This window comes from Dysidea avara, chromosome 4, assembly GCF_963678975.1.
Source record: "Dysidea avara chromosome 4, odDysAvar1.4, whole genome shotgun sequence".
Taxonomy (NCBI): domain Eukaryota; kingdom Metazoa; phylum Porifera; class Demospongiae; order Dictyoceratida; family Dysideidae; genus Dysidea; species Dysidea avara.
This window is the reverse complement of record NC_089275.1, coordinates 16037586-16108082: the sequence shown is the minus strand read 5'-3', so window position 1 is coordinate 16108082 and position 70497 is coordinate 16037586. Positions and strand designations below refer to the sequence as shown.

The 70497-nt window shown below is 37.9% G+C and overlaps 2 protein-coding genes across 5 annotated transcripts; one reads left to right on the top strand and one right to left on the bottom strand.

The window, feature by feature from the left end:
• Positions 1 to 11104: 11104 nt before the first annotated feature.
• On the bottom strand, positions 11105 to 63219 carry LOC136253307 (mucolipin-3-like). The gene is made up of 11 exons (XM_066045949.1): positions 62815 to 63219; positions 57111 to 57272; positions 56076 to 56235; positions 54751 to 54916; positions 38075 to 38357; positions 33937 to 34086; positions 14622 to 14732; positions 14381 to 14503; positions 14096 to 14314; positions 11417 to 11952; positions 11105 to 11344 (listed from the first exon to the last, which is right to left on the bottom strand). Exons 1-11 carry the CDS (start codon positions 63181 to 63183, stop codon positions 11317 to 11319), a joined length of 2307 nt encoding a protein of 768 aa, XP_065902021.1. The 5' UTR covers positions 63184 to 63219; the 3' UTR covers positions 11105 to 11316.
• On the top strand, positions 47357 to 49822 carry LOC136253311 (uncharacterized). 4 transcript variants are annotated; one of them, XM_066045959.1, is made up of 8 exons: positions 47357 to 48037; positions 48089 to 48187; positions 48374 to 48478; positions 48731 to 48786; positions 48847 to 48875; positions 48926 to 49058; positions 49505 to 49569; positions 49629 to 49822. In XM_066045959.1, exons 3-8 carry the CDS (start codon positions 48472 to 48474, stop codon positions 49702 to 49704), a joined length of 366 nt encoding a protein of 121 aa, XP_065902031.1. In that variant the 5' UTR covers positions 47357 to 48037; positions 48089 to 48187; positions 48374 to 48471; the 3' UTR covers positions 49705 to 49822. The 4 variants fall into 4 exon arrangements, with proteins under 4 accessions (XP_065902031.1, XP_065902033.1, XP_065902030.1 ...); XM_066045961.1 differs by having other exon boundaries at positions 47362 to 48037; positions 48089 to 48251; positions 48926 to 48965; XM_066045958.1 differs by having other exon boundaries at positions 47362 to 48037; positions 48089 to 48251; positions 49629 to 49821.
• Positions 63220 to 70497: the final 7278 nt, after the last annotated feature.

Sequence of the window (70497 nt, the reverse complement as noted above, 5' to 3'; positions counted from 1 at the left end):
TATACTGACTATTAAAAAAGGCGGCCAAATTACCAGCCAATTAGAGTTAAAAGAAATTACTTTACGATGCAGCAAGAGTGAATATAGAACACAGCTGAATTATAAAGGTTCAGTGTTAAATTTTTGAATTAGTTGATCAGAGTGATTCGAGTGATTGGAGTGATTGGAGTGATCTGAGTGATTCGAGTCATTGGAGTGATCGGAGTGATCTGAGTGATTGGAGTGATCTGAGTGATTGGAGTGATCAGAGTGATTCGAGTGATTCGAGTGATTGGAGTGATTGGAGTGATCTGAGTGATTGGAGTGATCGGAGTGATTGGAGTGATCTAAGTGATCAGAGTGATCAGAGTGATTGGAGTGATCTGAATGATTGGAGTGATCTGAGTGATTCGAGTGATTGGAGTGATTGGAGTGATCTGAGTGATTGGAGTGATCTGAGTGATTGGAGTGATCTGAGTGATTGGAGTGATTGGAGTGATCAGAGTGATTCGAGTGATCTGAGTGATCTGAGTGATTGGAGTGATTGGAGTGATCTGAGTGATTGGAGTGATCTGAGTGATTGGAGTGATCTGAGTAATTGGAGTGATCTGAGTGATTGGAGTGATTGGAGTGATCAGAGTGATTGGAGTGATTGGAGTGATCTGAGTGATTGGAGTGATCTGAGTGATTGGAGTTTGGAGCGATCTGAGTGATCGGAGTGATTGGAGTGATCTGAGTGATTGGAGTGATCTGAGTGATGGGAGTGATCTGAGTGATCTGAGTGATTGGAGTGATCTGAGTGATCGGAGTGATCTGAGTGATTGGAGTGATCTGAGTGATTGGAGTGATCTGAGTGATTGGAGTGATCTGAGTGATCTGAGTGATTGGAGTGATCTGAGTGATTGGAGTGATCTGAGCTCCGATCACTCCAATCACTCAGATCACTCCAATCACTTAGATCACTCCAATCACTCAGATCACTCCAATCACTCAAATCACTCCAATCACTCAAATCACTCCAATCACTCAGATCACTCCAATCACTCAGATCACTCAGATCACTCGAATCACTTAGATCACTCCAATCACTCCGATCACTCAGATCACTCCAATCACTCCGATCACTCCCATCACTCCAATCACTCAGATCACTCCAATCACTCAGATCACTCCAATCACTCAGATCACTCCAATCACTCAGATCACTCCAATCACTCAGATCACTCAGATCACTCCAATCACTCAAATCACTCGAATCACTCAGATCACTTCAATCACTCAGATCACTCCAATCACTCAGACACTCCAATCACTCCATTCACTCAGATCACTCCAATCACTCAGATCAATCCAATCACTCAGATCACTCCAATCACTCAGATCACTCAAATCACTCAGATCACTCCAATCACTCAGATCACTCCAATCACTCAGATCACTCCAATCACTCAGATCACTCCAATCACTCTGATCACTCAGATCACTCAGATCACTCGAATCACTCAGATCACTCCAATCACTCGAATCACTCAGATCACTCCAATCACTCCGATCACTCAGATCACTCCAATCACTCCGATCACTCCCATCACTCCCATCACTCAGATCACTCCAATCACTAAGATCACGCCAATCACTCAGATCACTCAGATCACTCAGATCACTCAGATCACTCCAATCACTCAGATCACTCCAATCACTCAAATCACTCGAATCACTCAGATCACTCCAATCACTCAGATCACTCCAATCACTCAGACACTCCAATCACTCCATTCACTCAGATCACTCCAATCACTCAGATCAATCCAATCACTCAGATCACTCCAATCACTCAGATCACAAAATCACTAAGATCACTCCAATCACTCAGATCACTCCAATCACTCCAATCACTCAGATCACTCCAATCACTCAGATCACTCCAATGACTCAGATCACTCAGATCACTCCGATCACTCAGATCACTCCAATCACTCAGATCACTCCAATCACTCCGATCACTCCAATCACTCAGATCACTCCAATCACTCTAATCACTCAGATCACTCCAATCACTCGAATCACTCAGATCACTCCAATCACTCAGATCACTCAGATCACTCAGATCACTCGAATCACTCGAATCACTCTGATCACTCCAATCACTCCAATCACTCAGATCACTCCAATCACTCAGATCACTCCGATCACTCAGATCACTCCAATCACTCGAATCACTCAGATCACTATATAATTCCTCCAACTAGAACACTTGCTTACCAACAGAGTTACTTTCCAGGAACTATCAAGCAATGGAATAACCTCCCTAATCACATCATCGATACAGAGTCACTAGAACAGTTTAATAATTGTATTTTTGGACTAGATTTGTTGTAATTAACCCCCTTTTTGTTTTGAGGGTCCCCCCCCCTCCTGGATGTAACCAGCACTGAGTGCTGTCTTTCCAGTATCTAATCATAATCATAATCATAATCACTCCAATCACTCCAATCACTCGAATCACTCCAATCACTCCAATCACTCCAATCACTCGATCAGTTTATAAAACTCATGAAAATATGCATATTTTACTAGCATTTTATTACAAATTCACCTGAAACCGAAGTCAAACCAGTTGTGAAATTGTCAACCAGCACCTCGTGCGTACTAAGCGCCTCTAAAAATAATTATCGTGTTGCTGTTATTTAAGACATTCAGAGCCTTTTTAAGACTTCACAACCATCTGCAAAGGCCAAAATGGCAAAAATGAACAATGAAACACTACTAAGAGGTGATTATTTGCTGATTCAAAAATGCAGCAACTAACAAGAGAATTTACTCTCCCCAACCACCTACCAACTTAGCCTGTCGGTGCCCCTCCCCTTGCTAGCTCCTGGATCCGCCCCTGGTAGGAGATGATAGTTCACATTTAGTTATTCAATGGAGTAAACCTAAACTATCATCTCCTACATATAATCACATATGACAGAGAGGAATGTGCAGTATGTGCACAGGTGTTACAGGTGTATTACAGTTTGTTTTAACCACTGGTGTTAACTCATGATCAGCTTGTATACTGGGATTACAAAATACATTAGGCCAGGAAACTTGATTACTAGTTTCTCATCCACAAAAATTCAGATTTCCATGCATGCGGGAGGTCATTTTTCATTATTCATTAGTAAAGAAAATACTCCAAATCAGGCAAGTCTGTTATAAAGGTTAACTATAAAACCTTTTAAGAACTATTACTTACTTATTAGCTACCACCGTTTCTGAGGTGCAAGTGACATTTGCTGTGCTGTAAAATGATAACCAGCCTTCCTAACATCAAAATACGTGTGCAAGTGATTAATAACAGCAATAATGAAATTAGAGGCAGTGGGGTAAAAAGGGATGTGGGCAGGGATGCGAATCAATTAATCAACTTTGTCCGGCCTTATTATGTTCACAAGGGCATGCTACTATAGCTATGTGCTACAAGCTATATGATAATATTTCAGCCCTTCTTCCCTGATGTAACTACCAAGACATTCAAGACTCTCATCTTAAAATCTGGGCCAACCACCCACCTTGGTTTATTTCTGGATCAGTGCTTGCATCTCCTACTGGTATATGTGCACAGGTGAAAATTAGTAAAATTTTAAAAGTTGGTTAAGTATAGTGAAAAGTATACAGGGAATATTATAGCTATAACTTTTAAGGAAATGTTTATACCAGTATATAGGAACATGTGATCAGTAGGAGATGATAGTTCACATTTAGTTATTTAATGGAGCAAACCTAAGCTATCATCTCCTACATATCACATACAAGAGAGGAATGTGCAGTATGTACACATGCAGGTGTTACAGATGTATTGTTCTAACCATTAGTGTTAACTCATGATCAGACATTATATGTGCATAAGAGCACAGTACACATGCTACTGTGCATGCACTTCACTGTACAAGCCAAACAATAACAGCGTCAGCTTTTCCTGATGTATATATAAATATTAAGACATTTAGGACTCTCAACTTAAAATCTGGGCTAGGCTGGGTAGCCACCTACCTTCATTTATTTCTGGATCAGTGCCTGGTGATGAATGTTATAGGTGACTGCTCTATTAGAGTATCTCGATCTTAAGCACCTCCAATGCAGCTAGCTGATCCCGTGCATGCAATGATCCGTGCCCTTGTTGGATAACCTTTTAAGCACAAATCCATGCAGTGATAATGCCTGCAATGCTCATTATTCGAGATTGATAAATGAGAATAGCTATAGCTAAGTCGGCTACAGTGTTCCGTCACAAACAACTTATAGCTATGCAAGCATCATTGGCTGCATGCATGCGTTAGTGGTCCACCCGGACCCATTTTGGTCGACCAATATTGGTCCGAGTGGTCAGGAGTGCATGTGGCCAACTAGGTTTGGGCGCCAACTAGGTTTGGGCCGGACCAATTTTGGTCAAGTTGGACCAATTTCGGATACTAAAGATGGTCCGGGCGGACTAAATTTGGTCGACTAAAAATGGTCCGGCCTGACCAATTTTCGCCCCGGACCAAAATTTTCGTTACAGGCCTACCTGGAAATGGCTGTGTGTGGCTGTACAGCGCCGTGGTGTTGGACAATGACCTGTGCTGTAAATTTCCTTTCATTTTAGCTAGTTCTGAGCACTGAATGGCCTATAACTTGGCCTGATTCATCCCAGCACGTTTCTTTTCAATTTTTGAACGCCTTCCAGGGCCCCCGCCTCCCACCCTTCTGGAGCTCGCCTCCCAGCCTTCTGGAGCTCGCCTGATACAGACAACCTCGGTTTAAAAACTATCTAAAATGGCGGGAAACTTAGCTGTTGACTACTTCATTGAATGAGGGAGTTTGTAAAAGGCGGACTCAAGGAATAACGGAATAACTCGCATCACAACGAATGGGCATTTATATGGCTTATGCAATGTTAGGGTGATTGCACTGTTACAGCTGTGAACTCATCCCTCGTAGATATCCTTACAATGTAGGGTGATTGCGTGTACTGTTACAGTTGTGAACTACACTGCTTTGTCGCTCATAGCCGTCCTAGCGAAGTGATTACTATACGCTCTTACTACTACTGTATGTAGCTAAGTATCATTGCGCTAGCACAGCTAAAATATACAGTAGTTAGCTATTAGTTTCGTTTTAAGTCTTCATCCTTCCAGTGGAGGGATGAAACGAAACGGCTGTCACACCCCCTTTTGCTCGCGACATTGGTACCATACTTTACATACAGTAGTAGCTAGTAAGAGCTATAATCAAATGTAATTTTGCACTTCGTAAGCGGGTACTGTATGTTAAGTATGGTACCAACGTCATGAGCAAAGGGGGCGTGACAGTCGTTTCGTTTCATCCCTCCACTGGAAGGATGAAGACTCGAAAACGAAACTAATAGCTAACTACTGTATATTCTAGCTTAGCTACATACAGTAGTAGTAAGAGCGTATAGTAATCATTTCGCTAGGACATCTATGAGTGACGAAGCAGTGTAGTTCACAGCCGTAACAGTACACGCAATCACCCTACATTGTAAGGATATCTACGAGGGATGAGTTCACAGCTGTAACAGTACAATCACCCTAACATTGCATAAGCCATATAAATGCCCATTCGTTGTGATGCAAGTTATTCCGTTATTCCGCTATTCCTTATTCCGTCTTTTACAAACTCCCAATGAATGATCAGGAAGGTAAGAAATTGTTGTGAAACGTGTGAAAATTTGGTATGCGTAGCTACCACCATTGGCCAGCTACAGCACACTGAATATTTAAAACCGACGTTTCTCGATACTTTTAAATGGGCGATAAGACCGGTTTTCCCAGAGACAGTCACATAGTATGATTACACTATGTACAGTGTGTGATTACTACATGAGGTAGTAAACAAGCCTTGGCTTTGGCAATGAAAGTTACACAATGGAGTTTCAAGGGATGTACGAAACATAGGAACAATTACCATTTTAAAAGGTCTGAGATTTTCGATTATTTGTGTGTTGGTAATGCATGTCAGTTGTCAAACCATAAAATGTTTGAAGTCTCTATTAGAGTATCTTCTACGTCTGTTTCAAGCCTTCACCAATAATGCCACGTTCCCCTCCCCATTTCTATATAGCCTATCTATAGCAGGTTTTCACCTACACTATACGGTACTCCATTCTACTAAACACCAAATGATACTCTGATTATTAAAATCATGAAAAATTGGCAGAAAAACTTTGGTGGATGGAGACTCCACCTTAGTTAATGTATGTATGTTTTAATATCTAAAGGAGCATGTAAGAATGCTATCTCTACAAAAAAGTACTGTGCCATTCACTGGTGGTGTTATGAATGTTGAGTAGAGGTGTACCCATAATAAGATCGACTACAATATCGGCCACCAATATGGTATTTTTTACCAATATCGGTATCGGTACAGAACAGCAGGAGGACTGATATTGCTACCAATATTAATTTTATACAGTAGCAATAGTTTGTACATAAATGGATTTTCTACGTTATCCATGTGGCTCTGGCACTCTGCAACAAGCACTACACTACGAGAAGCCATATAAATACACGCTATTCTAGTGTTTGTTGCTGGAAAGCTTATCACAGTCTTTACAAATGAAGCAGTTATAGAGTACCTTTGTAGTAAAAGAAAGATCACAGAATAACAGAAACTTGCTGTACCAGCTTTCTCACAAGCCAATAGAATGTCGAGTAATGCAGAAATATCCGTTTAAGGCTTCATGGGAGTAAACATTAAAATATTTGTAGGTGCCTAACTGTCTGGATTGTACAGTAGAAACCCAAGCTGTATATCACCACAGGAAGAGTATAGCAATGAATACATGAACATGTTGTTATAGGGTAGGTAAATGTACACTTTTGTTTGCTTAAAATATTAATGCAAATATCGGATCGACTATCAGTTATTGGCTTCTTTTGGTGCATCAATATCGGATATCGGTACATGCCAAAAACACATATCGGTACACCTCTAATGTTGAGAGCAGTGTTTAGTTTTACGGTGAACCTCGCACACCAGCACAGTGAACCCATGCAGCAGGTTATCACATATATACCAAAACATTTGGTCAGATTCCTCATGTGTGACTGGGCCTGCGAAAACAGGGCAAGTGGGCACAAACTACACCATGTCACTCTACAGGTAATATCTCAGTGCTGGAACCGAATATTTGCATTTTGTTACTTGCATCATAAAGCCGATTCAATTCTCACTAGATGCTCAAAATTGCATTGCCATAACATAATAGTACAAAAAGTTATGAGTGATGAAAGTTTGAAAAAGTAGGCAAAAATCATGTGCCCACATGCCCTATTTTCGCAGGCCCAGTCACATATGGTGATGAGCTGTGCCTTCTTTCTTATCTCTTGGTACATAGCTACATATATTAACATTGCAGGACCAATCATTTTAAACAATGCAACGTGGTCTTGCTATATCTGCTCATGTGATTGCTACTAAAAAAATTGGCAGAAAAAACTTTGGTGATTGAAGCCCTATTTGCCAAATAATATTTTTTTATTATACAACACCTGTAAAATTTTATTACAAATCTGATGCATTAATAGCAAATACATAATAGTATGTTTCAGCTAGTGGTTCACCTACAGTATGCTTTTGGCTGTTGGGACAATATGTATAGTACTACACTACTACCAGATTTTACACACACATATATACAGGTAAGTCACATTTTTACCAATACAGTATGTAAACAAACATGTAACTCACATTTTCTTAGTAGTAGATATCCACCCCAAAAACACTTTCGCTGTAAAAAATGCATGCCCAAGAAACTACAAGTACCTGGAACCCAATGTAAAAAAACAAAAAGAAAAAACAGCTCAGCTGAAGTGAAAAGTAACTGGTAACTTAAAGAGCTGATATCTGAAGTGGCCAAGAATACAATTACTAAAGTTTAATCCATGCAAGAACACCTTGGCTATAATACAGGTGTGTACATGAAAGTAACTGGCAACTGAAATGGCTGATATCTGAAGTGGCCAAGAATGAATGGTCATATACAACTAATTCAAAATTTTAACACTGAACCTTTATAATTCAGCTGTGTTCTATATTCACTCTTGCTGCATCGTAAAGTAATTTCTTTTAACTCTAATTGGCTGGTAATTTGGCCGCCTTTAATAGTCAGTATAATAGAGCAATAAAAGGCGGCCAAATTACCAGCCAATTAGAGTTAAAAGAAATTACTTTATGATGCAGCAAGAGTGAATATAGAATACAGCTGAATTATAAAGGTTCAGTGTTAAATTTTTGAATTAGTTGTATATGACCATTCATTCTTGGCCACTTCAGATATCAGCCATTTCAGTTGCCAGTTACTTTCATGTACACACCTGTATTATTGCCAAGGTGTTCTTGCATGGATTAAACTTGTATTCTTGGCCGCTTCAGATATCAGCTCTTTAAGTTACCAGTTACTTTTCACTTCAACTGAGCTGTTTTTTCTTTTTGTTTTTTACATTGGGTTCCAGGTACTTGTAGTTTCTTGGGCGCGCATTTTTTACAGCGAAGGTGTTTTTGGGGTGGATATCACTCATTTTTGTCAGTGATAGACTCTACATTTGGTTTAAAAGGTAATTTTTTTGGAAATGAGCAATTAACATTAATGCAGAATATTATCTTGGAGAGTCGGTAAAATCCAAACATAATAATGATTGTTTCATAACACCGTAAATTCGTAAGTATGAATTTATGGTGTAGTATGACTGTTCTATTAGAGTAAATTTATCTTTACTGCCTGCATGTGACGAATATATTTCATATCTGTGCATGTTAAATGCTTCAGACACCTAATTAAACTTGCAAGTGCCTAACTAGTTCACAGTTGCTACACAGCTATAAATACATTTGTAATTGTTATCATCATAATCATTTATCATGTTATAACCATTTTTTAATATTTTGGTCACAACTTCAGGATTAGAGCAGCAGAGAAAGGAATAGAGGACTCAACCATCAAGACTTGTACATGGGAGATGGAACAGTACTGCGATGGACAATGCCAGTACTAACCCCTCAAGGGTGTTGCAGTACAGTATAAATGCAAGACCAGAGCCTCGATCGTCACCTTTTGACTGTGGTCACAACTTCAGGATTGGAGCAGCAGAGAAAGGAGAGGACTCAATCATCAAGACTCTGGGAGATAGAATAGTATTGCCATGGACAGTGCCAGCACTAACCCTTCAAGGATGTCACAGTGCAGTATCGATACAACTACTCCAACCAGTGCATAAGACCAGAGCCTTGATCATCACCTTTTGACTGAAATTTTTATACTTGAAGCAATTAAAACAAAAAGTTGTAGTACTTATACTTTCCTGAGGGAGCATGTCCCCAGAGTCCCAGACTCCCTTGCCTGTTTAGCAGAATAATAGGATTGAGCCTTACTACCACTTTCACCTTTATTCTTGGCCCGGATGTACATATCAGCAACACAATACAGTAGTAGAGATTTCCAACTAAATTAAATAATTAACATTCCATACATTCATTGGTATGACAAATATTGTGCATTTTGTCAGGGTCATTTTAGTGCAAACCCCACCTCAATCAGTGGTTCCTATCAAAATATATAAGGAAAAGAAGTTGACAGTGTGATGATTTTTGTGTACAGCATTTTAATGCTTTTTATGTATATTGCATAGCACCAAACACAATTTTCAAAGTGTCATAAATCACTAGAGTGATCTAAAGCTACTAGAATGTCTTGTCTTCCTCAACTGTGATGAGCTGTGCTACTGATAATGGGGTAGATCCAAACTTGAACAAGAGCTATATTGTTTCCTGTTCCATGAAATTGGTTCATTAGTAAAATTTAATAGCTTTAAATCCATAGAAGTGTTTAGTTTATGTATAGTGATACAGGATGTGCTTTGATATTTTTCAGCAAACAGATGTCAGAGATACAGGATAAATATTCCTCCCATTCCTTGGAGGTTTGTTGGCTTTCAGCCAGTGATAATGATGCATTAATTATGCTCTTTTGGCCAGTAAAAATTGAACAGGTAGTATTAGGGTGGCCACATTCAACTCAGAATTCTGCTTTGCTTGGATATAGAAATTAAAAGCATTAAAGCATTTGTGTTGAAAATTGCAACTGTGTTGCAGCATTTACAAAAATACAGAAGGCCATTATGAAATGGCATTCATGAATTAATGTTAGTCGGTAAATAATAGTACTACAGTCTACCATTTGTCTTAAGCAAGCTGATATTGTTCACTAGTCAACTGTTGTCCAATGATGGTGGTTGTTTTGGTAGGTGTACAGGATTCCATGACTTTCCTATACATATGTAATAGGACTAGTGATCTATTGCATGAGGCTATGGGGTAAAATACCTGAGGATTCCTGACTTTGAAGTCCCAGCTTCAGGTGACACTATTTCAACACTCTCTCTGATTACCTTTGTTTATTTTAAAAAGTAAGCTTAAGCTTGGTGTTATAAATCCTTTCTATGTGTGAGGATTAATGTTTACATCAAAGACAATAATATACAATATGTTACTTATAATGGACTGTTTTCCGATGTTTGCTTGTGCTCTCTGACAGCGCACTTCCCAGACTCACAACTTCTACTACTGATCCATATTCAGTATTCTTTCCTAGCTTCCAACTACATGGTGTCCTTTGTGTAATACGGTATACAGGTAAACCTGATAGAGGATCATGTCACCACTTCATCTAAGGGTTTCTCAGCAAGCAACCTAGTTGCATTGTCAAGATTCTGATCACTATGAATTTGCATGTCAAACTTTAGTCTGCTAGTTCTAACATGTCTCTAGTAGGGTAGCAGGTACTGCATAGCTAACACACTGACAGTTTGTGTACCCAGACTGTATTTCAGGAATTTTGTGTCAACAATGTAACGTTACAGTATAACCATATGCTGAACTTTCTACTACTCTACCTGTGTGTACATGTGTAACACCCTATCAAAACTTCTACTGTGGGTTCCTCACACAAAACAACTCATTTCCAAATTGGAACACACTATAAATGTTGGACTGCTAACCATTGCTGTCCAGTGAATGTGGATCAAAATTGACCATGCTTGCCTTGCATACTATGTAACAAGACTGCACATGATATTTACGCAGAAGAAGCAGTGTTTATAGCAATAATATATTGATACTGTACATAATTACTTGGTGCACATGCAAACATACATTGTATACACATAATACATAGAGTAGGTGATGATAATACAGTATAAGTACTAAATTTCTATTATGTAAATACAATTATGCAGTTTGAACAGTTATAAGTGCAGGTGAGTGTGCATAACAAACAGGAATGTTCACTCCATGTAACTAAATATCACCTTCTTCCAGGGCTTTCCTATATTTGTAGCAACGCATCACATGTACTTGTAATAATACACAAACACAGTGAATAGCCATGAGAACTTACATTTGATGCTGTGATTCCTTGAACTGGATTTTGAAACGTGCTTTAGCAACATCTTTAAAGCTTGCATTAGGAGGTTCTCTTGCAGTGCTCTTCACATCAGTATATCGTCTTTGCTGTCTTATCTTTAACTCACAATAATTGCACTTGATGGGGTCATTTTTATAATCATAATCTCTTTGACTCTTCACACGTCTTGGAATTGTAGGGACTGGAAGCAAAATAGTTGGTGACGGTACCTTTGAGTCACTGTAAGTGCGAAGTATCGTATCACCAGTGTAGTTATTGTGAACATCAATGCTGCCATTTGAAAATACGGTACTTTTGCTTGTATCTTCATGATTTTCCATAACATCATTATTCTCATCCTGTTCATTAGGCACTGACGTGGTCTGGTGAGAATCACAAGTGCACTTCAGATCTCCTAGTTCATCACGAACACGTGGAACAGGAAAAGGATAGTTCTTGGTTAGGTCATCATCTGGTTCTCCTTCTGCCCAATCACGTACAAACCCACGTGATCGTCCTTTCCAATTATCCTAAAATATGGTAAAGTGTAATCTATTGCATCACAATAACATGCATGCTGCAGATGTAGGAACATAAGAACTTCCATATAATTACTGTAATCTAAGCGCACGCTAAGACCTAAGGCTGCACTATGACCTAAGGGCATGCAGTGATGTTGAAATTGTTTCAAGCATTACATAATTTGTAAACTGGTTTAACAGGTTTGGGTCATATGACACACCACATTGTCAAAAATTGAATGGTCTAGTAAAATAAAAGTTCCCAACCATTTGGATATGGATTAGATATACGTGCACATAAATTATATGCACGGCCGTATGTACATTGTATGTTTATTACACAACCTTTGTTACTTATTTTATATATATATAATTAAATCATGCAATGAAATACATTTATAAGTCTGTCTTCAATAATCATCATTGTATCTACATAGAAAAGAAGAAATGTGAGTAAAGACAAACCTCAAAGTCAGCCATAGGCTGGTTTTGGGGCCTTGTAAAGTACAAAAAGGAGTGAAATCCACACAAAAACAGCCAAGCTGTGAAAAATGGTGTGGCCTTAAAAAACCTGGGTGAAAAAAGTTGTGAAATCAAAGGTGGCGGCCAAGAAATGGCTGCAATGATGTTAATGCTAAAAATTTTAATAATGGCTGTGTGCATTGTTAAAATTTATTAGCATTAACATCATTGCAGCCATTTCTTGGCCGCCACCTTTGATTTCACAACTTTTTTCACCCAGGCTTTTTAAGGCCGCACCATTTTTCACAGCTTGGCTGTTTTTGTGTGGATATATATATATATATCAAGACCGAGGGGTAGCCAGCGCCCACACAAAACCCAACATGGTGTACGAGAGTCCCAATATTCAAGTATTTCAAAAATATTTCTGTATTTAAAATATATCTGTAAATACAATGTCGATTTTATCGTGATGTATTTACCTCAAGTTTTTGTACAGGATAGCCTGAGAGAGGGATGAGAGGAACTTCAGAAGAGATACAGGTGCACTTTGCACTATCAATTTGAACCGTTGTATAGAGCGGTGACCATAATTGAACTTATGGACGGACAAAAACGAGAATAACCTATTTTGTATGTGGTTCGGAATTGGGATTTCTAAATATTTAATGGATTTTCTAATTGGATTTTTCAGATAGTGTACGAGAGTCCCAATGCATTGGATACCCCTCGATCAAGACACACGGTAGTGCATCGTGCGGCCCAAGAAGCCGGCGCGCCACACCATGAGTACTGTATATTAACAGGAATAAAGTAAACGCGGTTTTTACTCCTTTGTAGCTCCGTGATGCCTTATCCAATTGAAACCAAAGTGGCTACAGATGTGCTGGCTAGGAAGGGGAGTCCACATTCCAAATTTAAAGAAAATCTCTCCAGCCATTTCCGAGATACGAGCGGCCAAAGTTTGAGTTTTTTTTTCTTCATTTTTCTTCTACTTCTTTTCGCACACTGCTTAAACCTGGATGAAATAGCTGTGAAGTCGAAAGCGGTGGCCAAGAAATAGCTTCAATGATTTCTAATGCTAATAAATGTTAGAAGTGTGCAATGAAAATTTTAGGCTTATTTGAATACTTCTTTTTAACCTTATCTCAATTATCTAACATACAGTATCTAGAAAATTGAAACAAATATTTTTTTAGTTAACTATAAAATAATGTAACCAGTGAAGTGAGCAAATTACAATTGGAGAGCATAAAAATTGGAAAACGTTAGTTTTGACATTGCACCCAAATGGTGGGAGAGTTGGAGGTGTCTAGACCATTAGATATACTTTTGTTTACAAGTAATTCACGGAAGTTTACTATTATCTAGATAAATAAACCTGTCATATCCTTATCTTGATAAGTCTTATGATATCTTGATAATCGGATATATCTAGATAACCGCACACGTCTAATAAATGTTAGTGTGTGGAATAGTGCTGGGCAATAATTACTCTACAGCTATACAGAGTAGCTCTGCTATTGTATAAGTATCACCCTGTTATAGCGTTGTTGTTTTTGCATGGATATGCATGCATATATATCTGTACTAGCAACAATTTATGTTCCACTTATGAAACTACATACATCTATATATCACAAATTTGATGCAATATGGTAAGTACACTGTATGCAATAGAAAAACTCACTGATAAAGAATCATATGCGTGATCAAATATTCCGATAAACAAACTGAGAACAATGTAGATGAAAATGAATATAAATAGGATGAGATAAATTTTGTTGTATACAGAAATGAGTACAGATACAAATGGATTGCTCCAAGATACTGTTGTAAAAGCTTGACCAAGCCCATCACCATTAAGAAAGCTTATCAGGTTTTCCGCTGTACTAAGAGGGTCTTTAAACTGTAAAAAGGAAATTATACATTATATATGGCTATGTATGATTTTAATAAAAAAAATAATACTTACCTGTGGATTATATGGTCCAATAACAAGCCAACCACAGAACATGAATGCCATAAAGAAAATGAACATACACACTGCAAATCTCAAGATACTTGGTAGTGCAAGTTTTATTGTAATCAGCAAAACCTGTAGAGGAGAACATCACATACTCATAATAATGAAACTATTGCCCGTATAGACATTATAAAAAGTTTAGGCTTACATATATACGTACAATTATTATTTTACAGAGGTATGCACTAACATTTAATGTTTCAAAGTAATGGAGAAATCCAAACAGACCACACCACAGTAAGAACAATCCAATTCCAAGTATAACACTAACTGCTTCGATCAGTGATAGGGAGATATGTACCTATTATAATAGTGTACACATACAAGATCAATTATCAAAGACATAAGAACATCAATTACTGACTTAATACTGGACAGGGGCCTCCACTAATCCATGGAATGGAACAGGACGAACCACTAAAATGTGGAACAGAAAAATTTTTCAATACCATTATTATTGATATTGTGTGACATGCAGCTTGTTTCATTCTTGTTGTTTTTTAAAAACAAAAAGTTACAGATGGTACAGTGTGGTACAATGTAGCGTGATATTGAGGATCAGTTGGCAACATGTGGCAACTGCCCAGATTATTTGCAAGTGCTAAACATTGTCGCCCAGACAGGTGGCAACTGTAAGCTCCCTGGACTAGATTAATACCAGGGTTAATGCATGTTTTCAAGGCTCGTGATTCTGCTTCTTTTTAAGTGAAGCAAAGTGTAGATAGATAGATAAGTATATTGACAGACATACAGACAGATAGATAGATAGCCAGTTTACTATATAATTAAGTACTGGAATTTAGTTTTTAAAGGGAATGTGGATGCTTCTTGTATTCTCAGAGCATTCCCACATAACTATACTGAGTACGATCCAGCCAGAGAGTCTTGATCTAGTCTAACCAACATTGCTAAGCCTCCTGGCAATACTATGTAGTACTTGCAATGAATCATGCATACAATATCAATAATTAAAAATCTTCCCATTCCATGTTTTACTTTAGTGACTCATCCCATTCCATCCCATTCATGTTTCATGGAATAGTGGAAGCCTTGCAAAGGCACATTAGTATATCCACTTTGTACCAACTGAATAACTTTCTTAGCCATTCACATTAAGAGATCGTGCTAATGTATATCAGTATGACATAGTAAGGGGTAACAGTGATTTTCATCCAGTTGTTCTTTCTTGGATTTCTTTTGTTAATTTTCCTGAACTTTTGGCAATACTACGTATATTATTCTACTTTATAAGACCACTTATCAATGACTGTTCTATGTGAAGCATCTTAATTATATTACAATTACTTGAAACGTTTCAAGAAAGATGAAGGCTTCTCTTATTAATATTGCTGTACATTTATGGTGCTTATGCCATCATCAATCTAAAATGTGAACGTATTATGATTGAATCCAGAATTTCATTGTACCATTTGTTGAAATTCAAGTACCTAATAACTACATATCAGTTCCTACGAAATTCAGCTGCAGGTGCAGCATTTATGTAGGCATTAATAAGTGTCGGATAGTGTCAAGAGTATATAATGGGGAGGGAAAGTGTTGAACTTTGATACAAGCTGTGATAAATGAGTCCATAAAGTATACTGCATACCCTTGTTTCCTCTTGTAAACCCTACCGATGTTGATTGCCCAGAATTAACACTTTACTAGTTTTGGTGGGTGGTCCTCATGGAATCACAATAGCTGATAGACATGTCAGTTTCTCTAGCAGAATTGTCAAGGCAAGGGATAGCGACTATGGCAAAACAGAGGATAATGAAGACATTACATGCAGAGCTGATCACCAGAGTACAGCAACATGGGAACTGGAACCCAAGGTCGTGTCAATGTTCCTGGTGATGTTTTCATTTTAAATGAGAATGAATAAAAGCTGCCAAAGATTGATGAATGTGAATAGAGTTACAGAAGCTTTCATAAAGAAGTTTGTGATAAATTATCCAGTATTTTTTTCTGGACTTCCTTTTGCTTTGCAAAAGCTCATGACAACTTCGGAAATTCGATGGTTGTCATACTGTAACACATCAAACACTGATGTTCCATCCTCCTTTGGGTTTTACATCATAAATCCAAGTAACCATCAGGGTTTCAAAGTATAAAGCTCATGTGATGATAAAGAAAGCCGAATCAGGTGTTTTGGAATCTATCATATGTAGATTGTGCAACAGATTTTCTGTATGGTCCAACTACAAATTTTGTATTGGAATTGATCCACAGATACGGTTCACATTATTATGAAGTAATCCGTTTTAACATCATGAGTGTTACAGACAGTGAAGCTATTTGCCCATGTTGATTGAGTTATTTGCAAACTGTAGCTCTTATTAGCCAGCAATGCTAATAGAGCAGAGAAGAGTTCTAAGGAAGTGCAGTGCTTTGCTTGTATGACTGATCTTAATTGCCAGAGAAGTCACACATTGGAAGAGAGCCCCACCCTTCAACTGTAGAGGCAATCGCCATAATCAAGAGCCAGAATGACATACAAGTCTCCTGCTAGCGGACAGAAGAGGAAGCATACTGCACAGGCTGAGAAATCTATAGTATGATGAGGAATTTGGAGAAGTATAGTGAAGTGGATGTGATAAAATGGTGACCAGCATGTGGAGATATGTTCAATTGTACGATAGTGATGAAGAGCTAGAAGTCAACATGGTGCCGGCAAGTTAATGAATTAGAAATATGGTACACTGGCAGTAAGTGTCAACAACAGCAGTATCTACATGACCAAACTGAAAATAGTAAGCGTAGCTTTTCAATGATTGTAAACTTTAGTTACAAAATATTTTGCTAGATTCTGAAGCAGAGGCAACAGGTGGAGCATGATAACCACTAGAATTGGTAAGCTAAATCAAAAGCTACCACGCTTAACTTTATTTGTTTGTTTGTTTGCAGCTTTAGCAGTGTATATGAGAAGCCCTGCTGCTCTCAAGAATTTTGGGATTATTCAATTGCCATCAAAGTCCACTTCACAGTCTTATACTGGTGCTTTTATGCATAAGCCTGGAGCAAGAAAACAGTGCATAACCAGTCAAGTTGCTCATTATGTCCTCTTCGAGGAACAGTGTAGAGAGTCTGCCAAGTAAGAGCCCAAATCAGATGGGTGCTAATCTTTGATAAAGTTGCCAGCTGATGTGGAATTCATGTAGCCATCAGTTGATAGGCCTTGTAATGACACATAAAGAATCGTCTTTACTACTAAATGACATTTACCGACTGTTGAAGGAGCTGGAGAGTGTCCAACAAACGTTTTACATACTTCAGTTTCTCTTGCATGACTAAACAGTGAATTTGATACTGTTGGGCCATGCTTCCTCCACTATGGATTAAAAATTTGTCACAGCATATGTGTCATGGACACCATAAAATTTCATGGACTTAAAATGAATCTATTAGTTTGTGATTCAGTCATTTAAAAAGTCATGGACACACTGGAGCGTACTTGCTTAAGGCAGATCAAGTTGATAACTTTAGAGTTGAACCATGGATGGTGAATCCTTTTAACCCACTCACAAGAGTTTTTGGCTTATTTGTCTGTATGTACATTACTTGTGTGCAATGTACGATATACAGTGTACAGTGTGATGTGTGTAGTAGTAGTGCAAGTGTGTAGTATAAGTATGTGTACGTGTGTACGTGTGTGTGTGTGTGTGTGTGTGTGTGTATGTGTGTGTGTGTGGTGAGTGCATGCCTATTATATTTATTTAGTTTGTTTTCTAAAAACATGATAAATACTCTGTTTTGTTTAAAAATTAATGGTACAAAGCATTTTCAGCGGAAAATGTAAGTTTGGATAGGATATAATTGATTATCTTTACAAAAGAGAATTGTGCCAGGTAAAGAATAACTGTGCAAGAATAGTAGCAAAATTGAAGGAAACTCAATGTTTAAGAGATGCTTGGACAAAGTAGATTCTATTTCCAGCAAAGATAATGCAGGTAAAAATGTGGTGATCTGTACAATTGTGCCTTTTACCAGCACAAACAACTACTGGGAAAGCTTCACTGGTTTATCCATCGTAATAAGACTGCAGCTAAAAATGTTGAGAAGAAATCAGAAGTCCTTACTTACTTAGAAGCTTGACATTATTTGTTTGAGTGTGACTTTCTCTGTCATGAGCAAATCAGAGGTCTCAACTCCAAGGTTCTGAAGAATATGAATAAAGGTTTCCAATATTTTTCTGAGTGGATGACAGATCTACTTGAGCAAGGTATGTGGGTATTGTAGCCTGGATGTCATTTATGCTAATAGACCCACATTTCCCTCATACCTCCATCACACAAAAGGACTTTCTATCATAAGCCAATTATTTTGTGAAATGTGTGTATAATTATGTTGTCTATTTAGCATGGGATCTTCTCTGTATTGATGTATACAGCTTTAATGCCTTTGCAAAGTGGTTTTCAACACTTATCTGACATTATTTTAATTCACTCCTCTGGATTTCTGGATCTGCAGTAGCGAGTCTGTTTAGTCAGTACAAATACAGTGTTGGTGATAAATTAGATGCTGTTAATTATGTTGCATCAAGATTTTCACATACTATTAAACAGTGTACAGGTAGCCATCATGTTGGGAAACATTACAGAGATGAACCTAGGTGTAAACATAAATCTAATCAAAAACAGCCAAGCTGTAAAAAAAGGTGCGGCCCCCAAAAAGGCCATGATGAAAAAAGATGTGAAATCCAAGGTGGCGGCCAAGAAATGGCTGTGATGGTAGGTTAATGGTAAAAATTTTAATAACGACAATTCAGGTGAATTTGGTGCCAAAACCAAGCGGCACAAAATTCACCTGAATTGTCGGTATTAAAATTTTTACCATTAACCTACCATCACAGCCATTTCTTGGCCGCCACCTTGGATTTCACATCTTTTTTCATCATGGCCTTTTTGGGGGCCACACCTTTTTTTACAGCTTGGCTGTTTTTGATTAGATATCACTTCTTTTTGTATTTGTATACTGCAAAGCCGGCCAATGGCTGGCTTTGGGGATTTTTTAACCCATATGTTTTTTTCTTTACCACAGGAAGAAGAAAAAAACTTAAAGAAGATATTTAATACTTCAATTATTTTTGATTTTATTAGTAATTATACAAATTATATACATATATTTATTACATGCCCATTATTCCCCACAGGATATTCTTTTGCAGCTGATCTCTCTACTGGGTGACTTGAAATGTAGCTGAACTATCTATAAGGTGACCTCTTCTAGCTGATCTCTCTACAGGGTGATTTGTTTCTACATGAACTCTCTACAGGTGATTTGTTTGCAGCTAAACTCTCTACATGGTGGTTTCTTTGTTGCTGAACTCTCTACACGATGGTTTTTTTTGTAGCTGAACTCTCTACAAGGTGACTTCTTCTAGCTGAACTCTCTACAGAGTGATTTGTTTGCAGCTTAACTCTCTACAGGGTGATTTGTTTGCAGCTGAACTCTCTACATGATGGTTTCTTTGTAGCTGAACTCTCTACAAGGTGACCTCTTCTAGCTGACCTCTCTACAGGGTGATTTGTTTGTAGCTGAACTCTCTACAGGTTCTTTGTTTGCAGCTAAACTCTCTACATGGTGGTTTCGTTGTAGCTGAACTCTCTACACGATGGTTTCTTTGTAGCTGAACTCTCTACAGGGTGATTTGTTTGCAGCTGAACTCTTTACATGATGGCTTCTTTGTAGCTGAACTCTCTACAAGGTGACTTCTTCTAGCTGAACTCTCTACAGGGTGATTTCTTTGTAGCTGAACTCTCTACAAGGTGACTTCTTCCAGCTGATCCCTCTACAGGGGGATTTGTTTGTAGCTGAACTCTCAACAAGTGATTTATTTGCAGCTGACCTCTTTATGTGGTGGTTTCTTTGTAGCTGAACTCACTACAAGATGACCTCTTCTAGCTGATCTCTCTCCAGGGTGATGTGTTTCTAGCTGAACTCTCTACTGGTGATTTGTTGCAGTTAAACTCTCTACATAGTGATTTCTTTGTAGCTGAACTCTTTACAAGGTGACTTCTTCTAGCTGAACTCTCTACAAGGTGATTTCTTTGTAGCTGAACTCTCTACATGATAGTTTCTTTGTAGCTGAACTCTCTACAAGGTGACCTCTTCTAGCTGATCCTTCTACAGGGCGATTTGATTGTAGTTGAATTCTCTACACGGTGATTTGTTTGAGGCTGAACTCTCTACATGGCGATTTCTTTGTAGCTGAACTCTCTACAAGGTAACTTCTTCTAGCTGATCCTCTGCAGGGCAATTTGTTTGTAGTTGAATTCTCTACATGGTGATTTGTTTGAGGCTGAACTCTCTACATGGCGGTTTCTTTGTAGCTGAACTCTCTACAAGGTGACCTCCTCTAGCTGATCTCTCTACAGGGTGATTTGTTTCTAGCTGAACTCTCTACAGGTTATTTGTTTGCAGCTAAACTCTCTACATAGTGGTTTCGTTGTAACTGAAATCTCTACACAATGGGTTCTTTGTAGCTGAACACTCTACAGGGTGATTTGTTTGCAGCTGAACTCTCTACATGATGGTTTCTTTGTAGCTGAACTCTCTACAAGGTGATTTGTTTGCAGCTGAACTCTCTACATGATGGTTTCTTTGTATATAGCTGGATTCTCTACAATTAAGGTAACCTCTTCTAGCTGATCTCTCTACAGGGTGATCTTTTGTAGCTGAACGCTCTACAGGGTGATTTGCTTGCAGCTGAACTCTCTACATGATGGTTTCTTTGTAGCTGAACTCTCTACAAGGTGACCTCTTCTAGCTGATCTCTCTACAGGGTGATTTGTTTCTAGCTGTGTGAACTCTCTACAGGCGATATGTTTGCAGCTGAACTGAGGTTTCTTTGTACCTGAACTCTCTACAAAGTGACTTGTTTCTAGCTGATCCCTCTACAAGATGACTTCCTCGAGCTGATCTCTCTACAGGTTGATTTGTTTGTAGCTGAACTCTCTACAGGGTGATTTGTTTGCAGTTGAACTCTCTACAGGGTGATTTGTTTGTAGCTGAACTCTCTACAGGATGGTTTCTTTGTTACTGAACTTTCTACAAGGCAACTTTTTCTAGCTGATCTCTCTACAAGGTGACTTCTTCTAGCTGATCTCTCTATAGGGTGACTTGTATCTAGCTGAACTATCTACAGGATGATCTGTTCATAGTTGAACTCTCTACAAGTTAATTTGTTTGTAGCTGAAACCTCTTGTTTCAAACTGATCTCACTGTAGCATAACTTCTTTGTAGCTGAACTCTCTACAGAGTGATTTTTTTTGTAACTGAACTGTATATAGGGTGATTTGTTTGTACCTGAACTTTCTACAGGGTGATTTGTTTATAGCTGAATGCTCTGCAGGGTGATTTGTTTGTAGTTGATATCTCTACAGGGTTTCTTTGCAGCTGAGTTCTCTACAGGGTGACTTCTTCTAGCTGAACTCTCTCTTGTTTCTAGCTGATCTCTCTACAGAGTAACTTGTTTGTATAGCTGAACCCTTTACAGAGTAGTATTTTGGTTGCTGAACTCTCTACAAGGTGACTTGTTTGTAGCAAAATTCTTTACAGAGTGACTTGGTGGTGGCTGAATTCTCTACAGAGTAACTTATTTGTAGCTGAATTCTCTACAGAGTGACTTACTTGTAGCTGAACACTGTATAAACTATAAGATGTCTGTAGCTGAACTCTCTTCAGGGTTACTTGTTTGCAGGTGATCTCTATAGGGTAACTTGTTTGTATAGATGAACTCTTTACAGGATAGTTTCTTTGTAGCTGAACTCTCTCCACAGTGACTTGTTTGTAGCTGAATTCTCTAGAGAGTGTAGCCGAACTCTCTACAGGGTGCATGACTTGTTTATAGCTGAACTCTCTTCAGTGTGACTTGCAATGTTATGAATCACTACAGCGATATATTTGTAGCTGAACTCTCTATAGGGTGACTTGCTTCTTGCTGAACTGTCTATAAGATTAACTGTTTGCAGCTGAACTCCCTACAGAATATGGTAATAGAATTCTATAATGGAGTAAATAAATTAGCTGAATGCTCTATTACGGTGACTGTTCTATTAGAGTATCTCGATCTCGCATTTGCTACACGGAGTTGGCTTTCGAATCATAACTCAGTGGTTTGTAATCCAATTCTTCTATACTACTGCAAGAACTTTCAATGAAGATTATTCCAGCTATACACCGATTTTCAGCTCATTGCTCTAAGCGGTTTGCCTAGTAGGCGTGAAAACTAATACTTTTTTATTCCTAAAAATCGATCGCGTAATTGTGACACATGTTGGGTTTTGTGTCATATCTCCGTGGTCTTTATCTCGATTCCTTTCAAACAACCAAAAGGCACTCCTACGATGGTTACTCCATCTACATAGCAATTTTCAACTCATTCCATGAAGCAGTTTACCCTGTAGGCGTGACAACAAATCGAGCTTGTTTTACGCGAATAATCGGTAATAACTCCTGAATCATTCACCGGATTTGCACCAAATTTGATGCTAGGATTCGCCTTTGGACTCCCCTTCTGTGTGCCAAATTTCAAGGCGATCGGAGTACGTGTTTGCGTTTTATAGCAATTTTTGCAAGTGTGCGAAAATACGAAGAAGAAAAAAAACGAAGAAAAAAAAACGAAACTTTGGCCACTCGTATCTCGGAAATGGCTTGAGAGATTTCCTTCAAATTTGGAATGTAGACTCCCCTAGCTGGCGGGCAACTCTGCAGCAAATGTGGTTCCAATCGGATGAGGTATCACCGAGATACAAATGTGTGAAAATGACGTTTTCTTTCTTTCTTCCTGTCAATATACTCACGGTGTGGCGCGCCGGCTTCTTGGGCCGCACGACACACTATCGTGTGTCTTGATATAGAGAAGGAAGTTCTAAAGATTAGTACATATATTAATAAGTACTACAAATACAAGCACATGCCTTAATTTAATCAGGCCCATGTTAATTCAATCATTTTGAATTGACCACTTGTTTCAAGACTGTGTCAACTTCATGTAGGGAAGGTATAAAAACTGAGTGTGGGAAGTACATAAATCCCGTCTCGGTATTTCAAGTATCCAGGAATGCTTGATTTGTCTTTGGTATTTACAGCTTGTAAGATGGTGGAGATAGAACATCCCTTTGATGTTCAGAACAATCTCCAATTTGCTTGTATAAAGCATGCAACATACTATAAAGTGTTGCACCTTTAAACTAATAATACACAACATCACCATCTGCTCCTATTGATGCACTTTTAGGTTCGATAACACATTGCTGAAATCGAGGAACATGATCCAATGGAAATGAGTACACAACTGATGATAATGTTATCATTACTTGGTGCAGTGAGGGACTGGTATTCTTTTTTTAGCAAAACCCAACCATTTACCTCTGAGAGCACTCTTGCAATTTCTAATATTTGATATCTTCCAAAGAATCCTTTTCAATTAAAAGATACACACCGTATCTATACCATTCAAACTGGAAGTGAGTGAAAGCATCTTATTGCTTTTGCTGCTAATGCTTCGCATAAAAGAATACCATTTTCAATGCTTTGCAGTGACTGTATCACTTCTTCTCTTCAGACTTGCTTTTGTAGAATCTTTTCTTGTCTTTTTTCCACACTGATCGGTGGTTTCACCAGAATGGTCCACACTGTTCTTCCTTGTCGCAGTTTTTTCCCCAGCTACAGTGTATGTCCTTTGACTCCACTGCTTGCTGCCCTCTATCACTGGAACTCTTTCTACAGGTAGACCTAGGCTGTACAGCAGTTTTGGTCATATTGTTTATAGTCTTCGTGTGTTGACTTCCTCCACTAGCAATATTTGAGTCCGTTTCACTTGCATAGGCTCAGAGTTCGACTGCTGGGCTGCTAGTGCTATCATTCTTCTTCTTTTGCTTTCCAGGGTGTCCTACTCCTCGAACCAAGTTCCTCTGTGCAGTGCACCACTCTTCATTCTTCTTTCCGCATGCACGCATGTTATAACAAAACGCATACATGGGATTATAAATCAAGCATTTTCAGATGGTCAACATTAAAAGTTATCAAAACATTGGGTTAAACCCTTAAAATTTAAGAATTATGCATTAAGTAAATCTAATATCTGTTTAATATTTCTTTTGAACCTCAGCTTGGTAAAACAAGCTGATCATAAAATCTCATCATTCCTTGTCCAATGTAAAATGCATGTATCAAGACACATGGTAGTGTGTTGTGCAGCTAAGAAAGCCGGCGCACCACACCATGAGTGTATTGACAGGAAGAAAGAAAACAGCTATAGAAAACAGCTTTTTCACGCATGCATAGCTCCATGGCCCCTTCTCCAAAGCACACAATTTTTGCATTATAACTGTCTGCCAGGTAGGGTATGCCACACAGTAAATTTGATTAAATCCGTAACAGCTATTTGCGAGATATGGGCATTCAAAGATTCGTATTAATTTTATCGTTTTCTTCTTATGCCATACGGAGGCTACGAGAGCTTCAATTTCTTTTCGCACACTTTGCAAAAATTGCTATAAAATGCAAATATGTAATTCGATTGCCTCAATCTTTGGCACGAATGAAGAGTGTGTAACGGTGGATTCACCTACCACGTTTGCTGTGAATCTGAGGAATATCCAAGGAGTTATGAGCATTTATTCACATAAAAAAGATCAAACTTCTGTCATGGCTACAGGGTAAACCGAGTAAATGAATAACTTGATAATCAGAGTGTAGATAGGCTGATCGTTGTAACAGTGCCTTTTGGTAGTTTAATAGCAATAGAGTTACAGCGACAAAGTTATAAAGCAAAAACCAAACAAATGTAAAATCGTGGGATCAAGATACTCTAATAGAGCAGTCACCATGTGGTAAAAAGGTGTACAAAAAATGTTGAATAAATCTTACCAGAGTTCGAACCAGGACCTCCATACCTAACACCGGCATCCTTAATCACTGAACCACTGCTACCTTGGCTGATCACCTCACTTAATTTCTGCTTTATAAATGATATTTCTAGTTGAAATCTGCTTAAAATCAAACATTTGCAGCCATTTGTTGGCCACCACCTTTGATTTCACAACGTTTTTTAACCAGGATTTTTAAAGGCCACACCATTTTTTCACAGCTTGGCTATTTTTGTGTGGATTTAATATACACTACATACAAAAACACTAATTTACAACCTTTAACTCACAAAATCTCTACAGCACACCATACACCAAAAGAAAGTCCTTGAGTTTCTCTATCTAATTCTGACCGTACAAAGAAAATGTTGCCATAGTGACAGTTATTTACTGCTGATGATGACATAATACATGCTTCATACATTAACCTATTGGAAAATTTAATTATTTGGCAGGAAAATCCCAATTTACAAGTTGTTATCCTCTACCAAACTTGCTAAGTTTGGTATCAGTGAAGGATGCTTAATAAGACTCCGACCATATAAATTGTTAAAGAGGTTAGCTTACAGAGATAATTATGTTGAAAACATGTGTTTTTAAGGGCATTCTGAACATGTTCCCCTCCTTTACTGCACAAAGAACTTACGCATGAGTTGAATCGCTTTTCATCATGGAATTTGATAAAGCAAACCTTGTATCTGTCAACCACAGTACGCGGAAGTCATGGTGTCTTGTTTAGAAATATTTTATATGAAAAGGGCATAACCTATTCGGAAATCCGGAATATCTTACAAAAGTTTTGATATGATGAGTGCCTCTACACTTATTAGTCACCAATCAACACATGCATCATTAAGTTGTTTAAGCAATGCCATAGAACTCTACAGACTCTTTTTTGTTTTTACTCACATTTCTTCTTTTCTATTTAGATACAATGATGATTATTGAAGACAGACTTATAAATGTATTGCATTGCATGATTTAATTCAATATTTGATAATATTATTGTAATACTTTAATAGAGTGCACATTTTTGAGGACTTCTAATAGAACATACATAGAATGTTCTAGAACAATCTAGTACTTCTATTGGTAGATCTATGAAATTACGAACGTTTGATCATAAGCAGATTTCAACTAGAAATTTCATTTATAAAGCAGAAATTAAGTGAGGTGATCAGCCAAGGTAGCAGTTAAGGATGCAGGTGTTAGGTATGGAGGTCCCTGATTCGAACTCTGGTAAGTTTTTTTTCTCGACATTTTTTGTCACACCTCTTTTTATCCCATGGTGACTGCTCTATTAGAGTATCTCAATCCCATGATTTTACACTTGTTCGGTTTTTACTTTATAACTTTGTTGCTGTAACTCTATTGCTATTCAAACTATCAAAAGGCATTGCTACGATGATCAGCCTATCTACACTCCAAGTTTCAAGTTATTTCTATACTCGGTTTACACTGTAGCCGTGACAGAAGTTTGATATTTTTTTTACGAGAATAAATGGTCATAACTCCTTGAATATTCCTCAGATTCACAACAAACTTGGCACGTGAATCCACAGTTACATGCTGTTCAGTTGTGCCAAAGATCGAGGTAATCGAGTTACGCATTTGCTTTTTATAGCAATTTTTGCAAGGTGTGCAAAAACAAATCAAAGCCCTCGTACCACCCATACGGTATAAGAAGAAAAAAACGAAGAAATTAAAACAAAAGTTTGAACACCCATTTCTCACCAATAGCTGTTGCGAATTTAATTAAATTTGCTGTCTGGCGTACCCTACCTGGGGGACAGCTATAATGCAAAATGGTGTGCTTTGGAGAAGGGGCCATGGAGCTATGCACACATGAAAAAGCTGTTTTCTTTCTTCCTGTCAATATACTCACAGTGTAGTCACCAGCTTTCTTGGCCGCACAACACACTACTGTGTGTCTTGATGTAATAGGACGGATGGCTGTGGTATTCGGGATTGATAATGCGAGCATTGTAAACAGGAAGGAGTAAAATAGTGTGAGACAAATAAGCAACCATATTGTTGCTATCACTATAGTTGTCAAGTCGGACATTTACTTCTAATAGAAACACACCACATTATTTTAGCCAATCAAATTAGTATTACAGGTTTTTGTCAATGGACCTTAACAAACAAGTGTAATACTAATTCTATTGGCTGATCATTTGATGTATTTCAAAATAATACATCACGGTACTATTGAGAGTATTATATTGTAATACATTCACTTGTTGGATTATTTTTAAAATCCATAATTTTTTGAGCGCCTTTTTCTTAGTGAAGAAAGGGACTAACAAGATATCATCTTATTCACCTACTCAAGAGTACTTCAAAAGTCTTTGTTTCATTGCAGTAGACCCAATGGCATGCAAGGTATGGGTATTTATGTTTATTTACATTATGTCAAAGCGACAGTACACAATTGATCTTTCTTGTCATTGTAATCGTAATTGTAATATTTACACAGGGAATCCACTCAGTAAAACTGATTTTCAGTGGAGCTCATCACATACATACAAATATACACAAACTATTAACTACTGTACTTATATTGCAAAATTACCAACTAGCTATAATTACATACAACACAAAGGCAAACAAAATAATTTAAAAACTGTAACACAACAAAAAATCAAAAATTCAGGTAAAAATTTTTAAATGATGGCAATGTGGCAACCTCAGAAACACTTGCTGATAATTCACCTTTGCATGTATTGAAGAAAAGTGATACAAAAAAAACTTACCAAGTAATTGAATTTCCTATTCATGGCAAACATGATGGCGCGAATTGCAACTCTGTACATAATTTTGCTTGTAAATTACAACTGTTTTAGCAAGTGCTTGTTATTTATTTGCTGTACAAATTGATTTTCTGTTGTTGCTACTACGTATGTAGGGCAGTAAATCCCAGAGTTATTACTATATCAGGCTGAAACTTTGCTAGAACATGCATTCAGCTAAGTAGATTATAAATATTTAATAAACAAAAATTGAAAAATGCACTATTGTGTCAGGTTTTTGCAGATCCAGTTACATAATAGCATGTACACGCATCCCAAACGTACAGGTAAATTACTGTGGAATGTGACATAAATCATACTGATGAACTCAAACAATTGTCAGCAGATTAGTTTATAAAGTGTCAGATTGGGTAGGTTCACTTAGAAAAAGTTTGTGATATTATAGAGGTAATTTGGATTACAGAGACGCCAATTTAATTGCCTACCTCCTTATGGAGAGATTCTTCACCTGTGGCCCTTTGGCTAGCTTGTACAGTGTATATACATATCTAATCAAAAACAGCCAAGCTGTAAGAAAAGGTGCGGCCCCCAAAAAGGCCATGGTGAAAAAAGATGTGAAATCCAAGGTGGCGGCCAAGAAATGGCTGTGATGGTAGGTTAATGGTAAAAATTTTAATAACGACAATTCAGGTGAATTTGATGCCAAGACCAAGTGGCACAAAATTCACCTGAATTGTCGTTATTAAAATGTAACCATTAACCTACCATCACAGCCATTTCTTGGCCGCCACCTTGGATTTCACATCTTTTTTCACCATGGCCTTTTTGGGGGCCGCACCTTTTCTTACAGCTTGGCTGTTTTTGATTAGATTTTTCTTTACCACAGGAAGAAGAAAAGAACTTAAAGAAGATTTGTAATACTTCAATTATTTTTGATTTTATTAGTAATTATACAAATTATATACATATATTTATTACATGCCCATTATTCCCCACAGGATATTTTTTTGCAGCTGATCTCTCTACTGGGTGACTTGAAATGTAGCTGAACTATATACAGGATGGTTTCTTTGTAGCTGAACTCTCTACAAGGTGACCTCATCTAGCTGGTCTCTCTACAGGGTGATTTGTTTCCAGCTAAACTCTCTACATGGTGGTTTCTTTGTATATAGCTGAACTCTCTCCATGATGGTTTCTTTGTAGCTGAACTCTCTATAAGGTGACTTCATCTAGCTGAACTCTCTACAGGGTGATTTTTTTTGTAGCTGAACTCTCTACAGGGTGATTTGTTTGCAGCTGAACTCTCTACATGATGGTTTCTTTGTAGCTGAACTCTCTACAAGGTGACTTCGTCCAGCTGATCTCTCTACGGGGTGATTTGTTTCTAGCTGAACTCTCTACAGGTGATTTGTTTGCAACTAAACTCTCTACATGGTGGTTTCTTTGTAGCTGAACTCCCTACATGATGGTTTCTTTGTAGCTGAACTCTCTACAAGGTAACTTCTTCTCTACAGGGTGATTTGTTGTAGTTGAATTGTCTACAAGGTGGTTTGTTTGAGGCTGAACTCTCTACATGGCGGTTTTTTTGTAGCTGAACTCTCTACAGAGTGATTTGTTTGCAGCTGAACTCTCTACATGATGGTTTCTTTGTAACTGAACACTCTACAAGGTGACTTCTTCTAGCTGATCTTTCTACAGGGTGAATTGTTTGTAGCCGAACTATCTACAAAGTAACTTCTTCTATCTGATCTCTCTACAGGGTGATTTGTTTGTAACTGAACTCTCTACATAATGGTTTCTTTGTAGCTGAACTCTCTACAAGGTGACTTCTTCTAGCTGATCCCTCTACAGGGGGATTTATTTGTAGCTGAACTCTCTACAAGTGATTTATTTTGCAGCTGAACTCTTTATGTGGTGGTTTCTTTGTAGCTGAACTCTCTACAAGATGACCTCTTCTAGCTGATCTCTCTACAGGGTTATTTGTTTCTAGCTGAACTCTCTACAGGTGATTTTTTGCAGCTAAACACTCTACATGGTGGTTTCTTTGTAGCTGAACTCTGTACATGATGGTTTCTTTGTAGCTGAACTCTTTACAAGGTGACTTCTTCTAGCTGATCTTTCTACCGGGTGATTTGTTTGCAGCTGACCTTTCTACATGGTGGTTTCTTTGTTGCTGAACTCTCTACAAGGTGAATTCTTTTACCTGATCTCTCTACAGGGTAATTTGTTTGTAACTGAACTCTGTACAAGGTGCGTTTTTGTGGGTGATCTCACTGCAGGTTGATTTGTTTGTAGCTGAACTCACTAAAGGGCGATTTGCTTGTAGCTGAACTCCTTGCATCTAGTTTCTAGCTGATCTCTCTACAGGGTGATTTGTTTGTAGCTGATCTCTCTACAAGTTGATTTGTGTGTAGCTGATCTCTCTGCAGGTTGATTTATTTGTAGCTGATCTCTCTACAGTGTAATTTGTTTGTAGCTGAACTGTCTATTAGGTGATTTGTTTGTAGCTGATCTCTCTGCAGGTTGATTTGTTTTAGCTGAACTCTCTACAGGGTGATTTACTTGTAGCTGAACTCCTTACATTGTGTCTAGTTTCTAGCTGATCTCTCTACAGGGTGATTTGTTTGTAGCTGATCTCTCTACAAGTTGATTTGTGTGTAGCTGATCTTTCTACAGGTTGATTTGTTTGTAGCCGATCTCTCTACAGGGTAATTTGTTTGTAGCTGAACTCTGTACAAGGTGCTTTTTTGTAGGTGATCTCACAGCAGGTTGATTTTTTAGTAGCTGAACTCACTAAAGGGTGATTTGCTTGTAGCTGAACTGCTTACATTGTGTCTAGTTTCTAGCTGATCTCTCTACAGGGTGATTTGTTTGTAGCTAATCTCTCTACAAGTTGATTTGAGTGTAGCTGATCTCTCTACAGGGTGATTTGTTTGTAGCTAATCTCTTTACAAGTTGATTTGAGTGTAGCCGATCTCTCTACAGGGTAATTTGTTTGTAGCTGAACTGTCTATAAGGTGATTTGTTTGTAGCTGATCTCTCTGCAGGTTGATTTGTTTTAGCTGAACTCTCTACAGGCTGATTTACTTGTAGCTGAACTCCTTACATTGTGTCTAGTTTCTAGCTGATCTCTCTACAGGGTGATTTGTTTGTAGCCGATCTCTCTACAGGGTAATTTGTTTGTAGCTGAACTCTCCATAAGGTGATTTGTTTGCAGATGAACTCTCTACATGGTGGTTTCTTTGTTGCTGAACTCTCTACAGGGTGTTTTGCTTGTAACTGAACTGTCTGCAGGGTGATTTGTTTCTAGCTTATCTCTCTACAGGTTGATTTGTGTGTAACTGGTCTCTCTACAAGCTGGTTTGTTTCTAGCTGATCTCTCTGCAGGTTGATTTGTTTGTAGCTGATCTCTCTACAAGTTGATTTGTTTGTTGCTGATCACTCTAAAAGTTGATTTGTTTGTAGCTGAACTCTCTGCAAAGTGTTTTGTTTGTAGCTGACCTCTCTTCAGGGTAATTTGTTTCTAGCTGATTGCTCTACAGGTTGATTTGTTTGTAGATAAACTCTCTACAGGGTAATTTGCTTGTAGCTGAACTCCTTACATTGTGTCTAGTTTGTAGCTGATCTCTCTACAGGGTGATTTGTTTGTAGCTGATCTCTATACAAGTTGATTTGTGTGTAGCTGATCTCTCTGCAGGGTGATTTGTTTGTAGCCGATATCTCTACAAGGTAATTTGTTTGTAGCTGAACTATCTATAAGGTGATTTGTTTGTAGCTGATCTCTCTGCAGATTGATTTGTTTTAGCTGAATTCTCTACAGGGTGATTTGTTTCTAGCTTATCTCTCTACAGGTTGATTTGTGTGTATTATCTCTCTACAGGTTGATTTGTGTGTAACTGATCTCTCTACAAGCTGATTTGTTTGTAGCTGATCTCTCTGCAGGTTGATTTGTTTCTAGATGATCTCTCTACAGGTTGATTTGTTTGTTGCTATCGCTCTAAAGGTTGATTTGTTTGTAGCTGAACTCTCTGCAAAGTGTTTTGTTTGTAGTTGATCTGTCTACAAGATGATTTTTTGTAGCTGACCTCTCTTCAGGGTGATTTGTTTCTAGCTGATATCTCTACAGGGTGATTTTTTGTAGCTGACCTCTCTTCAGGGTGATTTGTTTCTAGCTGATCGCTCTACAGGTTGGTTTGTTTGTCGCTGACTACAGGGTGATTTGCTTGTAGCTGAACTCCTTATATTGTGTCTAGTTTCTAGCTGATCTCTCTACAGGGCGATTTGTTTGTAGCTGATCTCTCTACAAGTTGATTTGTGTGTAGCTGATCTCTCTGCAGGTTGATTTGTTTTAGCTGAACTCTCTACAGGGTGATTTGCTTGCAGCTGAACTCCTTACGTTGCGTCTAGTTTCTAGCTGATCTCTCTACAGGGTAATTTGTTTGCAGCTGAACTCTCTATAAGGTGATTTGTTTGTAGCTGATCTCTCTGCAGGTTGATTTGTTTTAGCTGAACTCTCTACAGGGTGATTGCTTGTAGCTGAACTCCTTACATTGTGTCTAGTTTCTAGCTGATGTCTCTACAGGATGATTTTTTTATAGCTGATCTCTCTACAAGTTGATTTGTGTGTAGCTTATCTCTCTACAGGTAGATTTGTGTTGATTTGTTCATTGCTGATCGCTCTAAAGGTTGATTTGTTGTAGCTGAACACTCTGCAAAGTGTTTTATTGTAGCTGATCTCTCTACAGGGTAATTTGTTTGTAGCTGAACTCTCTCCACAGTGACTTGTGTGTAGCTGAATTATCTAGAGAGTGACTTAATTGTAGCTGGATTCTCTACAGGGTGCATGACTTGTTTATAGCTGAACTTTCTTCAGTGTGACTTGTAATGTTCTGAATCTCTATAGTGATATATTTGCTTAACTCTCCACAAACTGTCTATAAGATTAACTGTTTGCAGCTGAACTCCCTACAGAATAACTTGTGATGTAATAAAATTCTATAATGGAGTAAATAAATTAGCCGAATGCTCTATTAGGGTGACTGTTCTATTAGAGTATCTCGATCTCGCATTTGCTACACAGAGTTGGCTTTAGAATCATAACTCAGTGGTTTGTAATCCGATTTTTCTGTACTACTGCAAGGACTTTCTATGAAGACTATTCCAGCTATACACCGATTTTCAGCTCATTGCTCTAAGCGGTTTGCCTAGTAGGCGTGAAAACTAATACTTTTTTATTCCTAAAAATCGATCGCGTAATTGTGACACAGGTTGGATTTTGTGTCATATCTCCGTGGTCTTTATCTCGATTCCTTTCAAACCACCAAAAGGCACTCCTACGATGGTTACTCCATCTACATAGCAATTTTCAACTCATTCCATGAAGCGGTTTACCCTGTAGGTGTGATAACAAAATCGAGCTTGTTTTACGCGAATAATCGGTCATAACTCCTGAACCATTCATCGGATTTGCACCAAATTTGATGCTAGGATTCGCCATTGGATTTTCTTTCTGTGTGCCAAATTTCAGGGCGATCGGAGTGCGCGTTTGCTTGTTATAGCAATTTTTGCAAGTGTGCGAAAAGACGAAGAAGAAAAAAAAAACGAAACTTTGGCAGCTCGTATCTCGGAAATGGCTGGAGCGATTTCCTTCAAATTTGGAATGTAGACTCCCCTGGCTGGTGGGCAACTGTGTAGCAAATTTGGTTCCAATCGGATAAGTGATCACTGAGATACAAAAGTGTGAAAATGACGTTTTCGTTCTTCCTGTCAATATACTCACGGGTGTGGCGCGCCGGCTTCTTGGGCCGCACGACACACTACCGTGTGACAATCACCAACAACTACCATAATTATAATTATTAAATATATTACCACTTACTTTGTAATCACTGCTGATCTTAAGTATTATTGATACCACCAAAAGGAAACAAGCAAACACAGTCAACAAGTACCAAGTGTTGCATAGTGCACTAACATCTCGCCAACTCAGTTGCTTCTTGTGATAAGCCAAGAAATGTAACTTCACATCCTATAAAATGGAAACATTTTGCAATTATATACAAAGTACATAGACATTAAGAAAAGCTGTACTTTTATATTTTAGATTTCTGAATTTGTACTAGTAATAGCATGGGTAGCAGTGAAATTTGGGATAAATATCACGAGTGTTGTATTGGAAATGGGGATAAATTTCACGAAGCGAAGCCGAGTGAAATTTACCATTTCCAATACAACAAGAGTGGTATTTATCCCAAATTTCACTGCTACCCATGCTATTCCCAGTTAATACCATACTCGCTGCATGTACGCATGCTGTACATTAGCTTTGCCATGTACGCAATTTGTCACTATGTACTAAACACGCTTCGACACTAATTGGCGCTACATTGTTAACATAAATTCTAGCCAATGAAATTACAATTATAATTTTTTCACTGCTGTCAGTGAAATACGGGATAAATTTCACTGCTACTATTGAGACTTTTGTATGGGCAGTGAAACAGGTATGGTATTAACAGTAGGAATTGAACAGACTGTTTAGTCTGGCAGTGTGTATATTATAGTGCATGATATGAAACTTACTTACATTTGCTCTACATGCAGAGAAGGATCTAAAGAGAGGACATGAGCCTTCTTTGAAATGAAAGATTGATATACTCAAATAGAACCATCAAATATACTCTTATAGAGTATAAGTACGTAAAAGGAAAAATTAGGAATTTTTAAGAGATCTTAGAAAAAAGTTGGGAAACAAGGGAGGTCACCTACGCCTACAAATGAGGTTTACATGTACAATTAAACCAAGTTACTATAGGAGCTATTAATTATGCAGGCATTAGTTAGAAATGTTAGTGAGCATTAACTGTAGTTTACACATGCACAGTGTTCAACACGTGCCTCCTAGTGTGAACAGCATGACTTGTTAGTTGGTAAGGGTGAGCCATCATGCCACAGACAAAGAGAACAAAAGGACGAATCCCTCCCTCCCTCCCATCCCATTGGATTGTATAAGGGTTACTCTGTCACCAAATGGGCCACCAGTTTACAAAATCATGATCGCATGCTTATATCTGATGTGTTTTTTATACATGTGGTTGTGTATTATATGTATAGTTTGTTATTGCAGAAACAAGCAAGTCAATTACATTGCCTGAGGAATCGACACCCAGTCAAGGCTTTGAGTAACCCAATGTGTGCAGTAAGAAGAGCACAAAATGGGAGGACTGGTTGGCGTTACCTAGTGTGTTCAACAAGCTATAACCACAGCTCATGAATGAGTAACTGTAGACATGTGCATGCAGCTGTAATAGCAATGGGGTCACATAAAAAAATTTTAAAAATTAAAAAAAAAACACTATATAATACTTTTAGCTAATTAACTCCATAAGAATTTGTTTTATCCATTATTTTGATTCACTGTAGGTTACATAGGAATGCATACTTTAACTCTATCATCATGTGTAGTTTCTATTCACTGCAGGTGTCATGTGAGTCAGAAATATTCACATAAGTGGATAATAATAGCACGATGTGAATTTTGGCAATAGCTTGTTAGTGCTAATACTATCCAAAGTCACAGAAGCAGTACTACCAGTGTTATGTACAGTCTGGCAGGAGCCTGTCAGTGTTAAAGCTACCCTCTATGTGCCAGCAAAAGTATCCACCGTCAGAGGTATACCCTACCAAAAACAAAATTTACCAGTCTTAATTCAGTCTGGCAGGAGTCTGTCAGTGCTAATACTTCCCTGTATGCCTAAACAGTATCCTGTGTCAGAGTTAAGTGTGAGTATAGGCATGGCTGAATACAAGGTGGCAGGTGTGTGCCTGCCCATGATTCAGCATCTCCATTCTGACTAGTCAGATGTGATAGTGCGAGAACTCTAATATGGTCTGCCTCCCTGTATACTAAGTGATGCCTGATACACCCAAGCTATGTCAAAAGTCTGAAAATTCCCCCTTTGCCATTCAAAAGTATTCACCAACCCATCTAATTAATATACATATAAGTTCCCAATTTAAGTCCCAGCCTACAATTTTGGTTAGGTTTTCCCATGGCAGACAGAGTCCTTGTACAACTACCAACCCCGCCACCATTAGATGACTGTGGTGGATAAACCAATCAGTAACACCTGTGTGGGAGAAAGATTGGTGACAAGTATGTTAGAGGTGAGCAAACTACATTAAATATAGTAATGAACATTGAATCCGTAATTCAGTCATGGTTATAAACTGAAGTGGGGATTAAATTTTCACTAGTATATCTGCAGGTGTAGGCAACCTCCCTTGTTTCCTTGCTTTTTTTCTATGATCCCTATAGCTAATTAAACTTAAAATTCCTAATTTTTTGTTTGTTTAATTTTTTTTGTAACATTATTATGACTGGTAAACTCACGCATACCGCATCAAAAGAAATCAGAATGCTAGAGTTAATGTTTTCATCTGAATGCAAGCCAATTATTGTCCCAGCTATTACTGACTGATAAGTGGCCATTACTCTTCACTTTCAGCTATGTTCAGCCCATTTCAAAGCACTACAAATGATGAACAATAGGAGAAACACCTAGGCAGCTGTTACGGAAAACACAGACAATTCCTGTAGGGAAGCCATTGCGCTAGCTACCACAAATCGACACTTTGAGCAAAGAAATGGGATACAAAGGAGGATAAAGGTAACTTAGGTAAGTCCATGATGCGTGCATTGTACATACTGCAGTATGCCAAAAGGCATGTCTCTGGACAAAGAGATGTCAAACAGTGAAAGAATAAAGCCCGTAGCCTTAGCCATTACTGAGTTTGTGTTTGTATGAAGGCATTAGTCAGTTGGTCAGTCAGTGTATCAGTCAGTCAGTCAGTCTGTAGAAAATTCAACAAAATAAATTTGTAGCAACTATTTTGGAAGTGTTTCAGGTTGTACTGAAGCACTTTAAGCTTGGTTATACCTAACCAATACTGCCAAGGCAGTATTGTGAGGCTGCTTTTAGGGTGATATTTTTGACCAGATTAGCCCAAACTCTAATGTACAGTACTACTGTACTGTATGATGCACATAAATCATTCGTCATACAAGTGATAATTGTTGGAAATGATGTGGAGCTTTCAATTTCAGGGTTATCCATTTCCATTGGAGAAAAATACTTCCTAACCAGATGTTGCAATGTGAACTATACAACTATGAACTAATATGTACTACTAGTCTTCATTTCACATTCTGCCATTGCATGTTTGTATGTGTGGCTCCACTAGTGGCTTTACTGGCTGACAGAGACTTAAAACATTTCATTATTAGTTTGACTTTTCTATACTTACTACCCATGAATACTCTACATACAAGCTTGCTGATAGTATTTACAGATAAATAACATGTGTGTGCACACACATCCATTCTACACCCACACAAATACAAACACACACTACACACAGATATACACGCACGCACGCACGCATGTACGCACGTACGCACGCACGCACGCACACACACAAACACTAAGCAAATCCTCCAGCAGTCATGTGAAACACAGCTATTTCCACCAAGCGAACCAGCACTGGGATACCCTTGCATCACTCAGCACTCGAATCTTGTGCAGGAATATTTCACTTGGGGCAAGACTAGCAATCCACAGGAGAACTGTCCAGGTCTCTCAAAGAGAGGCCGCAGAACCCAAACCTCCACAATGACTCCGATGCCATTAAACAAGAAAAGTTCAATTGCCATAATGGGTATTTGTTTACCCAGTTAACACCAGGTGCCTACATTGATGTTCCCATTGGGTATGCTACTTCCCCAGATGACAACAGACCACCAGGTCTCCATTATACAACTGTCTAGACTGGAGCAATGTGAGTAAAGAGTCTTGTTCAAGGAATCAACAACAACAGCAACTTGGCATAACCAGGCATTGAACCTGGAATGTTTCAATTACCACACCAGCCACTTAGCAATGCAGCCACGCACACACACGCGCACACACACACACACACACACACAAACACACACAAACACACACACAAACACATACTTTTAATAATTTTATTAAGTTTATTGCACTGATAATGTAAAGAATGAAATTGATTGTTGAGAATATCAGGACAAAAATATCCAGAGTAGTGCCTCTCCTGTATCTATCACAACTTCTTTTTAATTCAGAGTCTAATTTCACGCCAACTTTCATGTGACTGCTGAGGAAGTCATTACTAATGATAACATCTACATGATGAACAGCTTGTATTGCATTGTCATGTTCCACCGTCTCTATCTGATAAAATGCATCAAGGACAAAGCTGAATGTTATCTCTTTAATTCTAAAATGTACAAATAATAATATACAGACTTACATTTATTTATATACAAGCATTCTGCATATGCATAATAATAGGTACAGTACATATATATAAGTACAAGGAATTTTCAACTAGAGTAGGGACCATAGCACATCAATAAAAAGTACTGAAACAAGAGTAGTGCACGATATTAAATCACAGTAAAACAATAAGTATTATATCTCTACTGTGCTCAAGATACCATAATGGAAATGTACAGTAGGGATATAACACTTCTTATTGTTTTACTGTGATTTAATATTGTGCACTACTCCAGCTTGTTTCAGTACTTTTATCAATGTGCTATGGTTCCTTCTCTAGTTGAAAATTCCAAAATTTTTTGTATACTTGTTTGCTAACTTTTATTGCAAAATAAAATTATTATGACTGATGAAATCACGCATACTGCATCAAAAGAAAGAAATGGTGCCATGCACCCCAGCTTTTAATTATCGTCTGAAAAGTGAAGCTTCATTGTCGGCTACATTTAACCCATTACACAGCATTACAAATAAAGAATTGTTCAAAAAGCACCTCTGCAATCAAAGTAGCCACTATGAAAAATACAGACAATTTCCATTACGAAGGGAAGCCATCACGCGCTACTACCAAATCAACACCCTTCGCTGTCAGCAAAGATGAATGGGACACAAAGGAGGACACTGGTAATTCCATGAAGTATGCAATGTACATACTGTCATATGCCAAAAGTAGGGATGAGCCTATTTTGCTTTTTTTCCAACCTATTTTTCTTTCCAGCAATTCTTTTATTTTTTACCTATTTTGCTCAATATTTTGCTTGAAATTTTTCTATTTTGCTGAGCATCAGTAAAAGTTAATCGTAGTATCTCAAGCTTACAAACATGTGTGACTGCTCTATTAGAATATTTCGTATCTTTAGTCACCATTTGCTATGAGCATAATATGTTGTCCTATACTATGTGTGACTGTTCTATTAGAGTATATCAATCTTTTTCATACAAAATATGCTAAGTTGCCATTCCTTGGTGCCCATTTTTCCAATTTTCCACCTATTTTCCTAGCATTTTGCTCTTTGCTTTTACCAACATATTTTTCCAAAAAATTTGCTGGCAAAATTGGCACATCCCTAGCCAAAAGGCACGTGTCTGGCTAAAGTGACATCAAACAGTGAAAAAATCAAGCCCATAGCCTTAGCTGTTATCGAGTTATGCTTGTCTGAAGGCATCAGTCAGCGTCTCGGTCAGTCAGTCAGTCACCAGAAAATTTCATTTAATATATTTTTAAATAATTCATAGAAACTTATTGAAAACTTTTCAGGTTGATCTGAAGGCCTTATTGGTCTTAGTTTTATATAACCAATACTGCTTCATCATCATCAAGGAACGTTGAGGCTGGTTTTTGGGTGATGCTTTTTCATGGGCCATGCCCAAACCTTTGTACAGTACTATTGTACTGTGTGCACACTATATATATATATATATATATCAAGACACATGGTAGTGTGTCGGGTGGCCCAACAAGCCGGCGCATCACACCATGAGTATATTGACAGGAAGAATGAAAACGTGATTTTCACACATATGTAGCTCTGTAATCCCTTATCCAATTGGAACCAAATTTACCACAGAAGTGCCCGCCAGGAATGAGAGTCTACACACCAAATTTGAAGAAAATCTCCCACGCCATTTCTGCGATACAGGCGGCCAAAATTTCATTTTAGTTTCTTCATTTTTTCTTTAACTTTCTTCGCTCACTTTGCAAAATCTTCCATATGCATGCTCCAATCAAACTGAAATTTTGCACACGAAACGGGCTCATTAAAGTTGATCTCAATATCAAATATGGTAGGAATTGGAAGAATATTCACAGAGTTATGACTGATCGTTTGCATAAAATAAGGTCAAATTTCTGTCACACCCACAGAGTAAATCCCTTGGAGGAATAAGTTGACAATTGCTATGTAGATCGAGTAACCATCGTAGGAGGACCTTTTGTGGTTTGAAAGGAATCGAGATAAAGACCATGGAGATATGACACAAAATCCAACCTGTGTCACAATTAATATGCAATCGAGTTTCGTGAATAAAAATATTAGTTTCTCACCTACCAGGTAAACCGCTTAGAAGAGTGAGCTGATGACCAGTATGTAGATGGAGTAATCATCATAGAAAGTCCATAGAGTAGTATAGAAGAATTGGAGTAAACACCACTGAGTTAAAATGTGAGATCCAACTATGTGTAGCAAGTGAGCGACAGTCACCCTATTAGAGCATTCAGTTTGTATGTAGTTCAACTTACTTGCATATAGTTAATTCATTGTGTTCTATTATTACAATAATGATGGTTTTTATTCATTTGATGCTGTTTTTGTTGTTGAAGAAAAAAAGCACAGGACTTCATAGCTACCAGCAACTAGATGCACTGTAGATAAACTGGATGGAGAGTTCAACTACAAACAAGTCACACTATCAGGAGTTCATCTAACCCATGAGAGTTCAGTTACATACTAGATATCTACATAGACAAACAAGTCACCCAGTAAAGAGTTTAACTACAAACAAATCGCCCTGTAAACAGTTCATTATGATCAATAGAAAGTTCAGCTACAAACAAGTCATCCAGTAGAGAATTCAGCCACAAAAAGTAACGCTGTAGAACGTTTAGCTAAAAACCAATCACCCTGTGGAGAGTTCAATTACAACTAAGCCACCCTGTAAGAGAGTTCAGCACATGCATCTTGTATTATAGAGAATTTAGCTAGAAATATGTTACCTGTAGAGAGTTCAGCTACAAACAAGTCATACAGTACAGAATTCAGCTACAAACAAGTCACCTGTAGAGAGTTCAGCTACAAACATGTTACCCAGTAGAGAATTCAGCTACAAACAGGTCACCCTCTAGAAAGTTCAGCTACAAACAAATCATCTGTATCATTTACAAAAGTCACCGAGTGGAGTGTTCAGCTACAAACAAGTTACCTTTAGAGGGTTCAGCTACAAACAAGCTAGCCAGTAGAGAGTTCAGCTACAAACAAGTCACCCAGTAGAGAGTCCAGCTACTAACAAATCACCTTGTGTAGTGTTCAGCTACAAACAAATCACCTTGTATAAAGTTTAGCTAAAAGCTAGTCACCCGGAAGAGAATTCAGTTACAAACAAGTGATATAGTAGAGTTCAGCAACTTCTGTAACTAAGTTATGCTGTAGATTAAAGTAACCACAGTAACATAACTAGTTACATAGTAATTTGTAACAAGGATTATCTGTCCAATATTGCAACAAGTTGGATAGTTACATTCTGTTGGCCTGTTGAGATAAGTTCATTATATGTTAAACTCTACTACTGCTTTACATCTTGTTTGTAGATATACAAATTTAAAAAAAAGTGATACCTAATCCAAAACAGCCCAGCTATAAAAAAAGGGTGCGGCCCCAAAAATCCAAAGATGTGAAATCCAAATTGGTGGCCAAGAAATAGCTGTGATGGTATAGGGAAATGGAAAAAATTTTAATAACAACAATTTGTGTGAATTTGTATTAGGAGGAGGCACCACAAATTCACATGAATTTTCGTCATTAAAATTTTTGCCAAGACCTAAAATGCAAAAGTACATTATACAACAGCGCAGCAGAAAATATCAATACCTAAATAAGTCAGCATAAGCCAAAATGCCTTAGCATTAATCCTTAAATATATTGTTGATATTTATTCCATCAAGAACTTCAGCAACAACAGAATCATTGTTGACATTAGATGCTGGATCAGAAAATGCGAGTGAACATCTAGAAAATGTGCATCCTTTTAGTATAATGGTTGGTACAGGTTTGCTTGAACCTTGATCAAGGGTACAATGGCTTTCGTGTACAGCAACAGTACCTTTTTCTTGAACTGTCAAAAGAATTGATGTTGCAGAAGCTTCATTGTTAGCTCAACACTGGATATATCAACCAGTTGGGCTTCTGGGATTTGCTCATAACGATGTAATCCATCAACTGATCTGTGCCCAGTTCGTTCTTTGAATAATTTCTCGGGCACTCCTACCTGGTACATTGTGGTAGCTCCTCCAGCTCTAAGTCTATGATTGCTTCAGTATATTTACCTAACACTCCAGCTTCTTAGCACATTTCCTTCAGCATGGCACCATACCGGTTTCTACTGATAGGTAATGTGGAATACCATGGCATTGATGGATCTTCTGATTTGTTGTGTAGTGGAGTCAAATAGAAAGCATCTCTTTTACTTGCTTCTGCTGGTATCAAACTTAAATACTTGTCAAGTATTTTACATGACATTTGCCAGGATTCTTAACATTCTTGTACTGCCTAACAATCTTGTTTTCAAGGTTAAGTGGTGTAAAGTTACCTGGTCGATTCTTAGAGCCATGCTCACAACATACATAACAGCCCAATTCCTTTCCATCAACAACACTACAATGTAGTTTCTCGAGATAACTTTAGATCTCTTTGCTCTTGTCCACCTTGTAAACAAAAAAATTTACCATTGCAATAGAAAATTACTCATAACAGACCCTTAGGTGTATCCAGATTTATTGTTCTTTCCTACAATAGATCCTCTTCATAATTGTGGTGAAAGTACTGGTGTCTGCTTGATCTCAGTTACAATGACTTTTTATGTAATCGTTTAAAAACTGAATCACAAACCTTCTTAAGGAGCTTGTAGTGGGAATCTTGAAACAAGTTAAAGGAGTAAAGTGGTCACAGATATTATGTCACTCCAATCCAGAAGGGATTACGTGTAAACTGCTGGATGTTAGGCTTTTGAAATTGTCTATTATTGTTTTGAGCAATGCTCCACAATTTCCCCTATTATGTTCTCTAGTTGTGTCCCACTATGCTCCAAATATGCTCATATAAAATTGTGTCTTGACTGCTCTAGTAGAGCATCTAATGCATCTGTGAATGTTCTATTAGGATATTTCAAAATGCGGTGACTGTTCTATTAGAGTATATGTGATCTTTAACGAATGACAATGTAGCTGTAAATCAAATTTTTACCATGTTTGCATACTATCCCGTTTTGCATCATGCAAAATAGGTGGAGTTTCAGCTTCTCCGATAACCAATGCACAAACATTGTGCTTATTATGCTGGCATTATACTCAATGCTTTTGGCTACTCACTATGCCCCAAGTTATGCTGGCATAATCAGCACAGGCCTACCAGGTGTATATTCTTTGCCATTATATTTTCTTGCTTCTGTTATAAATTTACAAAGCCATTCGCAAATAACATTAATTTTTTGTCTTCATTCATAAAGATACTCTGCGACAATATATCTTCAGGATTTCTCTCTTTGCCATACTTCAAAGTAAGCATTCCAATATTTAATTTTAAAAATCTCCATATATTCCCCAATAGAACTCTGGAACAAAATAACAATGTGCATTTAACTTAGGATTGCTCTGTCATCCGAGCTCCAATGGTGATAAAACTCATTTTGGGATTTGTCCATATGCTGATCATCATGGAAATCTTAGTTTTATTGTGCGTGTGTATACATCTAAGTGAGTTTTATATCATTTTGATGCCTTGTAATGTATGAGTATGAGGAATACTTTGAAACTTTAAAAAACGTATTGTAGTATCTGATGCAGCCAAATGGGCCTGCCATTACATTATGCTACACTTGAACTAAATAACTCTATGTAATTCTATTACGCATAACATCAGTAACTTATGTAATAAGTTTAGTTGAGATATCATGGTGTATGTAGGAGTTGATGTGTTTTTTAAAATAACACAAATATGGCTTTAACGGGCATGAAGATGTACATTTGTACAAACTGCTATGTAACTTTATTCTTTACCTGAAATAAAACCAAAATATGAAGTATGCATGAGGTACCATATAGATTGACCGACTTAATGCATTTTAATTTTAATTTACATCTAACAAAGATGGAGTTCACTACTTTAGAGGATGTACTTGTATAACCATAAAATTCAATTTTTGTAAAGAGTATGAGTAAACCAATTTCTGTTTAAAATTTCAGGTAAATGGCAGTAGTAGTTAGTGAGCTATGAATTTTACAAAAAATTGGTTCGTTTTGGAGGTTAATGGCTTGGTGCACTGTAACATACAAAGATTGCTGAGATTCAATAAACTCTGAAGTTACTCTCATTACATGTATAAACTTGCAGCTAGAAGCAACTGCCATTTCAAGACAGTCCAGGTTGCTAGATGGCTTCGTAATTCAATTGTGTCATTTTACCTTTAAAATGTATGGGGAGCCCAGAAGAAGAAAGTATACCTTTTTCAGCTTTAAAGCACGGTGCATGTGAAAGTAGCTAATTCTAACCTAATAAACTATATATTTCTGAGATTGGTAATCAATACTCTATCTATTGAGCATATAAAAAATTATTTACCAAAATTTAAAAATCGGGCTGGAATGCCTATTCAAAGTTATTCACATCCAAGGTGGTAGATTTCGCTGAATTAGGTGGTATTTTGCCTTCCATATGCTTGCTTAACTGCTCACTTGGTACATTAAAATCAAAGCGATCATCTCCATGAGCTTTCCTTGATAGCCCTTCAGGGATATTCTCTGACACCTCATGATTGTCCATCCTGATACGCTTCTGGTGGCTTCATTTTAAACTCAATGGTTTTTTGTTCATTGGTGAGTAATCATTACCAGCCAATCAATCCAAGACAAAAGTGACACTCTTCGTTTCTTATTAACTGGGGTCTTGTTTAGGGCTGGGAAATTATATCGATTGTGAAATTAATCGTGATTGTCTCTGAACATCGTGATGTTGATATGTGTTACCAAATAATCATGATGTTGTGATATCACATGTAAATACGAATTATTACTAAATTCAAAATCATGGCACAAACTGCTGTGGAAGAACACGGTCCAGAAAACAAGTCCACACTTCTGAGACAGTTCAATGTGAGAATAAATCTTATTACATAAGTAAACAGTAAACAGCTTACCTGCTAGAAATCATTACATTTCTAAGGGTACTTTTATTCATTACTTTTATTTGTTATTTAAACAGGGAGACACTATTAAATTGTAACTGCCCATGACTTTAATTGTGTTGAACTTCATCGTGCATTGCTAACATAAGAAACATGCATATACTTTGCTATTGATGTATGTAAGTTATAATCCACCCCAAAAACACCTTCGCTGTAAAAAAGGCGCGCCCAAGAAACTACAAGTACCTGGAACCCAATGTAAAAAACAAAAAGAAAAAACAGCTTAGCTGAAGTGAAAAGTAACTGGTAACTTAAAGAGCTGATATCTGAAGCGGCCAAGAATACAATTACTAAAGTTTAATCCATGCAAGAACACCTTGGCTATAAAACAGGTGTATACATGAAAGTAACTGGCAACTGAAATGGCTGATATCTGAAGCGGCCAAGAATGAATGGTCATATACAACTAATTCAAAAATTTAACACTGAACCTTTATAATTCAGCTGTGTTCTATATTCACTCTTGCTGCATCGTAAAGTAATTTCTTTTAACTCTAATTGGCTGGTAATTTGGCCGCCTTTTTTAATAGTCAGTATAATAGAGCAAAAAAGGCGGCCAAATTACCAGCCAATTAGAGTTAAAAGAAATTACTTTACGATGCAGCAAGAGTGAATATAGAATACAGCTGAATTATAAAGGTTAAGTGTTAAATTTTTGAATTAGTTGTATATGACCATTCATTCTTGGCCGCTTCAGATATCAGCCATTTCAGTTGCCAGTTACTTTCATGTATACACCTGTTTTATAGCCAAGGTGTTCTTGCATGGATTAAACTTTAGTAATTGTATTCTTGGCCGCTTCAGATATCAGCTCTTTAAGTTACCAGTTACTTTTCACTTCAGCTAAGCTGCTTTTTCTTTTTGTTTTTTACATTGGGTTCCAGGTACTTGTAGTTTCTTGGGCGCGCCTTTTTTACAGCGAAGGTGTTTTTGGGGTGGATATCACTCATTTTTGTCAGTGAAAGGTTTTTTTTTTGGAAATGAGCAATTAACATTAATGCAGAATATTATCTTGGAGAGTCAGTAAAATCCATACATAATAATGATTGTTTCATAACACCATAAATTTGGAAGTATGAATTTACGGTGTAGTATGACTGTTCTATTAGAGTAAATTTATCTTTACTGCCTGCACGTGATGAATATATCTCATATCTGTGCATGTTAAATGCTTCAGACACCTAATTAAACTTGCAAGTGCCTAATTAGTTCACAGTTGCTACACAACTATAAATACATTTGTAATTGTTATCATCATAATCATTTATCATGTTATAACCATTTTTTAATATTTTGGTCACAACTTCAGGATTAGAGCAGCAGAGAAAGGAATAGAGGACTCAACCATCAAGACTTGTATATGGGAGATGGAACAGTATTGCGATGGACAATGCCGGTACTAACCCCTCAAGGGTGTTGCAGTACAGTATAGATGCAAGACCAGAGCCTCGATCGTCACCTTTTGACTGTGGTCACAACTTCAGGATTGGAGCAGCAGAGAAAGGAATGGAGGACTCAATCATCAAGACTCGGGGAGATGAAATAGCATTGCCATGGACAATGCCAGCACTAACCCCTCAAGGATGTCACAGTGCAGTATCGATACAACCACTCCAACCAGTGCATAAGACCAGAGCTCAATCATCACCTTTTGACTGAAATTTTTATACTTGATGAAGCAATTAAAATAAAATAGTTGTAGTACTTATACTTTCCTGAGGGAGCATGCCCCCACAGTCTCAGACTCCCTTGCCTGTTAGGCAGAATAATAGGGTTAGGCAGAATAATAGGATTGAGCCTTACTACCACTTTCACCTTTATTCTTGGCCTGAATGTACATATCAGCAGCATACAGTAGCTGTAGATAATGCTAGTTAATGCCCCTAGGCAGAGCTATAGGGGTGGGAATTTTTCCCTACTATCCAGCATACTATCATAGTAGTTCTTCTTGCAGTTCTTTGCCTGGCCATCATCAACTGCTGTCAAAATATTAGTCTCGTCCCCCAGACCCTTCCTCAAGCATGCTTATCACACAAAAATAACTTAGTTTAGCAGTGCACAAACGATTATTCATTGACAGCTTATACTATAATAAAGTACACTTACCGCATTGTTGAACCATGTATACCACCAGATTGACAACTAACACGTGATCTATTTAGGGGAAATCTCATGGAAAGTCCCTAATTACCTTAAGCGGACACTCGTGATACGTGGTTTTAAATTGAATGCTTTAAGAATGTAACTGGATGGTGAGGCGTACTTTAATCGGCTCGTCTCTACTGAGAAACTCGAGCCCCTCGTGAGAAACTACATCGCTTGAGCAACGCTTGAAAAAGTAAGAGTCAAGAATACTGAGGTATTCTATGACATATGCCGGTCTTGATGCTAACGAAACGAGGAGTGAAGTTTGTGCAACGTGTCACATCGCCACACACTGATTCACCGTGTTTGTGCGATAGGGTTTTTGGACCTGTCCACCAGATGTTGAAAGGAAATTCATTCCACCACATGTTGAAAAGAAATTCATTCCAACTTGTGAAGTTATTGGTATACTCATTGTCGGGGTCCATGGGGACATCGATGATCATTTACCAGTCAGCTGTAAGTAATGTCACAACAGAAGGAAAGGAACCATTTCCATATCCCTATGGCATACTGATTTTCCAGGTCAGCCGTTTATGTACACCCAACCACGGAAATGTAGAACTTTGGTTGCAGGTGGAAAATAAACACCTTTTTACTCAGTTACAAGAGATTCACCCAGCTGGGATAAAATGTTGAAGTGAATGTCATTAGTACCTACTTGCGGTTCATCAGGTATTGGACAATTCCAAGTGTCCAGATTATGCAGTTGTCCTCATGTTCAAGTTTACATGTTTAGGCAAGTTCCACAACATCCTATAATTCATTATTATATCAGTGTGGAATAGTGCTTATATAATATTTTTCATATTCCAGGCTTTAGGTGTATTGTATTTAACGCCTGCTTGTTGGTTTTTGCAGGCCATCTGGTCATACCGGTTTATCCACTAGCAGTTGAATGTGATCATGGTACGTATGTAAGTTAAGACCATGCAGGAACAAAGATACAGGTGTCATGAATGTCAGGTCAGTTAACGTTCAGAGGAATTGTATTATTGCAATTGTTCTTGTTGTAGTTATCAATTATCAGTGACCAGTTTGTGATAGCGTACTTTGTTTGACTAATGACCAAATGTTCTGGTTTACTTGCTTACCCAACAGTTATGTTACTCACTTAACCTGCATATGTGATATATTTTTTTAGTTCATTTTGATTATTCATCCTTTATTGGTACAGCCTGGCATATTGATTTTTTGCACATTCTCTTTTTAATTCAGTGCCTGCTGGATTGTTTCATCAGAAGATGTCTTTGGTGTTGCGACCGATGTTCCAGGTCAGTTTGCATGTGTGTTTAATTTAAGGTTGACTTCAGTGCCTGCTCATTCTTTTACAGGTCTTGGTATTGAGTGTCATGAATTTCAGGTCAGTTGACGTACAGAAGAATTGTATTATTGCAATTATTGTTTTTGTAGTTATCAATTATCACTGTATACTAGTGATGTGAATTTGCAGGTCAGTCTACTCAGATGTATCAGGCATAGTGTTGATGGGTTCAAACAAGTATCCAGTGTAGACTGTAATGGCATCAAGGGTGTTAATTTCCAGGTCAGTTTACATGTTGTGATGTTAGTGATTTTTTCCTAGTACCCAGATGTTAAGTGTATTGTATTTAATCCCCACTTGTTATGTTTTTAAAATTATGGTATATCAGTGTAGACAGTGCAACAGTAAGCCTTCTGTGTTGTAGTAACTATTTGTTTCATAATATTATGCTGTTGTCCCGGAATGGCACAATTTTTGGGCAACCAGTGTGAAGTCCAGTGGTACAAACATTGTATTATGACCAAGTTGTGATAGCATACTTTTGTTTGACTAATGTCCTAATGTTCTGGTTTGACTAATGTCCTAATGTTCTGGTTTAACATGCTTACCCAACAGTTATGTCATTCATTCACTTAGCCTGGGATATAATTTTTGTTTATTTTGATTATCCATGCTATTATTGACACAGCCAGGCATATTGATTTTTTGTACATTCTCTTTTAATTCAGTGCCTGCTGGATTGTGTCATCAGATATCGAAACAAGTGTTTTTGGTGTTGCGACCGATGTTCCAGGTCAGTTGCATGAGTGTTTAATTTAAGGTTAACTTCAGTGCCTGCTTATTCTTTTACAGGTCTCAGTATCGTCATGCTGACATACAAGAAATCATCACTATTGTTGGAACTATTTTTAGTCAAGTCTTGATGTGATGTTAATTAACGTTGTTACACATTGTTGTATGTTTACCATATGGCAAGAAATTATCGTGGCCATCATGAAATTTGAATATTGTGTAAGTTGTGTGGAACAACCCCAACTCATACATGGTCACTGGCAAACCACGAAACACATTCGAGCCACAACACCACCAACCACATTCGAGCAATCCATTACAAAATTTTGTTGCACTATTTGCGTGTGCATAATACTTAATGAAAGCCACAACACAAGCTACATGGTACACACTACATAGAGGTGGTAACCCCTAAAGGCTTGTTACCTTTTGTATTCACCTTACCGGCCTTTGTGGTTAATCTATTAATAAATAGAGAATTGAAGAGTATGCTAAAGCACCTTCGCTAGTGATTTTGTTCTTCAAACCATAAGACAACTGGCGATTTATAAACGCTCGCATGGGGTGTGGTACTAAATGGAATTTAAAAGATTTCTGCTTAAAACGCCATTCCTAGGGAACTTACGGTTCAGCACGCTGTCACAACTTGTTTATCAGGCATTAGAGTTTGTGTCCACATCGTGTCTTTAAAAGTTATTGTAGGGATTAGAGGTTTGATTGAAGAAAATACGTGTATAGGCAAACCAGGATTGGATAATGTCAGTGCTAGATGGACTATACAAACACGACTATGTTGACTGGTATAACGTGACGGTAGTTGTAACATAAGGTAGAGAAATAAAGTGAAATATGCCTATTTTTTATTTTGCGATGGTTACTTTTTTATTTTAGTGAGGTCGCAAGAAAACTATGACGACTCCTAAAGATTTTTTATCACACAACGCAATACAAATCTATTGAGAGATGTTGCATAATTTAGGACTAATATTGCAAAACCGGCCCTACACGTAAATAACTCACAGTAGTGGCCGTGCGTCTTTTAATTGGGCGTGCGCTTTGTAGTTTCTTGGCCGCGCGACTCACTACCGTGAGTCTTAATATCGTGATACTTATCACAATCGTGATATGTTGCATCCTACAATCATGAAAGTAGCAAAATTTCATAATCACTCAGCCCTAGTCTTGTTCTTCATATTAGCGATTTGTTGACAATGCTGCACATGGTAGATCCTGACATCATACTTAAGTATAATTATTATTTCCCACAATTAAACAGTATGTGTATATGTGACCGGGCCTGCAAAAACAGGACATGTGGGCACATACTACACCCCATCACTCTCCAGGTCATATCTCTGTATTGGAAGAGTATATTTGCATTCTGGAACTTGTACCATGATGCCAATTAAATTCCTACTACGAGCTGAAAATTGCAATGTCATAGCATAATGGTACAAAAAGTTATGAGAGTTGAAACTTTGAAAATGTAGGCAAAAATCATGTGCCCACATGCCCTATATTCGCAGGCCCAGTCACATATACACTGTTATGAGTTAGTGCTAATGTAGTGAAAATGTCACAGCTATTCATGCTAACATATACTGAAAATGTTATGAGAATAGACCTATAATTGAAATTTAATAGTTCACCTATAAAATTCGGTCGATTTTTGAATGAAAGAGTTCATCAGGGAAGTGAGTACACAAAGTAGAACATACTAGTTATACCATGGGCACTCGTGCTTTGCCTGATATATACACACTTGCACTCGGGCCTGTGGCCTTCATGCTACCGTGTAACGGGAATGATTTGCATTCACGAATGATTACTACGTAATTCCTCATTTGTGAGAACATTCATGATTAATCGTATGAATGAAGTAATTTAGGAAATGGGCGCGTGCCTACAACCATTTAGTTATGAAATGGGGAACGCTCGACTCTGACATTTTGTGTAGATCACTGATTTTGTGGTTAAGAAGTAGTTTAATGTGTTTATTTTGTTGTTATAATGAGCAGATCAACGATAGCCAATAGGCACTGGGGTGGCACTAAGAACTATAAGACACGCCCACACACAGTGAATTTCCTGGCTGTAGTAGCTAGCAATGATTCCTTCCACTGCCTCTTACCTAGCTACTGTTGCTGGAGTTTTGCATCTCTGTCCAAATCGCACAGTCATGTGCCTCACTGTAGCATCATAGCAATTTAGCTAGCTAGTTGTGAGGAGAGTAGCTATGCGCACTCAGTATATGAACATTGCATAAACTAAGGCATGACTCGTACGAGGAAGGTTGAAGATTCAGTGCTAGTATTACCCTGTTAAAGGTGCAATTTTTCAGGTTAACTTTTTCATTTTTTTATTGTAGGAAAAGTCTTGCAAGAAAATATTCATGAATGCATGTAAAATTGCAAAATTTTGCAAATGTTTTCTTTGATGAATCATTCCTGTTATACAGTATCAGCAAAGCACTTGTGTCCGCGTGGTATAACTATTGCATGTATATATAAATGTAATATTTGTGACACAGGCATGAGGGCTTTGCCTGATATGTATGCCCAACTGCCCGAGGGCTGCAGGTCCGAAGGCATACATATTAAGCAAAGTCTGAATGCCCCATATTACAGCTAATATGTAGCACTTATCAGGCTGATAGCCTGTACAGGGTGATCACTCACCCAAGCCAATACAAGTGCAGTCACTGAATATATTATATATGCATACCTAAAATTTTTGATTATGGGTCAGTAGCTAGTACGTTCTGGTTATGTTTGGTTATGATAAACGGACATATCCTAGAGATATCATGGAGAATTTTGGTTACACGAATTTAATGTTTTAATCAGTACTGTTGACCCATCTATGGAAAAAGTGCGAGTTCACTAAAGGCCTAGATAGGTAAGCTTGCTTTGCAGAGTGGTTACTCCATGCAGAGTGGTAGCTTCATGATGGGGGCATGTCCACATTTGAAAACATGTGGAAATAATTGACGAATAAGCTATAGCACTAATTCTCACTTTAGCCCAACATTTTTCAACTCGTAATTGGTGAGAATAACAAAACACTCTCCGTCTCAGTGGTTTTCATGATGAAATCCAAGTCATGCATCCTAATCATGTGAGTATTAATCGATCCCCACAATCGACTTTGGCCTCAACATCTATGTAATCACTGCTCAGTTGTATCCTGGCTACATTTCATAAAGTTTAAGTTATTAAACACAGTTAATGTTGTGAAGCGCAGGCTGCGCAAGTACCCAAAATATTAGCATGCAACAGTGGGCTCCAATAAGAACAACGCATGCGCAACAAAGTGAGCAGAACACGTTGGCAGTAATTCATACCTGTTGTAACAAATCTTCCCACCCTGTCCCTACCCACTGAACAGTTCACAAACTTCACTACACACAGGTACTCTATGTTAATTGGCATAGTATGTTGGCAGTTAAAAATTCTAGTCAGTATCCCATTGTCAATAGTGGTACTTACATACATATGTAGTGTAAGCAGTAGGGCTGACTGATACTGCCATTTTGGTATCACGATCGATTCTAAAGCCACTATTCACGATACTGAATAGTTCACGCTACTTACCAATAAGTCAATCATAGCTGGTGCTACATAGCTTATTGCTCAGCATTCCTGCAGGAAGTCCTTATAGGTGATAACAAACTAGCCACTATCATCCTTGTTTACAGTAACAGTTATTGTAACACATGCTTTGAGGTTGGTATGGTGTTCACACCTCTCTGCAGGGGAAACCAGATGGGTGGACTTTATCATTTACAAGAATTCTTAGCCTACTACTGCATAACAAATGGATTTTTAATGACAGTAATGTACAGGCATGGTATCACGATAGTTAATAACAAAATATCGCGATATCGATACTTTCAAAACATCGCGATATATCGCTAAAACGGTAGTATCGCTCAGCCATAGTAAGCAGTGGAGCAAGCTAAGTAGACACATAATGTTGTTGTTGTTGTTGTTGTACTCTAAACATTTACATGAAAGACTGTACTATCATATGCATTTTGTTGCGAGTTCTTCAGCTGTAGGTCTGACTGGATTCCTTCACCCTGCCAGCTGCTACCACAAGTAGAGATTGCTATTGAGGGATGCTCGCAGTTCAAATCTTTGTCAGGAGAGATGCTCTTTTATCCTGCCTGCAGTCACAGACAAGCCCCTCCAGTTCAGAGTGCCATCAGGAAATTGGGTTGCTAACAGCTGCTTGCCTCTCCCATCCAGATCAGTATCAGGAGACGCTCTCCCAACCAGATTACTAGCTGAAGATGCTCTCCCATCCAGATCATTATTAGGAGACGCTCTCCCATTCAAACTGCCAACTAGAGATGCTCTCCCAACCAGATTGCTAGCCGGAGATGCTCTCCCATCCAGATCACTACCAGGAGACGCTCTCCCAACCAGATCACTAGCTGAAGATGCTCTCCCATCCAGATCATTATTAGGAGACGCTCTCCCATTCAAACTGCCAACTAGAGATGCTCTCCCAACCAGATTGCTAGCCGGAGACGCTCTCCCATCCAGATCACTACCAGGAGACGTTCTCCCAACCAGATCACTAGCACAATCTGGCACCTGCGCACAGGTGTTGATGCTGTCACAATCTGGCTAAAGCCATGTGACACAAATTAGTGGTGACCCGCAGGTCAACACATCACCTACTACTGCTATAAGCAGTTCGTCCATTCTCCTTAGAGGAGTCTGAGACAGCCAGGGGGCCTCACTTAGGATATCTGCCTTATCCACTAGGTTATCCCGTTTGGCCTCTATTGTAAAGAGTTTAGGACAGAGACGCTTCTCTGCTCTAAACTCTTTCATTACCCAAGCATCAATAAACCAAAAGTACTTCCTACTTTGGCCCCGCTGGAATTACATAACCTTGCCTAGGCCATATACCATGGCAGATGAGTCCCCCTGGCACTTACCAAACCCCCTCCTCAATCAATGGATTGCTGGAGGTGAAGAATGAAGATCCGAGGAACAGAGCACGTAAATAGGTGAGTGGTAGCGTAACTAAACATTAAGTATACATACGAAATGTAGCCCAGGTGGCTTCTTTGATCTGAGAAGTGAAACTGTTTCATATGCATATGTACATTCATGCATGCATATATACATTTGTATGTGTGCAATACAAAGCAAATAATTATATTCACCTGTAACTATTATTACTATTTATAAAATACGTGACTTGATCCATCACAGAATGATCACAGTCTTCCATGGAACAACATGTATCGTTATCTGTACACCATTCATCAGTTAAGTCTGTTGCATTGGGTTGGTAAATTGCTCGAGAAATCACAAGATGATCATTGCTTGCTATAACACAGAATATCACAATCAATGTAAGAATATCATATGTAACCTACAGTACATGTAATTTGGGAAAACCAGTGATCTGCGTACATCAATAGGTCATGATATATGTGATTTAAACATATCAATCCAATATAGCAATTAGGAAGGTCAAAAGCTATGAGTTTGAAATTTTCACCATGAATGCAGCCAACCGTAGTGTTTATTTCACTTTATCCATAGTAAACTAGCTATTGATATAGCCATGATTTCAAGCACCTTTTTCACAATGATACCTGTAACACAAACATGCTATCATGGGTGGTGGTGGGCAAGTATATAAACAGAAGATGGCTAAGTAGGTCATATGGTGCTTCCAGCCTTAATATTTGGTTCTCAAGACCAGTTGTGCTACTGAAAATGAAAGAAATCCAAGTAGAAAACATCTGGGGCAACAGTCCAAGGCTATTCGTGTTCCTAGTTAGCCTTGTGTTTCAGTTGGCCAATGGCATTATGGCTGGCAAATGTCTCCACTCATGAAAAGCAGTCTGAGCAAATCAGTGCCATGCACTATGGTACAAATGTGTAGCTTATTGGTGCAGTTGTCCATTCATGGTGAAAAGCTTAAGTGAATTTCACTGGTGTGTGTGTAGATCGATGATTATCAAAAAGTTGGTCACATACTGTATTATACTGGTGTGAGTGTGTGTGTGCATGCATCTGTGGGTGTGCATGCAGGTGTGTGTGTGTGTTTGTGTGTGTGTGTGTGTGTGTGTGTGTGTGTGTGTGTGTGTGTGTGTGTGTGTGTGTGTGTGTGTGTGTGTGTGTGTGTGTGTGTGTGTGTGTGTGTGCACATTCATGCGTGCATGTGTGTGTACGTGTGTGTGTATGTGTGTGATGGGAAAGAAGCCAAGTGGGACTTCCAGTACCCATACCTTCACCTGTGAAAGCCTCCTGCAGGTTATCTAGGAGATTTTGCCTGTTCTGACTTGTATACATACAGTATATCACCTGAGTAGTGTACAGGTGTGCCAGTGCTGGTTTGCTGGGTAGGCATGACCATGCCAGCGGCAGCCAAAGACTTTGCTTTGCATGCATGCATGCATGAACAGGTACCACATGTCTTGTTTAGAACCACATCTTACCTGTAGTGTAGATGTATGTATGCATTATAGCCACTTACGTGGAAATGTAATGCCAGCATTAATGTTAGTGATCACGTCAAAACATTGTTGATGTTCTGTATACTCAACTGTCATCATCAAATCATTTGGAGTACGAGAAGGTCCATTTGGATGATGATAGAGAAAATAATTTACTGCTTCTGTCGAAACACTGTAATACTGCAGTGACAAGAACATGTTCACACAACATTAGATCATTAAAAAAGAAAGAGACAAGTACATACAGTATTGCATAGTGCAGGTACATATGTACATCCAAGAAATACATGACCCTAACCCTTTCAATGCACATGAAACACAGGTTTGGTCTAATTGCAAGGTGATCACACTGTTTACAGGGAGAAGAATAGTAACAAAGTGAGTCTTACTCTGTGATACACATATGTAGCGCTACATGAAGACTTACGTGAATTTCAAAATACTAATTGCTTTGGGAATCTGATAGCCTGACATTAAATTAAGACTTGCTCCTCCTGCCTCATTTATTTTATTTTTATATCGCCACCATTTGCTCACTTATCAAGTGCCAATACACAACAACTGATCTAAAATTTTAATATGGTGTTTTCCACATTTTAACTAGAAAATAATATACAGGAAGCTCGGTGTTAAGAGCAGTAGCTAGTGCCCATCCCACTGCAGAAGATGATAAGTGTATCCTCAAAGTTGAGAGTATATGTGACCAGGCCTGCGAAAACAGGGCAAGTGGGTACAAACTACACCTCATCACTCTACAGGTCATATCTCAGTACTGGAAAAATATTTATCCATTTTGTAATTTGCAGCATGATGCCAATTAAATGCTTACTAAGAGCTGAAAATTGCAGTGTCATAGCGTAATGGTACAAAAAGTTATGAGTGATGAAAGTGCGAAAAAGTATACAAAAATCGTGCGCCCACATGCCCTGTTTTCGCAGGCCCGGTCACATATAATACTGTAATCACATCTGTTATTTACACACATAGCTACACCTAAAATTGTTTTAAAAACATAATTATTTCTGCATCATGTATTTACTTAAAAATTCACTTACAGTTTCAACAACATGTTCAATCTGTCTATATACATCAGAAAATTTATACAAGTCTTCAACTGGTTTGTTAAATTCTGATATGATGTAACACTCCTTAAAACCTATAAGGTTTTGAGCCATAAAACTTGTTACTTTAAACTTCTCCTTTGCATAAAGTGACACCTGGAATAATAACAACAGACACACTATGTTATACACTTCAACACATGGTGTGGATAGACCTTCAGTATACAAGTACACAAGTGTAAGGAAAAATTAGAAATTCACATTTGAGTAGGGATCATAGAATTAAAAAGCAAAGGTTATGCAACTATACTAGTGCCTACTTAAGCCATATACATACAGCTTGTCAACAGTATAGCAATGACTGAAGTAGGGATTAAATGTTCATTAGTATAGCAGGTATAGATGACCTCCCTTGTTTCATTACTTTCTATGATTCATAAAATTTCTTATTTTTCTTATACTTGTTTGTTTACTTTTCTTGTAATAATACGATTCATTGCTGGTAAACTATCACACGTATATCATAGGAAATAATGGTGCCAGTTGCATTCTAAAAATCAATTGTGCTACTGAATGTGTGCACTGACTATATCAGTTACTGAAATGTGCAGTGGCCATTCTACTATATTTTCAGCAATGTTCCACCCATTATAAAGCATTATAAATGAAGAACAGTATCAGAAGCGCCTCTGCAATCAATCCAGTTACACTAAAGATATTAAAGCACTCAAGCAATGACCTATTGTCATGCTGAATCAACATCTATGTAGTATATAGTAGAAAAGGAAATAGGACACAAGCAAAGACAAAGGAAAGTCTATGATGCATGCATTTTAGCTGCTGCGATTGATGAAAAGGCACATTTTGGGCCAAAGCAATATCCAGCAGTGAGGTCATAGCCTTAACTGTCAGGTATGCTGGCTGAAGCATCAGTTACTCAGTAGAAAATTCTGTGAAATATTATTTTAGAAGGGTTTAGGTGTTTTGTCAATGGACTTTGGTATGCTTTACCAATGCTACTAAGCTGCCATAAAGGAAATTTAAGGCTGGCTTTTGGTTGATACTTTTGAGCAAGAATGCCAAAACCTCCATGATCCCTTCTATACAGTACTAACGTAATACCGTGCTATTATATGCTTTAAGGGATGTGTGAATGACAAGTGTTATATTGGAAAATAAGCTGGGGATGAGGTAAACATGAACTGACTACAGTGGAACCTCTCTTATCTGGGCAGTCTGGTACATACTACCATCCATATCTCAAAAATGTCCATAACTAAGAAATAACATGTCATCATGCAGTTTTTGCTAAAGTGACTAACTTGAATATACGTAATATTGCTTTTGCTGTCAATTAGTGCTATGCAGTTTAGTGGCCAGAGAGGGAAGTCACTACAGAACATTCATGGTAGCTGTAAAACATGCATTATCACGTAGCAACCAAGAGGTAGTTATTTAGTAGAATAAACAAGCCATCAAACAGGTAAACAGCAACTCCCTCCTTGTGTTTTCACTTCATTGTGGTCAATAAACTACAAGCCACATGACCAATTGGGCTGTCCAGACAATGGAGGTGCCTGATAATAGAGGTCCAGATAAGGGAGGCTCCACTGTATAGTGCACTAGTACTCCATACTTACCACAATGAAACCTGTGTAATATACAAAAATAGTTGTCCATTGGTTTGTGCAGTACATGCTAAAGAACTTTGTGAAGTGTTTGGAGTAGGTAGCTAACAAGTCAAAGTAGGCAATCACAAACAATGATTCTTTTCAAAGGAAGTTATGAATATAACTGGCAAGCTAGAGTCACCAACCCTAAAGGTGACAATTGGTGGTTATTCCAAGTATAATGAAGCCAATGACTGACACTGTAGAAGAATAACAAACAACTATATTGGATTGCATACTGCATTTTTAAATTAATTATCACTACCCACCAGTGGCCTGCATGAAGGCTAAAAGTCCATACAGCAGAAAATCAGAATCTCAACTTGAAACGTTTGAGTACCTATAATTATAAACCATGTGCAGACTTGATCCAAATACAAGCTATCTTGGTAAAGCCATATATAGCTCAGGATCCAGAATTCCTCAGTATATATACTTACACCCCTGTAAAAAGTAGGATTTTCTACACTTCACAAAAGTTGCTTGCATAATACAAGCAATATGAAATTGATAGTATACTTGTAGTAGTGGTTCTTCAGCATGTAACAGGGCCACCAAATATACTGGTCTCAATAAAAGGTGGTCTTATTATTGAGGTCATGAAGTTTAATTAAAGTTGTTTTGGACATCCTTGATGCATGCACTGTATTGATTTTTCATGGAAGAATTAAAATGCCAAAAGTGTTCTTTAACTTCCACAAAGTTGTGCAATATAAAAGTGGACTTAATTATGGGTAAACATCACAACCACAGAAATGCATGTTTAAGGACAAATTAGAAATTTTAAGTTTGATTAGGGATCAAAGCAAAAAAAGCAGAGAAACAAGGGAGGTCGCCTACACCTGCAGATATACTAGCAAACATTTAATCTCTAATTCAGTCTATAACCAAGACCAAGACTGAATTAGGGATTAAATGTTCACTAGTATAATCTGCAGGTGTAGTCGATCTCCCTTGTTTCCCTACTTTTTTGTTATGATCCCTAATTGAACTTAAAATTCCTAATATTTCCTTAAACTTGTCTGTTTACATTTTTGTAACATTATTATGACTGGTGAACCCATGCATACCACATCAAAAGGAAGGATGGCACCGTAATTAATGTATTCATCTGAATGCATTCCCTAGCTACTAAATACTGCTTTGAAAGTGCAGTGACCATTACGCTTCGCTTTCAGCTATGGTCACCCTTTACACAGCGCTACAAATGAAAAACAGTAGAAGTGCCTCTGCAATCAATCCAGTCACCAGGACAATACGACAATTTGCCCACCCCCAATTATCAATTACTGCCTCAAAAGTGCAGTGGCCATTACACTTCACTTTCAATTATGCTCATTCAGCCCTTTGCACAGTGTTACAAATGAAGAACAGTGTTGGAATCACTTCTGCAATCAATCCAGTCACCATGGAAACTACAGACAATTCCCATTTACAAATGTACTATAGGAAAGTCATGCATTGTGCTACTGCAAATCAACACCTTGGGCTGTCTGCAAAAAGAAATGGAACACAAAGGAGGACAAAGGTAAGTCCATGATGTGTGCATTGTATGTACTGCAGTATGCATATATGCCACAAGGCACATCTCAGGATGAAGCAACGTCAAACAGTGAAAAAATCAAGCCCATAGCCTTAGCCATTATCGAGTTATGCTTGCCTCAAGGCATCAGGCAGGCAGGCAGGCAGGCAGACAGGCAGGCAGGCAGGCAGGCAGGCAAGCAGACAGTTAGTCAGTAGAAAATTCCATTCATAATTTTTTTTAATTTGTAACAATTTGTTGGAAGTCATTAGGATTGTACTGAAGGAATTTTGGGCTTGGTCATACTGCCAAGGTGACAGAATGGTGTTGTGAAGCTGGTTTTTGGGTGATTTTTTGGCCAGAAAAACCCAAACCTCCATGATCCCTAATATACAGTACTGTATGATTATGTCAAGTTTGATTTGCAGAAAACAGCCACAAAATCATGTGTGTGCATGAAATTTCAAACTGTTATAGCTATAGCCAAACTATTCATGTGTACTGCTTGTTCTACAAATAGAAACACATAGTTTTATGGCCAAAAGCTGAATGGTTAAAGTACGTACTGTAAGATGAGTGTTTCAAAGAATATGACAAAGCTATATAGCTACAGGTTTGTGATGATTTTTGTATTCAAACAATATACTGTAGCTACTACGTAGTAAAGTCACAATCAAATAGCTAATTGTGATTTTTTTTAAATACACACACTGTCTAATGGCATAGCTACTAATCTGATCTGTTTACTTACTCTTGGGTTACTAATGGTTTCACAGCAATAGTAACCAATACCAGGTTAATGTTAATAATATGCTAGATTCACACGTGGCACATCATTTTGGCAGTTAACATTATTTTGTTTAACGTACTCAGTACTACCAATTGATAGACAACATCATAGTTAAACATGTAAGACACTAAACTTTGATAGGGATTAATTAACATTTGATAAGTAATGACACACCCTAACATTAATTTGATTATCAAAGACACAGGGTACCATTTGATGGGCAGCAATACAAGTAACCATGTATTTGATAGCAACAACACAGGGTACCATTTGATGGGCAGCAATACAAGTAACCATGTATTTGATAGCAACAACACAGGTTACATGTGTACTTGCCTATCAAATGTAGTCACAAACATTGGAACAACTATCTGCAGTAACTAAGTTCCTAATGATGTTTGTTATTGCCAGCATACACAGGAATGTTGGTATGGACATGCATGCATGCACATTTGTCTATAGGGTCTGCATCCACAAGTGAAGATTTTAGTATTGCCTTTACAATATCACTAAACTAATCGACCCTCCATAAAAATGTATAGTAATTCACCTAATATCAGATGGGTTCACCCCGGACACATGATTATACAGAGACGGGTTACAATATTTAAATACTTCATACATCCTCACCTAGGTCAAGGTTGTAGAAGTTCACACACCAAGTATCAGCCTTTCTGGATTCCTCGTCTCATCACAGCAGCCTTCCAAAGATTTATCCTAGTAATACGTATAATCAGGAAAAAAATTGATTCGCTGACACCCACCGTCTACAATTCACACTTACTTCCAATCAACAGTTTTATATCTACACTTTATAGAACAACTCATCTACTTTCTAAATATCCCTAGTTTATTTAATCAAATCCTTTTAATCACGAATTACAAATCAAATAAAATGAAACATCACTGGAGTAATAATCGCACCATAAATTTAAGTATATGGAAACTTGATTAAGTATACTTACAGGAAATGTGTACCGTATACTTTTACAAACATCATATACCTCCATACACTTAAATTCATGGTGCAACTATTACTCCAGTGAAATCTCATTTTATTTGATTTGTAATTTGTGATTAAAAGGATTTGAATAAATAAACTAGGGATATTTAGAAAGTAGATGAGTTGCTCTACAACTTAAAGACATAAAACTGTTGATTGGATGTAAGTGTGATTTGTAGATGGTGGATATGACATTTTTCCCCAATTATATGTATTAATGGGAAATGACTTTGCAGGGCTGCTGCCACCAGACAAAGAAGCCGAGAAAATTGATACTTGGTGTCCAAAGTCCCACAGCCTTGAACTATCTAAAGACATATAAGTTGTTCAAAAATTCCTGTTGTAGCTCGAGTAATCATGTCCAATTTTGGAGCCCGTCTGACAATAGGTGAGTTTCTCTATGCATGTACACAGACACATACATAAGTTCACACTTGCACATGCTACATTATATCAGCCACATAGCCAGGCACATATAGTATCATACATCAGTTACACTAACAGGCTGAAACCCCTTATGTAATTGTATCGTTCCATGCATTGTGTACTTGATCTATTATTATTATTATTAATATAAGTCATCTTAGTGTAGCAAATCTGATAGCATTTTACCTACAGTATGTAAGCTTCTGACAAGACTACTCACAAGAAAAAATCTTAGCTAGCTGGCTAACAGGCTGATAGCAAAAGTCAGCTATGTAGTACTAGCTTACCTGCATAGTAACTACTATAAGGAGTAGCACGTGAAGCACTAATTTCCAAGGAAACCTTCTTTGATGTTCGTCTCTCCATTTGCCAATGTGACTCTTGAAATGATAAAGAAGCCTCTTCTTCATCCTGATATCAGCTCGACATGATCTTGTTTTCCACTCCTTCTCTTGGTCATCGTGTTTAACTCTGAGTTGTTCCATCTGTATTTCATTATTCTCATTGTTAACATTGACGCCAACACCAACTCTGTGACAAAACGAGTAATTGCACGAACCAATCGTATACGTGAGTAAGCAGGCTAGAATCCTCGCCAATACCCTGATAAGTAAATTTTGCTCAGTTTCGTCAGACAGTTCGATTTTGCTCCCCATTTTCACAGTGTAGATAGCTAACTAGATACTAATACAAGTATGCCAAAGGTGCAGAGACGTAAATACGTACGCGGCGTCCGTATGAACTATGTCACACGTGATACATGCACTAACAGTCTAATTTTATTTCGAGTTGCATTGACGTCACAACATAATAAATGGCAGCGATAGATAGTGGGCTTTGTACAGAGGCAGGCAGGGGCGGATCCAGGAACTGTCAAGAGGAGGGGCACAAACAAGTTCCATTAAACGAGGAGAGTAGCTATATAGCTAGCTACAATCATAGCTACAATCTGTTACAGTAGATGTATACACATAACAGCAAATAATCACCTCTCAGTAGTGTTCACTGTTGAATTTTACTGTTACAAAAACTATTACCGTACGCAAGGAAATTTAGACGTCAAAAAAATTTGACGAATTCAGACTTCAGCAGATTTGACGAATAAAATGTTGACGAAAATGAAGAAATTGTAGGCAAAATCTGTACTTTTAAGGGCGCTTATAAACATTTGACGAATTAAACCGATTCGTCAAATTCGTCAAAATTTTCTTGCGTACGGTACTGGGTTGAACACCTGCCAAACGATAATTGGGGCGAGCCTGAGCGAGCCCCACACTAGCGAGTCGCCCACGTAACTTTCGTCTCAGCGACCATGCCCAAAAAACTACAGAAGAAATCGGAAAGAGACCCTGAAATAAACGGACTTACCGTGAAATAAACGGCGTAAATCACAGCACTTCCATATATGTTTGGTTAGGCCAGGCCAAATTAATTCACAGTTTATCGTCACCGCCCGCATGGGTTTTTAGGAATAGAGCAATAATTTCATAATTCATTATTTCTCACGTGATAATCATTGCTTACGCTTCTGAACTCGTTTTTGTATATTAAAACATGGTGTGTGCAACACACGTGACGATTATTCCCAGCCTGGACTCGTTAGTACATTCAATAAATGGATTTCTAAAGAGAGATTGTATAAACGAATAGCTAAGTATTAACAGTGACGTAATCAAATAAGCTCTGCAATCATTGTTAAAGTAGCTAGCAACTGTGTGAAGCTACTTTTTAAATGTTTTTCCATGTTAAAAAAATTATGAAATATGAAAAATGACCTCCCGCCCGCATGACTTTTTCAAATATCCCGGACGATAAACTGTCAATCAAATTGGCCTGGCCTTAAGTTAAGTACATATAGGTAGTAATAAGTATATAGTTAGGTAATAAGTAGTAGTATGTTGTAGTTTTCAGTATGTACGTGTGGTATAGCATTTTCAACACGTAAAAAAAATAAAAAAATATATGTTCGTCTCATCGACCATGCCACGGAGAAATATACGATGTAGATTACAGCACTTCCATATATGTTCGTCTCATCGACCACGTCACGGAGAAATATACGACGTAGATTACAGCACTTCCATATATGTTCGTCTCATCGACCATGTCACGGAGAAATATACGACGTAGATTACAGCACTTCCATATATGTTCGTCTCATCGACCATGTCACGGAGAAATATACGACGTAGATTACAGCACTTTCATATATGTTCGTCTCATCGACCATGTCACGGAGAAATATACGACGTAGATTACAGCACTTCCATATATGTTCGTCTCATCGACCATGTCACGGAGAAATATACGACGTAGATTACAGCACTTTCATATATGTTCGTCTCATCGACCATGTCACGGAGAAATATACGACGTAGATTACAGCACTTCCATATATGTTCGTCTCATCGACCATGTCACGGAGAAATATACGACGTAGATTACAGCACTTCCATATATGTTCGTCTCATCGACCATGTCACGGAGAAATATACGACGTAGATTACAGCACTTTCATATATGTTCGTCTCATCGACCATGTCACGGAGAAATATACGACGTAGATTACAGCACTTCCATATATGTTCGTCTCATCGGCCATGTCACGGAGAAATATACGACGTAGATTACAGCACTTCCATATATGTTCGTCTCATCGACCATGTCACGGAGAAATATACGAAGTAGATTACAGCACTTCCATATATGTTCGTCTCATCGACCATGTCACGGAGAAATATACGACGTAGATTACAGCGTATGAAACACGTGTATCAGCGCGTGAATATGAAAATCACCTAAGGTTGGCTAAATGAATGCAGAAGAACGGCTTAGAAGAAGGAGACAGCTGTACAGATTGAGAAGGGACCGAGAAACACCAGAAGAAGCTGAAGAAAGACGAAGGAGAAACAGAGAATACTCCAGGACAAGATATGCTCGGCAAAGGGACACAATCTTGCAGCAGAGAAGGCAGAATTAGTATGTAAAATAATGAATCAGTCACACAACAATAACATTGATTTATCTACATAATAATTTTGTTTGCTTGCTTATGCTTTACGTTGTGTTATCAGATTTGTATATGACCACTATTGCTGCTATGCATACTCCCATTAAATATGTTCAGGCTCGCCCCACGATGCTGTTTGCATCTGTCTAGTTGTTTTTAGAGGCGCTTACTATGCACGAGACACTTCGAGTTTGGAGGGAGGAGCCTTTCAAACTATATTTATAAAAAGGATTTAATGTGTCAGTAATTCAGCAGTAAACTGACTGGCTTTACCAGCATATCAGCTCTACCACTAATGTTGGACTTGTAACTAACATGGGTACCTGTCCTATGGCTAAGCCTTATGCCAGTGGCTAAAAAAACCTTGTTTTACAAACCTGAGAGGGGGGGTAGTTAATAATGGCTGTGTGCATTGTTCAAATTTATTAGCATTAACATCATTGTAGCCATTTATTGGCCGCCACCTTTGATTTCACAACTTTTTTCATCCAGGCTTTTTAAGGCCGCACCACATTTTCACAGCTTGGCTGTTTTTGTGTGGATATTATAAACACTTTGTGTTTGAATTACATATTTTGTATTTTGTGTTCTATATTGTCATGATTGTTGTGTAGCAAAATGTCAGTTAAGGGGATGATTGAAGCGATTTCAGAGGAGTGTGAGAGCATATTATCTAGAAACATAATTGCGGCAAGGAAGCATTTTGAGATAAGTGACTGAGACCTGGAACTAAGAAATAGCAAACAAACTTACAGCGATGCACAAGCCAATTCTTTAGATCAAACTATTGCTTTGTAAGATCAGATTTTAAGACAATTATTTATATCAATAGTTGACTGTGAAAATGACCATAACTTTAAGTTGCAATTTTAGTGGACCACAAGTAAAGTGGAAAATGTTTTTAAAATGGCAATCTCAAGACTGGATCTTGAGGTATTTTTAGTCTAATACCATACCTGTATCACTGCCCATACAAAAGTCTCAATAGTAGCAGTGAAATTTATCCCGTATTTCACTGGTAGCAGTGAAAAAGTTGTAATTGCAATTTCATTGGCTAGAATTTATGTTAACAATGTAGCGCCAATTAGTGTTGACGCGTGTTTAGTACATAGTGACAAATTGCGTACATAGCAACACTAATCTCAAAATAGTAATATGCATGGGAAAACATTTGGTATGGTACAGTGTATCACACAAATTGCCTATGTATAATCTGCTCAACTAATTTTGAGCTCCAGAGGTGGAGGAGACACCTTTATTTAAGGGGCCATGGCCTAGCTGGTTTTTTTTTGTTTGTTTGTTTTTGTGCCGACTTGATAAGACAGCTGACAAGTGAGTTGACACACTAAGCTTGTCAGTATGCAAGAATAACCGGAAAATAATGGAAGAATCCAGAATAATGGAATGTTTAGAGCTGACAGTAACCAGATACGATGCGGGCAGTGTACGGGAAACAGGAAATTTTTTTGGAGTGGCCTAACTACCTGCTGATAACTGACAATAGCTCCTTCCACTAACTATATCTCCTTATTTATAACTACATCTACACTGCCCCCCTGAAGAATACTGTGACTGCTCTAATAGAGTATCTCGATCTTGACTGCTCTATTAGAGTATCTCGAATTATTGATGCTATTGAGCTAGGCTCTCAATGTCAGCTATTAGGAGGCTAAGCCCCCCATAATCTTTTTGACAGGGGCTACAGCCCCATTGCCCCCCCTTATCCGCCACCCCTGTTGGGCTCTCTATAGCTACATAGCCATATAAAGAGAACAATATGAAATTCATTGAATGTAAGGCTATGATGCTTAAAAAGTGTTACACAATGCAACTGTCACATATAAAAGGGAACACACACCTGCCCAGACTTAACTGCCCTATAGTTACATTATAGTTTGTACTGAAGTGAATAGTAGCTACCATCCGTAATGCTGAAACAATGTCTTGTATGCACAGGCTACATATAGCTATTTGGGAACAGTTATAGTGACAGTGCTGGTGACTTTAAGCTTATCAAAAGTGCCAAACACTAAAAAGTGTCAATGTTTTGAAAGAGAATGAGAGAAAAGGCTGACATGAAAGATTACACATGCACAGTGAGAGAACTCATAACAGAAAAAAAACGTAGCCGAAATAACATTGTGGTCTTAAAAAAATTTATTACAAGTACAAAAGCACTAAAAAATATTGGTGTTTGCTGCCCGGCCTTTGGTACAGCTGCAGGGCTTGCCCTGGTTAGATTTTTCTTGCACCATTTACAACTAACCAAAACTCATTTACAACTAGCTTTTTGGCTACAACTAGCAAACCTTTTTAGCCCCTGTAGCTAAGTCTGGTTTCAACTAGTGAGATTATTTCACATCACCACATAAGGCTATTCCAAGTGGTATCCCCTGTTTCCTCCAGCCCTAGATGAATTAAAATTTTGATGAGGGCAGGAGGGTTTAGCTATTATGACATTATTTTTTACGTAAAGGTTTAACATGGTCAAATTTTACTTTTAGCTAAAGAAAATTTTTCATCAATTAGCCCCACACTTGCAGGTGAGTCACCCAAGTGATATATTAATTGTAACATGGGTACTTGTGATTAGCCTAAAATATATGCGTGTGCACTCGGGCCGGTGACCCTCGTGCTGGTGTGTGTAAATCACTTGTGCCCATAGTGCTGTGGTGTTTGCATGCTTGTGTGCTTCATACTGTACAAGTGCAAAGCATTCTGCATGTGTTCTAAAAGTCCAGTTTTCACAATCAAGGTCACTGTAATCACAGGGAAAATCTTATGAAACATAGTTTAACATACATATAAAACAATCTTTCTTTTCTGCATGTTGAAAAAATCTTTTCTAGTAAAAAGTGAGCCACAAATCAAAGCAGCTCTTATCTTAGTTTTATTTTGCCACGTGAAAGTGTAATCACTGTACTCCTTCACAAATGCAGGAGACCTGTTACTAATGGTTCCAGATTCCAGAAATGAATTGTTATAAGGTGGTCCTTAGGACCAGGAATCAATAATTATAATATTTTCTTGAGCATAGCATATTTCACAAGGCAGGTTCAAGAATGATAAATAAATCAGAATAACTATGCATGTGCTGTGCTTAAAAGTCTCCTAGATCAAGTATCAATAATTATATAGTGAAGAGAAAGCCCCAATCATAAACATCAGCAAAAAGTTGTAACAGCTTCTCTCTAATCCCTGTAAATGTGCAAAATACCAATATTTTTACAGTTTGTATGTATTCCTTAAAATCTATGGAAAAATGCTAAGCCTACATACAGTATTATGTAAACTAACAAAGTTGACGTGACAAACAGCTATAAACTGCAAAAAAATTTATTTAATAAAAACATTATACAGTATTCACCAGGAATGAGAGTCAGTTTTCCACATTAGAACTGCCTATATTATCAAAGGGTGAGTGCCTCCAACTTGCCTAGACAGAGACTATCAACGTAAATTCTGAAGAGTATACAGTATTGCAGAGCGTGTTCATTGAATCTATAATTACACAAAAAAACTATGGATGATATCTGCAATGATGAAATTTGATGTCACAAAATTGCCATGTTATTGCAGGGGCTTCAGAGACTTTGGTACACAGTATTCGAAATGAATGTTGTCTGTAGTTTATTACACATGGAATCAGGAGATAATAAAAGTAAGAAGTAGTACACATACAATAATGGTGCAAAACGTGCTTCAACAAGGAAAGCAGACCGAAAATTTTAAATTCAGATACAGATAGGCTTATTTATAATAATACAGTTTGCCTCACCTTTGCCCTTTTTCGAATTTATAAATGTTATCATAGGGAAACACAATCTCACCTAATATCTCTTGGTACAAAGTCTACACACTATAGCTAGCACAGTCATTTGTTTTGTGATGTCAGAAAATGTCATTGTGGATATCTAGCACAGCAGCTAAATTTTAGGCAAAATGAAACTAAGTAATTATAGCAACAGACCATACAAATTTTTCTCCATTAGCAGTACCACCTGATGGATGTCACTTTGACAGTTACAAATAAAACCAATGATAACTATATAGGTGAATGAATTAGTAACACTCTACAGTCTACACACATACAGATTTGATCACACAAAAGCTTACTCAATAGTGCATACCACACTACCAACTACTACTGACGTCCACTATCATCATTATCATCATCACTATAATTATACAGTATTCCTGTCTGTAAGTTAACACAATGCGATATATACTACTGTATAAACTATAACTTGACAAAATGTTCCTGTTCCTTCTGCTTTATCTCTAATGGAGAACCATAAAATATGTAGATCACATCACATGATATCACTACCCTCATCTAGCTCACGAGAGCTAGGATACTCTGCTTTCACTTGTACTACTTGGGTGTTGACCGATCAGATCATTTAGATTATCCCGAGATGGTAGTCCTGTACCATAATGTAATGACTTGCTACTACTGGCTGGACTCAAAATTAATGCTGATGTGGAACAGTATTGTTGTCCTGTCTGTACAGCTGGGTGGTACTATAAAGTAGGAAACACTATATTGCATACCAAAGATTTGACATGGAAAAAAGTTTAGTATATTAAATTTGCAAAAAATTGACCATGTGCCCCATCATTGTAAAAAGTTGAATTGGCTGTTTGTTCCATCACTAGTCAAATATCGTTCATTGTGTTCCATGAGCCAAATCTACATTAGACAAAATAACTTGCTAGATCCTCCAATTTCGTTTGGAAAAAAAAAACATGACTATAATACTAGATGTTCATCACAATTTGTTCCACCAGTATTATGTCATTTAAATTCCACCAAAAAACTTTTTCGACATGCTGTTGCACAGTGGGGGAACGGATTACCTGATGACATCTTTTTATCATCAAACCTTCTGGCTGCTGTTTGTGACTTCTTGTTGTGTAGTGAATAGTTACCTGTATTTTTATTTGTGTAATATAGTTG

What these genes read in the sequence shown, in the direction of transcription:
- LOC136253311 (XM_066045959.1), top strand. An exon ending in TGTTGCGACCGATGTTCCAG is followed by an intron (nt 48,787 to 48,846) that starts GTCAGTTTGCAT and finishes ATTCTTTTACAG; the next exon opens with GTCTTGGTATTGAGTGTCAT. An exon ending in TTGAGTGTCATGAATTTCAG is followed by an intron (nt 48,876 to 48,925) that starts GTCAGTTGACGT and finishes TTGTTTTTGTAG; the next exon opens with TTATCAATTATCACTGTATA.
- LOC136253307 (XM_066045949.1), bottom strand. Translation starts at nt 63,183, where the DNA reads ATGGGGAGCAAAATCGAACTGTCTGACGAAACTGAGCAAAATTTACTT. An exon ending in TTATAGTAGTTACTATGCAG is followed by an intron (nt 57,273 to 62,814) that starts GTAAGCTAGTAC and finishes TTATTATTCCAG; the next exon opens with GTGTCACTTTATGCAAAGGA. An exon ending in AAGGAATCACAGCATCAAAT is followed by an intron (nt 11,345 to 11,416) that starts GTAAGTTCTCAT and finishes CTACAAATATAG; the next exon opens with GAAAGCCCTGGAAGAAGGTG.